Genomic DNA, 72,089 nt, shown 5'->3' on the forward strand with positions numbered 1-72,089 from the left:
TTACATAAACCTTTATAACTACCAAATTAATTATAGATTTACAGATTTAAATATGGAAAATCAAACTTTTGTATAATAAAATAGAAATATTTCATACATAGTTTTAAAACAATTCCTTGATTGGTTCTAACGTCAAGATCCAGTGTTTTAGATAGTAAAAAACACATGCAAAGAACACTATAGTAATAGTGTTTTTCTTTTCTTTTTTTTTTTTTCTATAAACGATCCTTATGGAAAATTGATTTTATCATTGGCATGAGTGTTTTGGACTTGATTGGATGGCGAAAAATTGAAGCCAATTCAAACAAAGTTCATTTTCTTTTTTTTCATATGTATATGAGAAATTGCTGGAACAGTCTATTAGTGCAATATATGTCATACAAACACTTAATTCATTATGTATTTTACAAATTACTAGTCGAAACATATGACCTGGTGTGATCCGGAAAAATTTAAGAACGCAAGAAACTTCTGCTCTCACCCTTGAAATCAATAGTACTATTTTTATTCTTATTATAAATATTCATTTTCAAATGAAACGTTTACTTTGCTGTTTACGGACGTCCAGAACCAATGCACGGCCTATAAAACATTCCTCTGAAAAGGGCACTTTTAAAATGAAAGTAAAAGAGGCAGATGCTTTTGCAACCTTAGCACCCACCCCACTATACGCCTGTGTTATTTATTTTTAAATAGATTGTTTTTAATTGGTAAAATTGAAGGAAAACAGTGTTTATATTTTATTGATATATGACACACAGATAAGAAATGAAAATAAAAACTGTATTTTTAACCACGTTACTATATACATTGTGAATTTCTTTTAGCAATTAACATACATCTATAATATATTTTATGTAAATCTTTTTGTTTCCTTAATCATAACTCTCATTAGAAAATAACTCGTGTTGTAACATAGCACGGACGGCTATATGCAAATGCATACGAAATGACGTCATCGCAAAGAAAAAAAGACTATTAGAAGGAGAAAGAACGATCACGAGAGAGACGTAGAGAACATTCGAGATTACGTCGCAGTCGTAACAACGAGGAAATAAATGTCGTTGCTACAAAGAAAAAGCTAGTTGAAGTTCTTTACTCTTCTTGGTCTCGTTTGCGACGTAAACTGAGATTATAACGTGTTGGTTCCCGGACAACGTTACAATCGAGTACGACTGTGTTGTGGAGAAGGCGAAGACTTGAATATCATCTGATATTCAACCAATAATTCTCACTTCTTTTTTTTTTTTTTTTTAAAGAAAAAACATACTAATACGCCTGATAATGATTTGTGGAAGTTGTAAGTATGAGAATACATAGTAACAAAAAGTTTTAGATAATTTTATTTGACTCGAGAAAAAAATATTGGAAAAAAATCTACGTGATCGAAATCCGAATTCCCTAGAAAATAAAGGTTAAAAGAAGTTTTAAAAAGATAAAAAAAAATAAATAATCCAATGACAACGAATGTTAGGAAAGTCGCTGATTTTTTTTTTTTTCCTATTTCGAAATGAACGGTTAAAATCTTTCTGAATTGCACGAAAGTAGATTTTTATTTGTCTGCACAATCAACAGCGACTGACTCTCCAATTTGAAAGCGCATTGTTTGAAATTTGCTTGCTAGAATAATGCTGGATACTTTTCTCACCGAATCGCCTTGGAGTAAATAAAAATAATTAAATGTGAAAATATATGTTTGAAGCAAACCTGTATTTATGATAAAGTATTGGACATTAATAAAAGAAAATGAATGGTGAAAGAATCAATAATGACCATGTAAAGAAAGTAAAGTATATGAGTTACATTAATGGACGCCATATTTATTTGTTAAATCAACAACGAAAAAGTTTAGCCAATGGGAGATCGTGTTGGTTTAAATGTCTTCAGCAGAACAATGCCAAATGTTTCTATAAGCATATTTTCTATATAAAAGTAAACTAAAAATATTTAAAGTTATATCTGTATGTGGAATAAAACCTGAAATTATAGGAAAAGTATGGGATACGCAGTGTTAATCTTAGTTATTTCTGTTATCTAAAAAAAACAGTGTTATATGCGAACTATTTTCTGTAGACACCGTTTAAGAAAAACTTGTTATATCAGTTTTAACTGTAAAATTTCAAACTGTTTAGATACGATCCATTTGTTTCCACATCAGATTTTATTGAGTTTTATTGGATATTATTTACTTTATTGGATATTATTTACTTTATTAGATATTATTTACTTTATTGGATACTGTTACAAGCATCAAATTTCGTTATTAATAAATAATATCCAATAAAGTAAGTAATATCTAATAAAACTCAATAAAATCTGATGTGGAAACAAATGGATCGTATCTAAACAGTTTGAAATTTTACAGTTAAAACTGTGATATAACATGTTTTTCTTAAACGGTGTCGACAGAAAATAGTTCGCATATAACACTGTTTTTTTTTTTGTTTTTTTTTTAGATATTATTTACTTTATTTGATATTATTTATTAATAACGAAATTTTCTGCTTGTAACAGAATGCTTGCTATCTATAATATAAATTTACTGGTGAAAAAAAGATGGCTTCCATGCAACAAATATTAAGAAGATAATTTATATATACAAATGAATTGAATCCAACGAAAATGCATTAACAGATGTCAATAGAAAAACGCTAGGCAGAATCAAATATCTATGTATGTGATGCGATGATATTTAAAAAATGTTTTAATCAGGTTGACTTAATTTTGTATATTAGAGCGTACATATATATGTGTGTGTGATTTAGTGAAAAATTTTAAATTTAAGAGGCATGAAATGAACTTGGTACATACATTCCTCTAAGTACCATACTCCTTGTATCATATCATCCTAAAAGCTGACGATATTGAAGTATAAGGGCTCATACAAGGTTTTCTCTTTTGTGCAGATGTTAATGTTTACTGAAATTGACTCGTATAACTCTTTAGAACATAGATATTATACATTTTTATTTCCACGCACACGTGTTTTTCTTTAGTAACAATTCTGTTCGTGACTAAAATAAATTGCAAATAACGTTGTTAATAATATTTATCGTTTATTAGAATGGCCGACATTACATTATCAGTGACAATAGAAAGTATGGTTCTAGATTAAAGAATACATCAGTTCTATGAGAATGCTGAATACACGAAGTAGCGAATTAATGGAGAATAATGCGTGAGTACAGTGTAGTTATTCATCTCGAGTATAATGATTTGCAGATATGAGAATTTACCAACTCTACGGTTTGGACTTCTGCTTAAAAGCAGTGTTTTACAGAACATTACTATAGTTTTTAAGGTTGCGCTAATAAGACGATGTTTGTTTTGGAATTTAAAACTACACAGGAGAATGAGACGGGTTGAATCATGCCCTCGCAATTCATTGTGTCATTATCATCATCATCATGACGGGCTCCTTGCCCGGACCAATGTGACTCGTCCTCTCCAGAGTTTCCTGTCTTCCGTCAGCTGCCTAAGATCTTCAGATTCACAATTGGCGTCGTGTGCTATTGGCTGGATGTACGTAGATCTAGGTCATCCTTTGCTTGCGCGTCCGTGTCGTGAAGTCCATAGCAATACATCACTCACCAATTCATGCTTGCTCCTCAGACAATGACCAGCAAATCGTAGGCGTCTTTCTCTGATGGTATTAGATATGACAGGTAGGTTGCCATAACTTTATTGAGTGTTGGGGCCATTTATTTCTAAGGGAGATTAGTTTAATTGAAAAGCAAGTAAGATTTAGTTGTAAAGTGACACTCTTCTTGGGGTTAAAGGATCAATCCTAAGTGTGGGCGACAATAAAAAAAAAATGCAATTACAAATTACTTAAGACTTCATTTGAGTTATGGCTGATTGAATGAGAACATGTTACCACCGTGGAGTAAATAAAGAGTTCCGTTCGAAAGAAAGATTCCAGAGTTCGACAAGATACACACAAAGAAGGTCGGAGATTACATCGATCGAAACTTTGTAAAATTAACATTCAGTATGAGAACAATAATCCAAATTCGAATATTCCAATCTATTTTAAATGCTTTATATAATAGATACCAAGGTTCTGAATATAATCACAAATTTGTTGCCTTTCAATTTTGAATGACTTCGTATGTTAATTTTTTTTCCCCCGAACTTCTTTCTGTAGGCAAGTGCGCTTGTATTATATAAACCATTCCTAGGAGTGGGATGAATGCTATTTCTCATTGTATATGGCAGCAGTTAATTCATAAAATTAATGAATGACGGACAAGCGGAATACAGGTGGAGTAATGTGTCCTGACAACTAATTATCTCTAATATAGAATCTTAATAGAGTTCGCTAGTTAATAAAGAAGGAAATTAGAAACAAAAAGGTCGAAAAATCTATAGAAAGAAATCAGTCTTAAAAAAGGAAAAGTGAAAAAAATATGGAATAATAATAATAAAAAGTAATGATTAAGAATGAAAAGAAATGGCAAATGAGTTGCAAAAAAAAAAAAAAATGTAGTAAAACCAATGAAAAAACGTTTGGGAGAAAAAAAAAGTTTGATAATTAAGAACTATGTTATTATGGATTCTCTTGTGGCGTCGATGAATGTGTGGCCAATATGAACTAGACAACCTCCACGCATGAATTTCATTCTAGTGATGAAGAAAATATATTTACCTCTGAAACCAAAAAAAAAAAAAATGTGTGCTGAAGAGAAATCATGTTGAAGAAAAATGTCCCCACAAGCTCTTATTCATGGAAATTACTTTCTTAAATTCATGGAAATCCAATAATTTAGTACTTTTATCAAGTTCTCCTGATTACTATCCCAGTCTAATCATATTTAACTAGCAGCTACAAGGAATTAGTCTTTTTCAATTATTCTTTTTCCTTTATTTTCCTTCCTTCCTTCCTTCAGTTGGCGTACTTTTAATACTATTTTTTTTTATTTGCAATTTCGATCTCCTTTCTTAGTAATACTAATTTATGCCGGTTTCAGAATTATTTAGATGAGGATTTATAATTTCTATTGGAATTGCTATTTTCATCTTGTTTGTTGTATTCACAACGTTTCTACCGATGTCACTTTCATGATTATCTCTCTAAACTTAGGAACTTTCTAGTTGAACTTGAGAATAAGGAGTTCAACAAGAATGTTCCATGTTCGAAATATGCAATTGAAGTAAGTTAGAGATTACATTATTGAAAGCGTTGTGAATATAGCCCATATTAGTTAAATATACTTGTTATACCTATGCCCCATTGTCACTGTCTATTAAACATGGCTAGAAAAAATTTCAGTTCATTTTGTCTGTCCATAATTATAAGTCTGATTTTAATAAAAATAAGGTTATAGATATTGTAAAAATTCTACCCTGCAAATAACACTGTCTATTGCAGAATTACAGCAAATGTAATATGTAGCTTCAGTAATCGGACAAAAATGTTTCACCTTGTTCAGGTCATAAATATTGCAATAAAATTTTATCTCAACCGCCATGAACGAAACTGTAGAAGTAGATTCAATTGGTTTTTGCAACATTGCTCCAGAAAAATATTGGAATTATTCTTCCAGAAAATATTTAATGGTTGAATCCTTTTTTTCCTATTATTTGGGTTATTTGGACTACTGTTCTCATTCTGAGTATTGTTCGACATTCTTCCTCATATAAAAAACAAAACTCAGTAGCATAAATTCTTCATATTCTGGTTTTATTTCTAATTCTATTTTTGACATAAGTATTTTCTTTTTTTAGCTAACCCTATTTTCCAATCCTATCAACTCCCCGAGCTGTTCAGTCGTGGGTATAATACAAAGATGCACCTGGTAGTGAGATTCCTATTTGTGAGTTTTGAGGAGTATGGAGTCACCTCTTAGCTACCATTACTTTTCATAACTTATCAGATCGTATGTTGGTTAAATAGAATATATCATTTACAAATTTTGTCTTAAAAAATTACATGATCATAAATATGAAGATATTAATAATTTAAAGTATAAGATCTTTTACTAAAATGACTTGATTCTACAGTAAATAAATCCAAAAGTTGGAATATCATAATACAAAATGACCAACTAGTCAAAATTAATTGTAATTTCATTCAGTAGTTTCCTTCCAGTTTGGCATTTTGTGAATTTTTGCCATTTTTAAAGAGTTTGTTAGTTTGAATGTATATATTCAACAAATATCATTTGTGTAATGTCAACATCTGAAGCAGAGATTTTATAGAATAACTTCCAGTCTATCAAAAACAATTTTAAAAATATATATGTTTTCTAAACACTTTTCCTGCATTTGAAATGTCTACACTATTTATTCAACTTAAAATTTACATATATAGATGAACAAATAGAAAAACATGTGACTGGACGAACAATATATTTATCTAGTATATATAAGAAATAGTGTCTAGATCCAAAACCTGTCTTTTAATTATATTTAAAGCAAAATCCAAGACTGGTGAATGCTAAACATGATTAAAAGCATAATCCCATTCCAACACAGTTGTCAGGAATAAAAAAAAAAAACTCTAGAAAAATTTTTCAAACAAATCTGGCATTTTCCTTTTTCATTCTTTTCCTTATTCATTAAATTCAGTTGATTCTGATGAGTTTTCGCATTTCTTGATCCATATTTTCATTTTTATGGCGTCATCATCATCCAAAATTCGATCTTTCTCTGTTGGCAGGTTGCATGTTTGGGAGATTTGTTGTAAGCCCAAAACCAATTTCCTCGTGTGAAAGAATCATGAACCTGATTAAGCTATTTTAAAGGGCTTTTTTTTCTACCACTCCTCCCCCCTTTAGTTTTCTTTGCTCAAGCTTTTCCATACATCTATGAGGATTAAATGTGCTTACTTTATTAAAAGCTTGCACTGAGTATCTAGTTATCTCGCATTTCAAAGGCAATATCAACCTGTCTCTGATAGATTCTGCCATGTTTAACATCATTCTTCTCTTTGTTTTTTTATTTAAAACCTTTTTATAGATGCATCTGTGTGTAAGAAGCTTTGTCAGTTCGTCACGTTTAGATTTGGAATATCATTATCGTTTATCTGTGCGGTTTACAGTTGAAATATCATTTTGGTTGATCTGTATTGCTTATAGTTGAAATGTCATATTTTATCTGTATTGCTTATAATTGAAATATTATATTTTATCTGTATTGCTTGTAGTTAAAATATCATAGTTTCTCTGTACTGCTTATAGTTGAAATATCATTTTGGTTGATCTGTATTGCTTACATTCAAAATAGTTTAATTCACTGAACGTTAATTAATCTAATAAAAAATCTTAAGAATATTGTTTAATTCCATATATGTTTGAGTGTCAAAGAGTGGAATGATATAAAGTGTCATCCTAAAGAAAACACTACTGCTTTATTTTAAAACTTTTATTGAAAACCTAAATTCAGGTAACTTGATTATGTAGTAGAGCTGACATCTATTATGTAGCTGTCTTCAGCCTCGATCACCACCTCGATACGGGTCCAAAACTGGGAGCATCCCTTTTCCACAAGCGCTGACGAGAGCTTGGTGAATACTCGGCAGATGGTGGCAATCAGGCTTTGGTGTTTTGAGAGGTCATGTTGGTGATGTACTCGATGTATGACCAAACGAAGTAGTTCAGCGGTTTTAGGCTGTGGGAGGAGGGGGTTCAGTAAAAGAAGCTCCCAAAGTCGTACCACTTCTTCTGAAGCCAAGCCTAAGTCTCTTTGGATGTGGGTCGGCACTGAATCCTGCTGCCACACCCAGAGTCTTCCAGCGGACACCTGATTGCACCAGGAGATCATCACACACTTCAGCATATCCAGGTACACTTTGGTGTTGACTTTCAAGTCGACTTCGAAGATGAGGTGGTATGATGTAGCCTTTACTTGAAACCATACCAAAGACCATTACCGTGGCCAGAAACTTTTTTTTTTTTTTTTTTTTTTTTTTTTTTTTTTTGGACATGTTCCTGTTATTCGTGGCAATTCAGCTCTGCATTTTGAGGGTGCTGGCAATGGTCCTGCTGTCATAAATTTGATCGGTAGAGAGCATCAGTTGTACAGCAGCGCATCTCGTTGAATATTGTCACTTTCACGCATGATAGAATGCTTATATCGCTCTTGTATTTGTACACAAATGGCCAACAATAATCTACAACAAAAGAAAACCAGTTTTCATCAAATGGAAATGGTATCATGTAGTGTTTTCTAGGGTGGCAATGTTATTGTTCCACCCTGTATTGTTTTCAAATATTTAAGTAATCGACTATATTCGAGGGCGACTCGAAGGTTTCCTTTTCATTAGCTACTACTCTTGTTTAACAGATTTGTAGACTAGGAGTGTTTAGTAAGGGGCATCAAGTATCATTTAAAATAATTGTTGGTATAACTCAACCAAAGCTTGAACTGCAATCTCTCAGCATATTCGCAAACACTTAACCAACTTTAAATTATTTTAAAATAATTTTTATAATAGGAAATGACCTATATTTCTCAGAAGATGAATCTAGTCTAATAATCCTAAGAAACATTAATGAAAATTAGAATATATTATATTATAGATAGCCACAAAATAACAACTCTTTGTCTACTTTCTAAAACATTGCAGTACAAACAATTGAGTATGTACCATATATCAGACTAATTTTAATATTTTAAAACCGTTTATTATGCAGGTCATGGGTATGAGATTACAGAACATTCAACGGTTAGACCCCTCTTTTGGGGCTTTGATGAATGTAAAGTCACCTCATCATTGTGTACTTTTATGCCCATTCTAAACTAGAGTTATTAACTACCATGACCCCATCTATTGGTTAAATAGTATCTCTTCTAAGATACAGAACTGCATCTGGTGGTTAGGCTTCAAAAGGTTTTAAATTCTGTCAAATGGAAGTTAATATTTATCGGGCAGTGATTATAAATCTAGTACTTCTTTATCGGCACATTACCTGATTTGTAGACAAGAAGCATTTGTAAATAATAAAATATATGATTAATGGGCAAAATAAAATTTAGTAAACTGTATTTCACTTTTTTTTGTGTGAACTGCACTTGAATTATGTCTGATATACATAATAAATCTAATACATAAATTTGAGTATTTACCCTCAGTCAAAAATGATGAGGGGGGTTACGTTTTGCCAATGTTTGAACATTCATATGAAAGCATGACGTCGTCATTAAAGTTAAAAGAAATTTAAAAAATCCAAAAACTAGAAAAGTATAAAAAAAAACATAAAGACAAAAAGAAAAAGAAAACGTCTAATTATGAAAATAGAGTAGAAGGAATTTCTGTCATAAATCATTTCAGATGGCTTGCTAGTTGCCTTATGCTTTATTTAAACACTCGAAATGGTTTCAATTGCTACGTTTTTGGTGTGACAGTAGGGTAATCCACATGAACATATATATAGTTAGTTAGTTGTGGAACAGAGGAGAAATTAGCTGTTATTTATCGATCTAGCTATCTTTGTATCTGTTTATCAATATATCTATCTTTGTATCGATCTCGATCTATCTAACTGGCGAAATAAACAAGAGATGAAATGTGAAGCTATGTTTTGATAAAGTGGTCAAAAACGTATCGAGGTGTAAACTGGACAAGGTGCACCAGAAGAGATCTAACCAGCTCATTGGAAGTACGTGTCTGTCTGTCACGTGTTCTTGTTAGCTAGGAAAATTGTTGAGTTGGATTGAGGACATCAACAGAAGATGGTCTAGAAGGTGTCTCCTCCAGAAGAAGGGGGAGAGACTTAGACGTGGGACATGTAAAAACTAAACACCAAAGATCATCGATCACTCCTCTGCAAATATCGACTTCCTGAGAGAAATTTGTATGCCTATAAAAGTGAAATTGTCTGTTGTGTGTGTACATTTCCCTACCAAACTACTGTCAATTTTCAGTCTATAGACTCGAAATTCGACATAAGGCGTATTGAGATTTGGGGAAATCTTTTTAATCGGTTTTCGGCCTGAAAATTGGCTGTGAAGAGGTCAAAGTTTAACGATTTGACCTATGAAAACTCTACCAAACTCCCCGCCAATTTTGGGTCTAAACACTTGAAATTTTAGATGTAGATTACTTGGACATTGATGAAACTTTTTAATTTGATTTGAGCCTAAAACAACAAATGTTAAGTGGTCAAAATTGGAGTCAGTTAAAAACAATTTGGCCTCTACCAAATTACTCAGTCAATTTTTGGTCTAAACATTTGAAAGTTTGCATAAAGTGTATTCAGACATGGGGTAAACTTTTTAATCAGTTTTTGGGTGTAAATTTGGCTGCCAAGAGGTCAAAGTTGAAAGACTTTACCAATCTCCTCCGCCAATTTTGGGTCTAAACACTTGGAATTCTAGATGTAGGATAGCTGGACATGAGTCAAACTTTAATATATACATAAATATGCACATAGTTATAAACAGTACATAGGGCCTGAACAAAGCCGGGGTGAACTGCTAGTAAAAAAAGAAAAATACACAGCGTTTTAGTCTCTCTTTGAAATGTTGGTACCGTTTATATAAGGTTTTACACGATTATATAACATTTGTCGGTTTAGTACCATTACATGACGTGTCGATTTAATATGATACGAACACCACCCCACTACGTAACATATGTCTGTTGGTTTCGATTATATATCGATTTAGTGACAATGCAGCATATGTCGATTTGGTAGCCTATTACACAGCATATGGCTGATCCTTCTACCGCTCCAGAAGATATCTCACTACTGATGCAATTCTCTATCTGTATAAAAGCCAAGTACGTCCAAGGATGGAATACTGTTGCCATATCTGGGCAGGAGCTGCTAAAAACAGCCTATCCTGCCTTGACAGAGTACAAAATAGACTTCGTGGCTTAGTGGGGGATGCCCTTTTCTCTACCCTGCAACCTCTCTCCCACAGAAGAGACGTTGCGAGCCTATCCTTGTTTTATCGTTATTTCCATGCCAAGTGCTCGTCTGAACTCCAATCTCTTGTCCCACCTCGCCAATCTTTCACAAAAAACACCCGTCTAGCCGAATCCACCGTGAAAAATTTCCCCCACTCTTTATCTGTGCATAAATCAAAACGTGGATTCCATGAACAAAGCTTCTTTTTTTAGAACTGCACGCCTGTGGAACTCTGTTCCGTCTGCCTGCTTCCCACCTGACTACAACTTGGATGTGTTCAAGTCGAACGTTAACAAATTCCTAATGAACCGCCCCCTTAAGTAAACACTTCATCAAATCTCCACACTAACGTAATGTACTTGCAATAACCCTTATCCCTGAGTGGCTTCCGGGCCTTGATAAGTGGTGACCACTGTGTAAAGAAAGAAAAATATGGCGTTCCGAGGCCCTAACAACTGTTCCAGAGACATCCTCACAACACTGATAAACCAAGCAACTCTCCCTAGCAAACGATCGTAACATGCTAATAGTAAGACAGCCATTGTTTCTCCATAAATTGAAATGTTTTAGAAACATTTTTTTTTCTACTACAAAATGTAAGAATTTTAAATGATAATTTCATTTTATAGGACAACTTAAATACTTGGCTTTTATTTTTCTCCCACAAATTTCCGTTAAATGTTTTTATTTTGTAATTAAATTAACTGCGAAAAAAAAGCAGTTATCGTCTGCTTCTGGTTTACATATAAAAAGAAATGTGTAAAAACTGATGTTATTACTTCATCGAGTTTAGATGAATTACATTCCTTATCATTGGTAGTGTTATCATCGTTATAAGTAATTAAGAAGGATCAAACAGAATTATGTAAATGTTACATTACAAGAAAGGAACATCGTTATGAGTTGATTTTCTCCTTAAGTTTTAATGTTACTCTTAATGTTGCTAACCAATGCCATTGCAGTGTTAATGTGTTTCTTGAATAAATAGTGGATGAAAATCAGAAAAAAAGCATCCCTTTTTTGTAAGGGCGCACATTGTTGTAGCATATATAAAAAATATTGTGTTAATATGGATTAATGGTAGAGCCTGATTTGAATTCTTTTTAGCTGTTTAAAATTAGCTGATATGAGCATGCCCTAATCATTTCAATCAAGCAAGACAATTCTTCAAAATTAAATAGTCTAAAAAATATGGTCGTTCGAGTTTCCTGTAACGAAACCAGATTAAGATGGTTTCTGTTTGTCTCATAAATCAATTCCTTTTTACTATTTTATTTTCATACCAAAGAGATAAACAAACACATTAACAGTGGATATTCTGCTTGATAGATTTATATTTTTCCCCTGTTATCTTATATTTCTTGCTTTTTTCCTGAAGGTTTCCTGTTCTCTCTTGATGCATCAAGATTGGTTTCTGGCTGCAAATGCTATGATGACTATTTTAAATACTTTGAAGTATCTGTTTCTAATTCAGTTTAAAAACATATGGTATATCTTACATGACTATTATACGATCAAAACACTGTCTCGGAATTCTGGACTGCCATGTATTCATAATAGTTGATTTTATTTTTGATCTTTTGCATTCTTTAAAAATAATTTGTAGTATTGCACGCTTCCAGTTGGAAATTTATAAACCTGTGCATACATCACACATTTAATAATGTAATTATTTTGGTTATAAAAAAGAATTTCTTAGATAACTAAAGTTCCATTTTGATTTAGCAGTCTAGTCGAAGTTAGGAGTAGGAATCCCTATCGGTCTTATATTTTATTTCATTTTTATGTTTTTCGAACGGTGCCAATTTTTAAAAACTCCAAACCAAATAGTAAGCTCATAGAATTTTGGGGATGCATTTGCTGCAGTTTGCAGCAATTACTTATCTGGATTTATTACCACTTTGTTGAATTTATGACTTATCTGGATTCAAACAGAAATATGTATCTGTCTTCATAAGGGAAACCTGTCTAAATAATCAGATTCTAATACACGTTTTAATAGAGAATAATGAATTCACAAAGAACATAATTATTTCATCACTGCATTTTAAAAGGAAACATCTCTAATAGACTTAACTCAGTCGGTTAGTTAGAAAATGCTGCATTGAAACGTCGTTGTGAGAATTGTATTAAAAATAGTTCTACAATTAGAAATGTAAATGCAAAAGTAAACACCGGTAACGATCTGACTGCAAAAAGAAGGAAACTGAAATGACGTTGCAGTAATTGAATATTAGGTCTAAACCTTACAAAATTCTAAAAGGTAAGCAATAAGACATAGTTGTGCACTGGAGTAACGAAAATTTAACAGAATTGCATCATGGGATGACAAGGTCGGCCATTGTTCATAGTAGCAGGACACATATACTGAAAACTTCATTGTGTATTCAACGATCCTCATTTTCTATTCACCTTGTGCCTTTCTATCAACTTATTTTCCCTGGAGAACACAAGTGACACTAAGGTAATCAAACCACGTATGAAAGTATATAATTTTCATTCAAAGATGGAACCAACTACAATAGCACAATTGTTGTAGCAATAATTTCATCTCAGATGTTTTCCACATCCACATCACCGCCTTCAGAAATAAATACAAATTGTGACAGAAGCGATGATTATGGTTTAGTTACAAATCAAAATTTCAGCACATGATTTTAGGGTCTTTTTTGGAGTAGGGTTTAAAGTAGGCACCGCCAAAAATGGCCGAAAAATCAAGTTGTTGTTTTTTAAAACGAAATTACATTTATTAAAATCCATTATTTCTGAGTAACTTTTTTTTTCCAGAAAGATAAAACCCTGAATTTTATAATATAGAAAACAGAATAATGTAAAACTTTTTCTACTATTTTTAATTAAATTTTAAATGTTAAATTTTGCCAAAAAGTTAACAATTGACATTTTTTGTCTTGCACAAAAAACGTACATAAATATTTAAAAAAAAAAAGGTTTTTGAAATAATTTATTTATTTGTTGTCTAACTAAGATTTAGGGTGATTTTCTAAGAGAATATGCAAAAATATTATAATATAAGTACCTAGATTTCAAATAATTCCACTTATTCATATAGGCAACCAGTTACTTCGCGTCGATCTAGAGTCTAGATCGACACTGTTTACGTTTGCATTTGATAAAAAGCAAACTATGGAAGACCAAACAGGCCAAAAAAAACTTATTTTTCAGTGACGAAAATTTCAATGTATTATTAAGCTGAGGCTGGCCAGTACCAGATGGGTGACCATTTGTATGAGTTTGGTTTTTAATGTGTATGTGTGTGGAGGCCAGGCTCCCCAAAATGGGGGATTGGCAATTTAAAGCAGAATAAAAAAAAATTATTTCAGCGCGTTTGGTCCACCGTAGTCGAAAGGCAGCAAACGTTTTCAAACGGGATCGAAACAAATGATGCTATTTTTAACACAAAGGGCACAATATTTATCGAATTTTTTTTGTATCGATTCTTCAAAGCATGCCCTGTTTAATAATGGTCATGCATTATTCGGCTCGCTAAAAAAAATTGTTAATTTATTTATCAAAGATTTTAAAATGGCTTTTTTCGTATAAATATTAAAAAAAAATTTTTTTTGTTTTGCTTAACTTAAATTAATGTTTTTACTTAACATATTCACCGAATTTCACACTTCAAAACTCAAAAGTGGGATAATTAAACACAATCGAAGTTCTGATATTCAGACGTCAAAATAAGGTATGGAAACATTTTTTTTTTTTTTTAATCTATAATTTTGTCCCTTACAATAACACAATATGTTGTGTTCGGTTTCAGATAATTATTTTAAGCATATTTGTACCCCCTCAAAACAAGGGGGGTTTTAAGCAAATATATATATATATATATATATATATAGTTTCTGAAAAATAAATACACTGTTATAAAGTTCATTCTTCTCTTAATAATCGCTGAAAATTTCGTATTGATCGGATAATTACCTGATTTTTGGTAGATTTTTAAAAAGACGGTCCGTCAAAAAGTACTGACCTGCCCCCCCCCCAGTTTTGTCGGTGCCTAGTTTAAAGGATAGGCAGACACTGCAAAATCGGGCTTCTCTTAAAATTTAAGAAAATTCAAGAGCGTGGCTGTTATGCAAATTATATTCTGCAAAAACATCCTTGTGAATGGAATTTTGACAAGATGATTTACACTCTGCAGCATATTTTCGGTAAACAGGCATCACTTGAATATGCATTTTAATTGTTGAAATACCACAAAAATAACTCAGTCAGTTTTTCAAAATGCAAAAAATCAACATAAAACACAACAGCTAGCACAGGAAATTGCGCACTATTGGCCTGATAGCAACTTCTCTACCTAATGTCAAGGCTAACTGAAAATATGACTGTATATTTGAATCGACACTGACGCTGATATAAACTTTATATTGTAGAAGCTATGGAAAATCATTTGCAAATCTTCTAACTATACAAACATGTAGGAAAATGTATTCGAATATTGCATCAATATCACGTAATTTCCAACCATCATTGTAACCGAGCAGGGGTCAGGTCGCACACAGGGGCAGGAAAACGTGCACTAACCCTAAGTCCATGTAGCAACACCTTTACTCCATCGAGTGCTGAACCCCTAAAAAATGCACCCAGGCACTTTCTGGCCTCTAAAAGATAGCACTGATGCTCAGCATGTACAGCATGCACAACCCCAAGTCCGGGAGTAATACCTGTAGTACTGTTGCAGGTACACTGGTGTCAGCAGCTGGGTGCTTCTCGTAGTTGCAGCTCAGGGCAGAGACAACTAGTATTTAAAAACTATCGCAGAAAGCATTTAAATTTATATAGATTTAAATTTCTGATTTTATTTATCGAGAAATATTTTTTCATTCCCACCTTCAGAATGATGTCCCTTTGTAAACATGGTCAGTTTTCGACTATGGGTATAATAATAACATGCGAATAAAATAACATAACTGATCTAATTTTTTTGTCTTTTTAAATAAAAATAAACACTTGATATTAATATTCCTTTATTAATAAATACAGAAAAAATTACAACGATAAGAGAATTCCGAGTTTTGGTGTTTTTATTTTCTTTTTTTTCAGTCCGTAGTTATTGCTTAAAAACAGATCACTTTCATTTCTCGTCTATGCATATAACTACCCCCACACACACACACAGTTGTGGAATGATATCTATACGTAACTTTGAAAATATAGTTACTAATAAAATTAAACACTATAAAAAAACAAAAACAAATCTGGATTCACACCAATATTTAACGATTTTTCATGTGTCTTCCTTCCAGCAAATTTTCTGTTTCAATATAATCTTTTTGACTAATAGACACACAAATATCCATATATCAACAAATCACAAATGGAAACAACACATCTCCAGAGTAGGAAGATATAATTAAATTATGTTTTTAATGCGTTTTCTGAAATGAAGACAGTTTTTCAATTTTTTTTTTTTTTAAATAACAAGTGGGCAAGTTAGAGGATGCGGAAAAATATCGGAATTTGTTCATAGACGTGAATGATCGCCATTGAAGAGGATAATTGGAAAGGAAATAGATTACTTTGGAATCTTCTGGAAAAGAAAAGGTAGAAAGTGGAATATATATATATATATATATATATATATATATATATATATATATATATATATATATATATATATATATATATAATGAAAGAGAGGGGAAGAAATTATCGATATGTGAAAATGTCCTATTACGTAGTATTATTGATGTAAATGAGAATCCGAGCTCAACTAATAACTTTTGCCAGAATCAATTTCTGCACCAAATGAAAGGCAGATCAAAACTTTAGCTCCCCATTCATCGTTCTTCGTTAGATTTTATGATTATTGAGCCAAACATCTAATGGGGACAGCTGAACTGATTGACTTTTATGCCTTTCCAACACCACATCTCGACCTCCTGCCATCCAACACACGTTTTCAACTTCTCCCCAGCCAATTTTCATTCACTTTCATAACAGCCAGTTCCTATTTGACTGAACTTGTTCGGTTCATTCCAAGAACGTTGTTTTATGTTGTTGCTTTATGGATAAGCATGCTCTTCTAATAGATATGTGTATAGCCATAGTTAGACAAGTTCGGTATCAAAGGCGCACAAATTCTTTCTTTAAAGATTTTTATACATTTAATGCTACATAGGAACATAATCTCTGAGCAGTAAATTAAACTCTGCCCTGGTAAAACCTTCATTTGAAGCCGGTATTATAAATAATTAGACTACTATGGCCGCCTACGTGTTTGTCTACTATGTTAGTCTGCGTGTTTGTTGACTCTGGTAGCTAATTCTGTTTGGTCACATGGAAGTTGATTTTCTACTGTGATAATGTGTGCATTTAAACTCTTCTTGATTGTATGCATTTCGAATTGTGTGTGCTGCATGTCTACTTAAATCAAACTGTGCATAAATGCATGTCAATATTGGAATCAGACAAAACCCAATATTTCTTATTTAAGTCATAAATGATCGATATATTAGCTTACATATAGCAAGTACGTGAAAAAAGATAATAGTAATCGTCCTCTTTTGCAGGTGTTGGAAGCATGTGGTCATGCAAGAGTTCCCCACTTTTTTTACATAGTTCTTTGCATTATTATTGTATTTTGCAAAATATTTCAAGAACTAGAAGGCGATTGAGTGTTTTCTATCAGTCAGTGTGCTTCTGAAGCAGGAGAAAAGACCTCAAAAGGGAATATCCCCATGTAAGTAAAAAGAGGGAATTTTTAGAGGTCTGATCCATAGTTGTAGTCTTCTTAATAGGTTGTTAGGGGTTTGATACGGTTAAAGAAGCTACTTCCTGACATCAATCATTGGGTCGTTAGTTCAAATCCATTATAGTATATACAGAAATCAAATAATTAAATAGATCTCCCAAGAAAATAAATTATACATTTAAAGTTTTGTTTCTTTTGTTGACGGCCAGCACTAGGAGCTGTACAAAGAAGTAATAAAGTTAGAAAAATTAATATTTTATACTTTTTTTTTCTTGCACGTGTCTTTGAAACACGTTGTCCTACAAGAGTTTCACGATATTTATGCAGTAATTTGCATTATTATTGTACTCTACAAGATCTTTCAAGCTCTATCGGTTGGCAATAGAGGGGAGACAATGCAGTGTTAAATCGTATGATCCTCCACTTCCCATTTACAAATTGTTAAGTCAGTTTTGTGGATTGGACCATCGGGTAATGGCAGCTTTTAATCGCCCCATTCTGGTTCTCGGACGGTTGAGTGTTTCCCACTGGATCAGGATAATTCTGAAACAAGCAAAAAAATGTTCATTAAAGTAATAGTGGTTCACATATTTCTAGTAATTGAAATTAAAGATAATTTAAAACTAATCTTTATAAATTATGATCTTATAAACAGACAAGAAGTTCATAAAAACGTGAAGTCTTTTATTTTGTTTGTTTATATGTTGGGGTGTAAAAGAATACCTAAATATATATTCATACAATGTTTTGTTTTTTTTTGTCTACAGTTTTTTTCCTGTCTATGAATCTGATTTTGTGTACAAGATTAAATCCCTAAAGGATACTACATAAAAACTGAGTTTGATTTGCTTTCTCTAGAACATCTGTTTGATTTAACATGCTTGAAAAGTTAGTAAAATCGCATTAGGAAATTCTCTGACACTTATGGAAATCTTTCAAAAAGTATGTCATATTTCTCAGTCATGTTAGTTGGTCTGAACTTGTTCGACTTGATTGTTAAATGTATATATTTTTAGCAACTAAAAATTTCTTTACTGCAGAATAACTAGATAAACATGTACTGATTTCAATTGCATCTTATGTAACCTCTGAAATGACGTGTGGCGTAACGGATACAAGTCCTAAATTATAATCACTTCCAAGTTCCAGTCTAGACGTTAATGCTTCAATCATCAGTGTGGGTGATGAATACACTTATATTTTATACTTTTATGCAGTCATGGCTGATGAAATGATAGCAAGCTATCACCATGGATTAAATGGTTCCATTCAAAATGCGATACAAATTCAAGAGTTCGACAAGGTGCACCTGAAGAAGGTCGGAGATTACATCGGACGAAATTCAGTGAGAATAATATCCAATATCAGAACAATACTCTGAATAATCAAAATACAAATTATCAACTCTCATCTCAAATTTTGATATACACATAGTCTGTAATACAAAGTGTTGTAATTTTTTATTTTGTAAATAACACAGAGTTGAAACTGTCAATTTCTAAGGATTTTTTATGCGCCTTACTTTATATATTATTGTCACTGGAGAACTCTTCTACATGTTCTTATCTCCCTTTTTTTAAATTTATGTTGAAAATTAAAAATTAGGCTTCACCAACATAAATTAATATTTGATTTTATAAAATGTTTTCAACGAACAAAACTGTATTAATACTCTTTAAAATTTCTAGTATTCATTTTTTTTTAAACGACGATAATTTTATTTTATTAGTGGAATCCTTTGAGATAAGTAATTTATTTATTTGCAGATTGTTATCCTCTTCTTCATTGTTGTTTTATTGCATATCGGACAACTATTCCTTCGGACATTTGGCACCTGTGGCGCAGTTGATAGAGGCGTTGAATTTCTACTAGTCCAGGTGAGCATTGTCTGAAGATAGCGGTTTCAATCCTACTCAAATACGGGTAGAGGATTCGTTGGCCAAAACGTGCTGAGGCGACAACAACTATGGAAGGCAGTAATTACTGAGGATACAGTTAAGACACTCAACATTCCTATCTCATCACGGTTAACCACCTGACGATAATTTTGTTTCTAGTTCATAACTTTGTATAGTTGATTAAATGAACGCCACTTTAAAATCATCATTTTTCTATAAAAACGTTGGGAAAATATAACGAGCGAGGTTGTTGGTAAAATGAAAAATATGTGCAAAGTAAAATTGGAAATGTGAACGAAGAAGAGAGATAACAAAAAGAAATGCAAACTCAAGAGAAATAAAATCTACTTTTATTTGTTCATTTATTTGTGTCCTCTTCCCTGTTCGTGTCTGCGTTTTCTTCGAAAATTATTTATGGTGGACTTGATTAAATTATTTTATTTAAAAGAAATATGGTTCTCATGACCACCCTCCAGGCATTTTTGTAAATTCAGAATAAAATGAATATCTATTTTTCTGCAAATCCATTAATTTCTGCAATCAAATTTTGAAAGTGTATTCGCTAAAATAATTCTCTAATAAAGTATTATTACAGCAACTTAAAATAAAATGACTAATTATATTATCATTATATATCGCTGGTTTCATTTTTGCCTGCGCCATTATTTTAATATACCGTTCTCCATCTTTTCACACAAGTTGTAGCACACCATTTTTAAATAGCAATGCTAATCAAAATCCATTATAAAATATTTTGTTGCTCCTCTTCATAATTTTATAAGCTATGAAACAGGAAGAGGAAAAACAAAACAGGATACATGTATAAAAATTAAGTAACTAGTAAGAAGATCGAAAGTTGCTATGCACTTTTCGCTACGTTCATAACACCATCTTATGTTCTTTGTTCTCGTGTTGTTGGGTTTTTTTTCCAAAGGAGTCACCACTTATCAAGACCCAGAAACCACTTGAGGATAATGGTTAATAAGTGTACGGTAGTCAATGGGACAATATCATAGTAATCATTAGTAGTGGAAATTTGGTAAATTGGATTATTTAAGGAGATGGCTCATCAAGAACTTGTTTACGTTGGACTTGAAGACAACCATATTGTAGTCAGCTGAGAAGCAGGCAAACGGGAGAGAATTCCACAGGCGTGAAGTTTTTCTCCAGTTTAACACTCTAATATCGTCAAAATAAATTTAGATGTTGAAAAATCTATGGTATTTTGTCTCGTACATAAGGTTTTAATTTCATTAAGGTCGGATATACATATTTAGTTTTAAGGAGATTCTGGCTCCTTAGGGGCACGTTTAATCATGTTGGCTCACTGGTTCCCATAAGATTATCAATGTTAAGCAACGTTGAGCCTGGTTAGTATTTAAATGGGTGATCATTTGGGAATTCCAGGTGCTGTATGTACTCTCCATTTTTTGTATTGTTTCCAGTCGTCCTGAACATCTCCTTGTTACTGGATTTAAGCAGTGCCGATTCAGAAGAGATGTGGTGGAGATTATGTAACCTTTGCTTCACAATTACATGTACAGCTACCCCTACAGGGGGTATCCATTGTCTCTTGAGATTTAACTTAGGTGTCGATGGGCAAATAGAGGTGGGATGTGTAGATATTCGTCACATAAATGGTGACATAATCATGCTACACACCGGTTCCCTTTGGATCACCGAAGTTAAGCAACGTTGAGCCTGGTTAGTATTTAAATGGGTGACAATTTGAGAGTTCCAGGTGCTGTATGTGCTCTCTGCTTATCTCGGCATTGTTTCCAGTCGTCATGGACGTCTCCTTTCCACTAGACTCAAACAGTGTCGATTCAGGAGAGGTGTGGTTGTAGATTGCGCAACCCTTGCCTCACAATTACATGTGCATCTGCTCTTACAGTGGGTATCCTTTGTCTTTTAAGACTGAACGGAGATATCGAGATGATAATGAAGAGATTTGGGACTACTTCCATTGTCTTTCTCGGAATTTTGTGCACATATGATTCCAATTTCCAAGTGAAGGAATAAATGCACCAACAACACAACAATTTAAGATAAATTTGGGCAGGTGCTGAGCTACTGTGCCTTTTCTCTATAAATTTTTACCACCCTTTCCCTACATGGCATTGTTCTATTTTTGCCGAATAAATTGAATTGAATATTTGAAGTTATATGCAAATTGTACTTTCATAACCCCTTAGGGTGCGCATAAAATTTAGGGGCAGCTTCCATTTGTCTTCCCCGGTAAGTTTTACACATTAATACAATTTTAGATTTTTATATTCACTAACCTTTCTTTGTATAGTGAACACATAAACATCATACATACAGATATTAAGTTTTACATATAGAGATATGGGAGGGAATTCCAGATTTATATACATAAATATAGCCATTGGATGTTTCTTCAAAACTATTTTCTACTAAATTTACAATTTGCCATTCTTTTAGTAAAAATAATACTTAGCATATCTATATAGCAATACAATTTCTTGTCCAAATGTAAGCTTTCACTATGTACTTAATTTTGAAAGATGGGATCGTCTCATTTCCAAAAATACAATGTAAAAAGTACGTTTTTAAATTCATCTGATGATGCTGTTGTGTTGAAACTCAAACAAAAGTACACTTGCTTAGCCTTGAGGTAAGATCTGTATTCGTGCCAGAAGAACAACACCAACATATAATAGAGGAAGGATATAATTGGAATTTTCATGAATCCTCATAGTATTTATTATTAGTATAAGGTTGAAAAGAAAGTTCGTACAGAATTTTTAATTTTGATTTCAAATGATCTATTTTCACATAAGTTTTCGTTATAACATCTTTACGTTATATATATATATATATATATATATATATATAATCATTTTAAAGAGCGTTTTCGGTCTATCTAATAGTTTGAATTACAATCGTTTTAAGACAATATCTTGTCAGAATGTTAAATACAAAATGGAAAAAAATTTGCACAATTTTCTTATTTCAATTCAAGTTAGGCCAAAAAGCTGCTGAAACAGCTCACGATATTAAGGAAGCGTTTGGCTAAGGAACCATTAGTGAACGCACAGCATAATGCTGATTTAAGAAATTTTATAGTGACTACGAGAGTTTTGAAGATGATGTGGCTATTGGTCGGCCATCGGATGTTGACAATGATCAATTAAGAGCCTTAGTCGAAGCCAATCCATGCGCAATTGTTAAAGAACTTGCTTCTGAATTAGACGTAATGTATATGACGATTTCCAACCACTCAAGAGAGATTGGAGAAACAAAAACTTGATAAGTGGATGCCTCATGAATTGAACAACAATAAAATAAATGTCGCTATGAAGTGTCATTTTCCCTTCTTTTATGCAACAAAAACAACCTGCTTTTTGACCAGGTCGTGACTTGCAATAAAAAGTAGGTTCTTTATGACAAATGACGATGCTCAGCTCAGTGATTAGACACCAACAAAACTCCACCACTTCCCAAAGCCAGAATTGCACCAAAATAAGGCCATGCTGACTGTTTGATGGTTTGTGACTAGTCTTATCCATTACAGTTTTTGGATACGTGCATGAAACCATTACGACAGTGAAGTATTGTCAACAAATGGATGAAATACATCAGAAAATTCAACAAAACCCAGCATTAGTCTTCATTAGCCCAATCCACGATGAATCTAATATAAATGCAGCTTCCATGAACAAAGCTTCTTTCCTTGAATTGCCTACTTGTGAGACAGTCTCACTAGTCTGCTTTCCAGCCGACTACAATATGGTAGCCTTCAAGTCCAATCTAAAGAAGTTCTTGTTGAGCTGTTCCCTTGAATAATCCAAATTCTACCCAATCTACACCATTAGTGATTACTCCACTACCACCTAACATTCAGTAACCCTTATTCTCGATTAGCTTTCGGGCCTTGATAAGTGGTGACTTTCTTGTAAGATTAAAAACAAAAAAACTAAAAAGGGTTGCTTAGGCATTTACAAACTGGATATATTAATGAACCTGGAAGTTACTGAAGTTTATACAATCGAACAAGCGCACACATTTTTGAAGGACGTGCTTTCCACTAACATCACATGATGTGAGCCTAGTAGAGCTGAACCTGATCACCATTGACTGGTTGCCTAACTTCTCGTTGAATTTTGCTGTGAACGTCAAATATTCTCATTTCCTTGTGTAACATAACAATAACAAACTGCCTGTAACGTTAGAAGAAGAATTCTATTGATCTCATCAAGCATCATTGACAGAAACAGATGAAGTCGTGATGACACATTATACTTAGCTCTGTAGTTATGTGCATCGCTAGTAGCAGCATATTACCAAATACAGTAGAAAGGTTTCTCTTAAACATTACTACCATTTAACTTGCATATACCATAATATAGCTAATGTTTCAGCATTAAATGATCTATAAAAAGGTTGATATACCATAAAACTAATCAAGCTGTAGTAGCAGCAATAATATTCATCATAGTGATCTTGGTATTTTTTTCCTTTCTAATAATTAAATCATTTAAATCAAACAATTTTATTATTTGCTTTTGACAGTCTATTTTCTTGTCGATTATTTTTTATTAATTTTTTTTTTTTTTAGAACTTCATTTAGATAACATCTTTCAGGCTCTGCTTGTAGGGATGGTGGTAGAGCAGCATGGAAAAACACATGTTTGCTTTGAGGTTGAACACCCAAGAGAGAGGACCTATCTAGTTTTTTTTCTCCGAGAATTTTCTACCATGCTGTAACTTCCTGTACACGTCAGCTGCCCTTTTTCTTAATTCAACTTTATGTTGACAATCCCTTTTGACACAGTCACCATAAAATATTGTTATGTTTGTATATGCGAAAAAAATAAAAAAGAAACTGCCGAGTAATATTCAACACGAAATACCTATGATACCATGGCAGTTTTTGGTAAGTGTTCATTTTCTTCATCTATTAAAAACCTGAAGCAATTGTCCATGCACGATTGGTTTCTACACTAAATTAAGCAACTTACCTGTTGAAATCAAGTCCCTCAACAATACCTACCTCCAACTCCCACCATATCAAAACTATAATCCTGATGGAGAATTTATTATAAATACTCATCAAAAAGATTAAGGCCTGAATACAATAACTTGATCGATTGTTAAGAAAAGAATGATGAACCGAAATACATGTTGAATAACAAGGGTTAATCATATTCAACTCAAAGATGTCCTATTTCCGTTTCAAACCAACGAAATTAGTCACTTGCAAAAATCGTTTAGGCCAGCCATCATAGATATCATTGCAAGACACTCATCTGTATGTCAATGTTCGTGAAAGATAAAAATCTAACAGATCAAGGTTTACATTTAGATAGGCTGTACTTTATGAACTGTTAAATTGTAAAATGAAGCTGCGTCTTTAGTTTCAATAGTTTTAACTTCTGAAGCAAGTCTACATTCTGGCTCCATATTGTCGCTCTTCGAAATCTGATCTTTCTGGGAGTGAGATTCTTGCATCTTTATATACAGTTTTATAAGGGAGGTAATTATCATGCACCATATATTTATTCCTTCTAAGATAGCATCCTATGAGAATCTTTTTTCATTATGACTACCAATTCCACTTTACAAATAAAACGGTTATTGCACCTTCTCCCCTCTCAACTAATACCAAGTGTTTTTCTTTATCTTGTGTGCTTGTTGGAAGCATATTATAAAATGGTTGTCAAATTCTTAAATTTAATTATATTTCGAAAATGTATAAATAAAATAATTCCTTCCGACAATAAGATTCTTGTATCTTTATATGCAGTTTGAAAAGGGAGGTATATTATTTATCATGAATCATATACTTGTTTTTTCTATAAAAAAACGTTTCAATTTTAAGGAGGGTTCTACAAATTTTTATTTTTCCTACAATTAGAGGTTCCTATATGCTGCTAATTTCTATGCTTGGTCTTTTTAGTAATTTTTTATTTTTTAGCATACATTCGTGAGCAAAAAAAAAATGGGCCAAACAAATTTTATACATTTTATCGGACTAAAAGCTATATTGAACATAGAACAATTGAACAAGGAAACTTAAACAAGACTAATAACACAGAACAAGACATTTACTTTAATAAATGCTTAGGATGGAATCGCATTCCCTTTTGATTGCTTTAAAAGATCAATCCTTTTAGACATGCTCTCAACCAAAGTGGGACACTGTGGAGAGGAGATGCTTTTCCATTTACTTTGCACAGCTTCCCAGATGTTCTTCCATCCAATGCACGAGATATTATGAACCAAATATTCTTGATTGGTTTTACATCGGGGGCTTTGACCTGGCCAAAATATCACATTAATTGAATTATCAGAAAACCATGTTTTGTGATTTTAGCTGTGTGTGCAGGGGCATTATCGGGTTGAAAAATAATGGTCCGAGAGATTCCCAGCTTCTGGATACTTGGTAACAGTCCTGTTTCTAATATTGGAATGTATTCCTTTGCATTGATTGACTTCTCACATCTAATAAGTTCCCCAACATTTGCTGCAGTAAAAGTTCCCCATACCATTATCTCTCCATTCCCGTATTAAACTGTCGTTTTTATGCAACTTTGTGAAAATCTTTCTCTAGTTCTTCGATTGCACCATTCGTGAGTATCAATAACAAGACATAATCTTGATTCATTTGACCAGAAAACATTCCTGAACCAGTCTGTATCTTTCTTGCTATAATACGAGAAAAATCTCTTATCATTGATGTTCTTCTCAGATAAAAATGGCTTCTTTGCACACTTTTTAGAAGAAAATCCGATTTCTTTCATTCCTCTAGATATTATATATCTAGAAAGAGTTTCCAGCTCCGGTTTTGAATTCTTTGCTATGGTCAGCATAAGTTTTCTTTTAATCCTTTAAAACAGTAGATTTAAGCCTGTGGTTGAACTTCCAAGTGAATGCTCTAGGGCGACAAGATCCAGATTTCCCTTTTACCAAGTGTTCGACTTCGAACCTTTGACTAATTCGCTTCACTACAGAAAGATATGTTTTCACATTTTCTTTTCTTAAAATATCAAAAATCTGCTTGAAAGTCATTTTGGACTGCCTTAATCCTGCAATTCGGTTTTTTATATCCTTGCTAAGATGCGGTCCTACCATATTTAGGATAAATTTTTCCACTTATTAGTATATGCTATATAATAATAATGATCTGCAAAATATAAATTTTCAGTTAAAATTAACAAAAATGCATGGAAAAAATATTGAAAAATCGATTTCTTACTTTCCCGTTTGGCCCATTTTTTTTTTTTTTTTTTTTTTTTTTGCTCATGAGTGTATGTGCCGCATCTTTGAGTCGTCTGACTTTCCATCTTGCATTCTTGTTAATTATTTTGATCTTGTTCTACAAAGGGAAGCGTTTTCCTTTTTCACTCCATATGTGATCAGCTAGTCCTGACTTTTCGACCTCCTCTCATGTCATGGCTTTACAGTGCTCGTCTAGGTTTACCTTTAGTGGGCGACTTTGAGTTGGGGGATTGACCTCTACTAGGTGTTTTTTGAGAGTTGAGTCACTTTTGAATATTGTTCTGATGTCATATGAACTGCATATAAAAAATTTTGCTGACAGGGCCTTTATGTATAGTGTGCAAACTGTGGCGAGTTTTCCGGTATTGTCCTTTGGTGTTTGGACGTCTTCCTGGTGGGGCCAGAGTATGAATGTATTATCCACATGTTGTAGTTTATTCTAGTTGTGTTGAGCTTATTGCCAACTCCTTAAAATGTTATATATTGGCTATTACTGGGGACAGTGGTGAACCGATTGCTAGATGTTTTTCTTATTGATATATATCGGTTCTCAACGTGAAAAGTGTAGTCTCTACACACAATGGTAACATCTCCATTATGTTGTTGAGATGCGGGTTCGTTCTCCCTGTGATGTATCAGAGATAGCTTTTTCCTTACCAATGTTAGGGTTTCATCAGTGGATACTTTAGTGAAAATACTCACCACATCCAGACTCCCCATCCGATTTGAATGAATGGGAGTATCCTTGATTATTTCAACAAAGTGAGTTGAGTTTTGGACATGATATGGTCCTGCCTACTACTGAACGGCTCAAGGGGTGGCATGCTGAGACTGGTGCTGATGATGGGTCTTACGGGGTGCCATCTTTCTAAATTTTTGGAAAACTATCTAAGTGTGGTAGCTTACTATGACGTTGAGCTAGTTCCCTGTATTTTGCCGGGGGTATTAGGTTTTTGATTTTATTCATGACCTCTGATATCTTTTCAGTTTTCAAGGCTGGATTCTTTAATTTGCAATAGCTTTCAGAATCCGTTAGGTTTGTCAGTTTTGGGGAATATTCTGTACTGTTTATTAGTACAGTAGCATTGCCTTTGTCTGCTGGTAGTATGATGGGGTTATCATCTTTGCATAGCAACCTTATGGCTAATAATTCCTCTTTTAAGAGGTTAGGCTTTGGGTTTTTTTGTTTTTTCTAGTACTTCTCTCACTTTCCATCTTAGTTCATTCCCCTATGCTTTGGGTAGATTCAAAGCTACCTCCTCTATTGGGGCTATCATGTCTAAGTGTGGAACATGCTGGATGGTTGTGGCGAAATTGAGTCCTTTCGGGGGTGGGATTAGCAGTTGGTTGCTTATATTTACGATGGGTTTTAGTGGTGGGTGTTGGTCATGGGGTTTATCGCCCTTGGTTTTGAAATTTTCGAGTTTTTTATTTGGTGAGATTTTACTTTTTCAAATTCTTTTTTATATGAAAGCTCTAGGTAATCTTGGATGCAAGTCTTGTCGGCAGTAAGGGAATATGCTTTCCAGGAAAGGTGTGAGGATGTGTGATATTTGAGATTATATTTGGTGTTTATTTTGTCAAGTGTTGTGTATTTAATCCTGTACAAGCTTATATCCCATTTACTTTGATCTTTTGTGTTCTTCTGGAGTTTAACGAAAGTTTCAGGGTTAAGCCAGGTGATATTAAATTTTGGTTACGAAGAGTGCATAGGAATGTGAGGTGGTTGGTCATTCTTGTCAGTTTTTAGTAAAGTTTTTCAAGTCTTTTGTTTTCAGGTCCAATATTACAGTACTGAAATTTTTAGATGAGAGCTGTTTGTTTATATTATGTGTTTTGATCGGCCTATTTTTCTCATCTTCAGTGTTATTTTTGCAACGTTTTGGTCAGTCTTGCCTTCGACCTTCGTCAGGCATGTTGACCGTTATTTTGAAAAAGAAAGAAGAAAAGATACTGGCTCTGTAGATGGTTTTGTATTCTTATAGTTTTTTGTTTTTTCGCCGTGGTTTCATATGTGTGGAAAAATGTCTTTTTTTTTTTATCTTGTGGCTTTGTTGGAACTATCTTATAAAAAATGTTGTCTTAAACCTAATTACTTTTAAAAATATACCAACAGTGAGACCGACATTGCCTAGTATTAAATGATTATCAACGACTGTTTCACACTCTCATATTTTTATTGACATCAAAATCGGTTAAATCGACCATTTTTTAGTCAAATCGATTAATTACCTGCTCTAATTTTGATCCCATTCCAGTGCAACGGAAGCTTCACATGCCTCTTATTGATACTTATAGACATCCCGATACAAAACCTATCTAAGAACACTTTCAGACACATAAAGCACCTTTGTGTGAAATTTCATAAAAATTAGCCCAGCCGTTTTTGAGTGCATAGGGAACGAATTTACGCACACACAAAGTTCTTTTTACATAATAGTAGTATTTCGAGTATCCAGTATTGATACTTATCATTGACATTCAGATACAAAACCTAAGAACACTTTCCTTTTATATAATAGTAGAAAACAGATATAAATAAATAAAACACTTGTTTGTGTTTATCATCAAAAATTGTTCTTTATCTTCTTACAAAGCATTAAAAATTAATTTGTAAAAAGACTTGATACCTCCATCATTATTAATTCATGTCAGATACATCCAGTGTCTGCTTTTACCGCCATTATTTACAAATAAGTGACTAAGCAATGATAAGCATCATCGGAGGTAAATGACTTTTTGAAAAGGTTTTCGATTGACGAGATCTTGTGATTAGCACAAAAGAAAACAAGACTAAGCAAAAATCAAATACTTTATATTCGCCACAGCTCAGAAATGAGAAGATTAATAAATTATTAGAAAATGACCAGAACAAAAGATAGAAAAAAAATATATAATTATTAAATATAAGCGAGGAAATAGCTTTTAGGATTCGTCACAAAGTAAAAGGAAAAATATCCAACATTTTCTTGGGCGAAGGAAGAAAAATTATGAACAAATAACAAAGCTCAAGTTTGGAATAAAATGAGAAATATCTAAGAGGCTTTTGATTCCTCTTATAAAGAAGCACGAAACGATTCTTGAAAATAGATGCTAAAAATATTGAAGAGTTCGTTAGTGTCTTTTTGGAGAAAGCTATTCTTTAAAAATTCATAAATAAAGATATCCATCTTTTATGCCTTGCAGAATTTCATAAACATGATGTTTCTGCTCTTTCAAACAGTATGACTTGTATTTTATCATAACTTTAGCATTTTCAGTGACATTATTGAAGTTTTATGCATATACTAGCAGGCTGCTCGGCGTTGCCCGGTCGTAAATATGCATGAATATTATATATTAATGCAGATTTCTTATTTATTATAAACAAAAATAAGTATTAAACTTACCGTTAAATTCCTTTAAAAAAACAAACTAAAAGAAAAACGGAAATTGAGACATGTGCATGTGAGTATTATGTTTTCTTTCTAAACAGTTCATTTCTTGTAAGAAAAAAAAATATTTGAGCTGAGATCGAAACCAAAACCTAAAGACAGTGAGTCAAATACAGTAGCTATTAGGCCAGCTTGACACGATCTTTAAAATGTGTTTTCAAACCTGTTTATTTTTAACATAAGGGAGCTGTCATGTGAACAATCCGTGCATGTGCAGTCGTGAAGCAGTTGACAAACAGATAAAAATCTGATAACTCTCAAGTACCAATTTTTCAATTTTGACCCCTTAGAGGCCCCTTTCTGGATGAAAACGAATTAAATAGTTTTTCATATATCTGAATACTCTATACACCAAATTTCAAGTCTATAGATTAAAAATTCATTGAATATATAGGTTGAGAAGTGTCCTCATACACACACATTCTCACTTACAACGGGTGTTTCAAAATATCTGTTTTTTATTCCAACCGAATGAACGAGAGAAGATTCCATTGTTATGATGACTGAGCTCATGTATTCATGACTTGAAAGGTTCATCTCTCTATTGCAGATATTGATAGTGAGAGACTCCGAGAAAGCAACCTCCACAATGAATGTGCGTCAGAAGCGGAGATGCGTTATTAAATTCCTGGCAAAAGTGCATTCATATGTGATGACTATCTAGAAAAATAAATTCTGGAGCACAAAAGGGTCGCTCGTTTTAATGGTACCACTCCCATTTACGTAGCTCTTCTCATTTTTGAGTTACAAAATAAGAGGCTTTACTTTTGGAACTACCCTCGTGTAGACACATTCACAAAATGTCAGTTCAATCTGTGTGTGAGTATATCGAATATGGCTTTTCAAACCCGCCAGACTTTCACAGTAATTACAGATGTTTTTGATTAGGCTCTTTGTGGACTTCTTATATTGCTCTTAGTTTGTTTGCTTGTATTCACTTTTTCTCAAACTACTGAGCGATCTGGCTGAAATTTTGTATGAACCGTTATGATAATGTACAGGGAACTAATTATTATGGTATCCATATTAATAGGAACTAGTATTTAATACAATGAACACAAATTTCACCATATTCAACCATCAATTTGGCATAAAGCATTCATTCTAAATTAATGAGCTATAACTTTGTGCCCATTTTTAATCCGCTAAAAATCTCGTTCATATATGGTCTTCACATTTTTTCCTTCAAAATAACACTGACAACAGACCCTGATACCTCAATTGTTCTACATCTATTAACCAAACAATTTTCACCTAGTCTTTCAATGTGGCAATACCAATTAAGTCTTCTGTTTTGTATGGAGAAAAAGTATATGAGAAATATGAAAATGATACAGGACGTGTAATGCGGGACAGGCTTAGACCTAATTTTGGAGAAAGATTTAATCTGGATATTGTAAGAAGACATGTGCAGAACAGGCTATTTCGGTGATCTGCCATATGGAAAATCAATGAGTTACTAAACGAAGAAAGTTAAGGTAGTAGGATCAGTTGACAGGGGAAGGTAAAGAAAAAAATGAAAGAAGTGATAAGAGGGGACTCTTAAGAAAGGAGGATAATGACTTAGCCAGAGATAGGTTTGTTTTGAAGTGAATTTCTAAAAGTCGTCCAACATATGCCATCATATAAAACGGATTGGTATTGTTTTAGCATTAAACAATAAGAAACGAATAGAAGTCATCAGGATAGCTTCCAAACATTTGTATCAGATATACCTCTGCATTCCACATTAAAAAAAAAAAAAATGTGTCCTCTCTAGTATCAGACCTGACTGACTGGTTAACTATCGGTTTAGACCACTTCATCATGTGCTATCCTTCGTGTCCGAAGACGACTTCCTGTGAACCATCATTCTCCATTTGTCACTGTTGCAACTGAGGGTCTACCAGCTTCCAGTAGGGATCAACATGTCCTTTAGATTTCGTTTGACGGTGTCACGAAACCTGAGCTTAGGTCTGCCTATGTCTCGTACCCATCCTCCAGTTGTGAAAATAGTATCTGTTTTGGTAGTCGGGAGTTCTCCATCCTGTTTTCGTGCCCGGCCCATCTCGGGTTTTTCCGAATGAGCAGGTCATACATACTTGGGAGGTTGGCTTGTGATAGGATCTCCCTGTTGCTGACAAAGTCATACCACTTGACATTTAAAATCTGCTGGAGGTGTCTCATCATATAGGTGTTGAGCTTGTGGGCTACCAATTTGTACACTGGCCAAGTTTCTGCACCATATAAGAGTGACGAGAGGACGATGGTGCGGTACACCAAGCATTTAGTTCTGAAAGTCAGGTCTTTATTTTGCCAGACCTTCTGTTTGAGTTTTCCATAGGATATGGAGGCGTTAGCCATTATTGTAGAAATCTGTTAATCCATTTTGTTGTTGTTCATGACCGTGGACCCTAGGTATTTAAATTTGCTGACATTGTAAAGCTCCTGGTCTTGAATCTTAATTGGCTGGCTTGTTGCTGGTGGTCCAGGGGATTGTTGGTACATCCTTTCGGTTTTCTTGATGTTAATCTTCAATCCGAAGGCCTTGGCTGATCCTGCGAAGTGAGTTATTATGTCCTGAGCATCCTCGTGACTATGCGCTACAAATGCGGTGTCATCAGCAAACATGAGCTCCCATACAAGTATCTTTGTTGTTCTATTTGCGGATTTGTATGCATTGACATTGAAAAGGTCTTCACCCGGCCTAGATCGTATAAAAACACTCTTATCACAATTTCTAAAGGCATGCCAAAGCACAACTGACAGGTAGAGTGAGAAGAGGGTTGGAGCGAGGATGCAGCCCCGTCTGACACCATTTTGCACGTCGAACGGATCGGAGAATTCGCCCTTCAGCTTAAATGTGGCTTTCATGCCTGAATGAAGGGCTCTGACAAGGCTGGTGAAGTGTGCAGGAAAGCCAAGCTTCAGCAAGACTTTCCAAAGAGTGGTTTGATCCACCGTGTTGAAAGCCTTCCTAAAATCCACAAAGATCATGTACAGCTCCATATTTTGCTCCACACACTTTTCCTGGATCTATTTGAGTGAAAAGATCATATCTGCTGTGCCTCTGTTTGCACGGAATCCACATTATACCTCAGGTAGCAAAGTTTCAGCGTGCGCTGTAAGCCTGTTCAAGAGAACACGAGCAAACACTTTCCCAGGGACTGAGAGCAGTGATATACCCCTGTAGTTACCGCACAGCCTGCGATCTCCCTTTTTGAATATGATCACTAGCTGTGCGTCTTTCCAATCTTGAGGGACAGTTGCAGTGGTCCAGGCACTCTGTATGATTGTGCAGAGAGTGCTAAGTAGTTTTTGTCCTCCTCACTTGCTGATCTCAGGGTATATGTTGTCAGACCCAGCTGATTTGCCATCCTGTAACATCAGCACTGCTTTGCAAGATTTCATCTGAATCAGGGCATCTGTCCATCCAGTGCTGTGTCAGGAACTGCTCCAGGTTGATTATTGCTCGTTCGACAATGTCTGGCATCTTGTTTAGCAATGTCCATCGTTTTAGAAGCTCGTATTTGTCAGTGAGGAGAGTGGAATTGTCGCTTGCAAGTAGTTGATCGGGATGGCTCACATTGGGCCCCAGACTGCTTTCATACTCCCATAGAAACCCTTCATGTCATTGGTGTCAGCCAGAATCTGTAGTTCAGCAGCCTTAGCCATCCACCAACTGTTCTTAAGTTCCCTACATCTGCTCTGGAGCTTGCTGTTTGCCTTAGCGTACTTTGTTTTGATGGATCTAGTGTTCCTGAATAACATTGAACTTCTTGCAGCGTTTCTCTGGTTGATGAGTTGCTTGATTTCTTCGTAGTTCTCATCGAACCAGTCCTCATGGCATTTCCTGACCAGCCCGAGGCACTCTTTGGATGTTTCATAAACAGTTTCTTTGAAGGACAGCCAATCTGAGTTTACATCTCCGGTTGGTTCAGCAAGTCTCTCATTGAGAGCATTCACCAGCTCTTCTCTTACATTTTGACGTTTCAAGCCATTGACATCCAGCTTCCTGGGGGGGGGGGGGTCTTTATCTTTATTTTGCGTCTCAATTTGACTCTCACTTGTGTCCGGATCATAATATGGTCAGTGTTGCAGTTTGCTCCCCTCATTGCTCTCGTGTCCAGGATATCTGGGAGGTCACGTTGACCAGTGATGATGAAGTCAATGAGGTGCCAATGTTTATTTCTAGGGTGCATCCAGGAGTTCCTGTGAACAGGCTTGTGTTTAAAGAAGACCACTTTCCAAGAAATACCAGCAAAAACCTAACAGGCAGTCGTGATTCACTCTAGAATGTACTGTTGCCACAGAAACCACTATTTCCATGGCTTTCAACGAAATAGATGTTCTGAAATTAAAGCCGTCTTTATGATTGCCAAAAACCACTTGTGTCAAATAACCTGTTATTTTTGGAATCTCGGTGTTAGCAAGAAACGAAATGAATCACATCTAATACGTATGAAAGTTTGTTTGAAGACAAAACTTCTATTACTATCGTTAATACTTAATTCAGTTTACTATATTATTTCAGATTCATATACTGATAGTGCTCTATTTGAAGGGGACAGCGTAGTATCTGTTCTGATATGATGCCATACTCTTTAGACATTACACCCTTTTTGTGGTCAGGATATCATCTTCCCAAACATTACCTTCTACTTTAGCAGTATAGTGTATGTCCATTCATAATATATACTAGCAAAAATATGCGACTGGAGGGCATATTGTGGCTAGTTTTAAGAATAATCAAAAGCTTCTACTAAGTAACTAATAACAAAATTTCATTAAGTGAAAAGGTAATGTTTTTGTGGAAACCATTTATATTTTGACTTTGAAACCGTCAATTTTTGTGATTTATCATATAAGAGGATAGTTCCAAAAGTAAAGCGTATTTTGTAACTCAAAAAGTTAAAGAACACTGAAGGCGGAAGTGGTACCATTGAAACGAGCAACCTTTTGTACTCCAGTATATATTTTTCTACATAGTCATCATCATTTCCGATGCACACTTTCCTAGAATTCAATGCCACATCTCTGCTTCTGATGTACGTCCATGACAGGGGTTCCTTTCTTAGAATCTAACATCGTTAATATTTTTAACAAAGAGATGAAACTTTTAGGCTATGAATGCATAAGTTCATTCATCATAACAATGCAATTTTTAATTCTCTCTGATCCATTCAGGTGGAATAACAATCAGGAGGAACTATTTTTCAAACGCACCTTGTATCATTCTTATGCCATTAAACATATAGTTCTTAGTTGTATAAGGATATCGCTATCCATTTGTTCTAATACACTGTGATAAGAAAATACATAACAGTCGATGCCTCCATTCAGTCTCGACAGACAAAGGATATCCTCTGTGTATGCGCATGCAATTGTGAGGCAAGGGTTGTGCAATCCCCGACCACACCTCTCCTGAATCTGCACTGCTTGACTCCAATGGCAAGAAGTCCAGGACGACTGGAAACAATGCCGAGATAAGCGGAGAGCACATACAGCAGCTGGAAATTCCAAATGGTTACCCATTTTAGGTTCAACGTTGCATAACTTTGGTGATCCAGTGGGAACCTGTGTGTCAAGCTAATTATGCCGTATTAAACACAACAGTATTGATTTACATTAAATAAAAAATACAATAAAATTTACACCTGTCACTACCAATGTTTGAAGAATGATGTAAAGTTAACTTACCTGTATTGACAGAATAGCAGGAGAATATGCTCAAATGTTGTCTCATAGCCATCTCACAGGTCATGCCAGAACTGAAGAATGAAAATTGACTATGTTAGCACATATAAGAATTGGTTCCTCATATTGTGTCTTTTCTATTTGATAACTACATTGCTAAAGTAACCAAGAAGAAATTGCCGCGTCATGTTATCTGTATACATAGAAAAAGATAGACTTTACAGCTGCATTACTTCGTATGTTCTTTCACTGACTGGCCTATTTCAAATTATTTTTCACTTAATGTGTCTTTGAGACGCTTGCCAACTTATAATTGACTATGTATAACCTTTTGTATTCCTATTCTGAATATGTGACTCAAACTAATTGTTGATGTTTCATAAGATTTCAGTATTTTGTGTGTTTGCATGGCGTTGATACAATGTGCTTTAGACTTCTCTCCATCAATATCTACTTTCATAAACCTGAAAGAAAGGATTTGATGGTTGAGAAGACGTTTCCAAATATTGCATAACTAGGTAGGCTTGTGAAGTAGACTTTTCTATTAAGCTGTATCAAATGCCTTCAATATATCAGGAGCTATTGCTCTAGAAAAAAGCCTCTATCAATAGATTCACTGATCCTGTGTGATATTAGAGTCAGCACATCAACTATTGATCTTGCTAGACAAATCTATATTTTACTGAGGTGATTGATAACGTTTTGATTCAGAGATTCAACCAACTTACCTATGATGTACAGAAGACTGATTGGTCTATACTGAGATGCAGAAAACCGATCTCCACTATTTAAAAATATTGGGTAAATTTATGAGGTCTTCCAAGGTGATAGGAAATATTTTTCGTTAAGCAAAGATTAAACAGCTTTATAATAATAGGAGCTAGTTCCGGCTACAGCCCTTTAAGCACTATAATTAGAATGTTGTCAGAACCCGTTGCTTTGTTGGCATCAAGGTTCTTAATGTTTAGCAACATACTGGGCAAATAATTGGATATCTCTTTAAATCAATATTTCCAAATATATTGAATTCATGCCATATTTTAGCGTGACTATAAAATTAATTCAGATAGAGTTAGAAATGTAGATATTTTTTAATTATTTCATCTGCATTCATTTTCTGTAGATTTGACAGAAAAAATAAAATTTCTTGATAGCACCAAATATTAAATAGTGTTGAAGAGCAATAGAAACTTTTTACTATCTTTGCTGTTATGTTATTATGAAAGTTATTTTTTGCATTATTTGGATTGTTTTTACTCTTGTTCTTATCGTGGTTGTTTTTTCACGATGTTTCGCCCGATGTAACCTCCGACTGTCTTCAGGTGCATTCACACAAATGTTATTGGTGAATGGTGAAAAATGCTTGGGTTTTATTTTGCTTCCCAAACGAACATAGTCCTTAGAAATTCCAAACGCCAATAGCACCAAGTCTATTTCGTTTTTTTTTTTTGTTTTTTTTTTTTTGTTTTTTTTAATAAATCCGGCTCCATTCCTATTTTTTAAAATGATGTTTGTATATTTTTGAGATAATAAATAATTATCAATCCGCATCTCAAAAATATAAAAAAAAATGAAATGGGTCTGGATTTACAGGAAAGAAGAAATGGTACTTTTGCAGAATTTTAACCAGACGTAACTAACTATCCACTTGACTGTGCTCGGAACACGACGTCATGCGCTCGGGTTCGACTGTAATCGTAAGACGCCGAGCAGACAATCAATGAGCGGCAAAGGAGCAGACGATTATTTGGGAAAATATTGGAAGAAAAAAAATCAGTAAATTAAGTAAAAAACATACCCTCAAACGGCCATCCCTAACAACTTTATGCAAGATGAATTTCTCCACCTCACCCTATAGGAAAAAAAATTGTTCATGAAAAACAAAAGATAACAAAGAAATGTTTACTTTACTTTAGTTACAAAGAATAAAAAACAAATGAAAAAAATGAAAAACACATTAAAATGCTTTTTAAAAAAAAACTTTTGTCCAAATAAAAAAACAAAATTTTGTTCAATTTTGGTTGACAATAAAATAGTTGAAAAAAATGACAACTTGCTTACATTTTTCAACTAAAAACTTTTTTACAAGACTTTATTTTCGTTATAGATTAAAAAAAAATTCTTGTAATTTTATTATATTTAAATGTTTTCTTCGGTATTTTCCTTAAGTAGTGTTATTACGCTTTGATAATCGGTGACGCTTGGTGAAAGGCGGTGGTTAATGTTATGTTCTGAGCAAAGCCGAGCAGCCAGTTAGTTACATCTGGTTCAAATTTTGCACAAGTACCAAAGAAATAGACTTAGCGCTATTTGCGTTTGGAAAATATTTTTTCTACGGAATCCTGTTTAATTTTGTTCACTGAAAGATTTTCGTGTAAAAAATTTAATCGAACATGAATGTATAAATTCAGTATAGCTGACAGGTCATCTAAAAATATTGTATTCTATGATGAATTCTGAATAAAATAATTCAGAAACGTAGCTTGTTATTCCTAATTTTATCTGGATTAAGTTAATGTTAAAACGATGATAATACCCCAAACGTACATGGATGGATTTCCATGTGAGATTTTAGCTAGAACTTCAGTTTATTATGTTAAAGAAAGAATAACTTGAACAGAACAAGAGTTAATATATTTACGGTGAAAACAATTACGAAACTTTTAGGATTTTCCAAGTTTAATCCAATTCTTACGGTATCTTTTGTTTATAAGCTTGTTAGGTAAAAGTACAGAATACTTTTTGTTAATAAAAGTTCTCCACTTCATTATATTACTAAAGAGTTTCTATATAATAACTTTACTGTTTTAGTACGGCCCATACTCTGCATTAGTACAAAATGTTTTAAAAATCTTGAGTTAACATATTGACATAAACATAAATTTCGTTTTTATATAATAATGGCAATCACGGTAAATTTCATGTGAATGTGTGGAATGGAAAATGACTTTGAAGCCTTTAAACTGTTGAGTCAAAAGTAATTTCTGTCAAAAATAAAGACTTTTAAATCATATTCCTTTCTTCTATATATATAACTTATGGTAAGAGTTTCACTTTCCCAATTTTTTTGTATTAATTTCATTAATAATTCTGAATAATTAACGTAGACTCCTACCTCGTCCATGTTAAGAACAGCATTCTAATTAATAACATTAGTTCATCACAGATGGCTCTCGTCTGGGTGAGGCTCCGTGTTTTGACAAGCTTCTGGGTTTGACCTTTACTCCTGATCTGAAATGGAACACGTACATCAAGTCTGTTGCCAAGGTCGCTGGAAAGATGGTGGGATCCTTCTACCGCTCCAGAAGATATCTCACTACTGATGCAATTCTCTATCTATATAAAAGCGAAGTACGTCCAAAGATGGAATACTGTTGCCATATCTGGGCAGGAGCGGCCAAAAACAGCCTATCATGCCTTGGCAGAGTACAAAATAGACTTCGTGGCTTAGTGGGGGATGCCCTTTTCTCTACCCTGCAACCTCTCTCCCACAGAAGAGACGTTGCGAGCCTATCCTTGTTTTATCGTTATTTTCATGGCAGGTGCGCTTCTGAACTCCAATCTCTGGTCCCCGCTCGCCAATCTTTCACGAAAAACACCCGTCTAGCTGAATCCACTGTGAAAAATTTCCCCCACTCTTTATCTGTGCCTAAATCAAAACGTGGATTCCATGAACAAAGCTTCTTTCTTAGAACTGCACGAATGTGGAACTCTGTTCCGTCTGCCTGCTTCCCTCCGGACTACAACTTGGATGTCTTCAAGTCCAATGTTAACAAATTCCTAATGAACCGCCCCCTTAAGTAAACACTTCATCAAATCTCCACACTAACGTAATGTACTTGCAATAACCCTTATCCCTGAGTGGCTTCCGGGCCTTGATAAGTGGTGATCACTGTGTAAAAAAAAAAAAAAAAAGTTAACGGAAGATTTTTAATACCTTTAAATCCACAATGGTAGTCTGGAGTTATAGCGTTATGCATTATTATTATTGGCTCACATGGAGCTGATCGGAGACCTGTGGTGTTCTCTGAAAGCTGAGTGATAAGTCTCCCCAAACGTCCAGCTCTCTCCACCTCCTTCGATAGCATTTGCAAATAAATTTGCGTCATCGCAACAGCCTCTTACCATTGATTTCTCGCTGGCAGTGGCCAATGGTCTATACTGGAATTTGAGTGGCACTAAGCCTCCCCAAGGTTTCAGTTCTTTTCGCGCTTGTCCAGCGAAGGTCTGGTCAGCGCTCTCTCCTTGGTTTTTCCATCCTCCTTGATCCTTCTTGGCTCTTTGGTATCATTTTTCTTTTGGGGAGGGACGGTGAGGAAACAATGGGAGGGGATGCGTGATAGGGGTGTAGAACTTGTAGATATGCAACTTTGGTGTTCTTCATTCCCTGTAACGCTTCTTCATTATATTGTATTCTTGTATTATTCTCCGCATTCAAGGGTTTTCCTTAATATTTCCGCAGTTTTCATTATCGTTAGTCGTATTTTTGCAGCTATTCCTCTGATTCCAATTTCTGCCATTCTTTTTTCAAAGTTTTTTGGAATTTTCCTAGTACTCCTATTATTATTGGTATTATTTTGATTTTCTTCATCCAAATCCCTTTTAACTCTCTGGCTAGCTCTGTGTATTTGCTTCGTTTCTCCTTTTCTTTCATACTCACCCTGTGGTCATCTGGGACAGCAAAGTCTACGATTTGACAGGATTTTACTTTCTTGTTAATTATTACGATGTCTGGTCTTCTTGCTTGGGTGGATTTGTCCATCTGTATGTTCATGTCCCATAGGATTTTGTGGTTCTTGTTTTCGAGTGCTGTTGCGGGCTTATGCTTGTACCATTTGTCTGTATGTTCAAAATGAAGCTGTTTGCACAACGCCTGTCTTTGTATTCCTTTTGGGCTAGTTTGCTGCATTCACTTACCATATGGTTTATCGCTTCGTCTTGTCTCATTATTATTATTATTTATGTTGTAAGTGGTGCGATTTTCGTTTTGTTATTATTGTTAATACTTTTAGTTATAATACAATTTTGAGTATCTTAATTCCACATACGTTTTTGTTTTTATTATTTTAATTTCTATTTATTATTATTTGTAATAGTAGTGGTAGTATTAATAGTATGCTTAATAGTAATATTCTTTTTGTTCTATTATCGTTATGTTTTACTATTTTCAATATCATTGTTACAATTATTCCAATGATGATTATTTGTCTTTAATTAATGTTATTATTGTTGTTTCATTTATTACCAATGGCACTATTTTAGGATTGCTTTACACGCTTTCTACTATTTCTCTCTATTAGCGGGCCTTGATTTTTTTATAAACCACTTCATAAATCTAAACAAAAATACCTGTATAAAAGGATTGTTTCGAACCAGAACTAACGATTTTAGGATTTATTAACATGCTTTTATACATTTCTTTTTATTACCGGTGTTTCATTTCTTAACCTATAGACTATTAAAAAACATAACAAAAATAACTGTCTAGAAGGGGTTGTCCTTCATTGAAAGACTCGAGAACCAATGGTTTTAAGATTGATTATAATATTCCTTCGCAAACATTTTGTTTATTCATTACTTTCCTGTCTTGAATACACATTATTGTAAAAGGTTGAATCACCTTTCTTTATAATATTTATTTTTAAGATATTTTCCTTCCATATGCGGACTGCCAACCTGACTGTGAGTTTCCATTCCAGGTCATTACCAATCACTTTATAAAAACAAAACGAAATTACCTCAGTTTATAAATATTTTCATTCATTGCAAAACCACTAGTTTCAGGATTGATTAAAATATGCCTTCAGAAACATTTATTGTTCATTACTTTCCGTTATTGGGAAAAGATCAAAGACATATGCAAACCTTTGTAAACCGTTAACTAATATGCTTTTTAATGGTTCTGTTTATTGTTTCACTGTTACTTAAAATATTTTTTTGCAAATATTTTTTATTCTTTACTGTTCATTTTAAGGGTGTAAAAGCACATTTTTATACGTATATTAACATGCTTTTTAACACTGCTTTTTATTTTATTTTTGTTGCAATATTATAATGGGGGTATGATCCCGCACAGTCGGGAGATTCTATTTATAAACGATGCTGCTAGGAGCTGACGAATCAAATTAATTCACGTTCCGCTACCAACCAATCAGGAACCAGAATTTCTCCATAAAAATGAAACTTTTCTGTAGCAACTTCGCATATGTTTTCTTCATGTCGACACGGGAAGAATCTTTTGCTCTGTGGATTCCAACGCAAGAACTGTCGACCGAGAACCAGTCACCTCCAGGTGGGTAGAACAACTAACCATCGGAAACTGTTCTTTCTACTGAGAACCACTCCCCTCCAGGACTTGTATAGAACATCTAATCATCGGAAACTGTTCTAAAACTAAACATGGCTTACAACTCTAGAATGGGCAACGCCGATGCACGGGTTCTGTTAGTTATCAATAAAGATTAATATTATATTTAGTAAAGTTCTTTTATATCGCTAATATATTAACCTTTGTAGACAGGGAGCTCAGCTAGTCAAACGTGTAAACAGGTAGACTAAATCAGATATGTATATACATTTGCAGATAAACACTTGAATATGAGAGGCCTACCTTTTAAAGAATTTTGGATTTCTTACTTTCTCTAACCTTTTAAAGATGTAAACATACATATCTTGCTGATATATACGTATGCACATACCACACACACAAATTACATTTATATAAAACACATATATTACATGTATATATAATATATGCATTTTATAGGTATATGTGTGTGCAATTCGCCATTGAATAACATATCTTTATATTCGTATGTGCATATATTTGTCATTAAATAGAAATGAGAGGCAACTAATACGTGTGTGTGTGTGTGTGTGTGTGTGTGTGTGTGTGTGTGTGTGTGTGTGTGTGTGTGTGTGTGTGTTTTCCCTTCATTTAAAATCAAAAAAAAAAAAATCCGAACATTTATATTCATCATAGATTTTCTCCAAAAAACACTTGACATTTTTGTACATTGCTATAAACAAGAATCTTAGGAATCATTTTTTCTTCTTTTTCTTGTCGCAATAATCCAAAACAGAAAATATCATTTATTTTCATATCTACAAAAAGGAAAAGAACATATCTATATTTACTAAGCTTAGTTCAAGTCTTGTAAAAGAAAAAAAAAAAACTTCTTTCCAATGAAAACATTACTGGATTTTCTCCAAAATGTAATCAATTTTTCTTTTGCCTGTAGCCGATCCTTCTAGAAAATGTCATTGAAGATGAGGGTGAGAATCTACTAATATAATACTTATCTTGTGTCTGTTTTTGAAAATTATGTTTTTCGGTTGTAACATGAAAAATATTCAGATTTTTAATAGTTTTATCGAATATATATACATATTAGTGGCCTCGCAAGGCCGCAGGGGAAACACCCAAGCAAAGCAAGCAAAATTTATCCCTTTGCAGCAAAGCTAAAGCTGGTATACCAGGACACTATATATATATATATATATATATATATATATATATATATATATATATACAAATGTAAGCAAATTTGGACCTATTTTATTGGTTTGAAAATATAGGTTCTTTTTTTACAAATTGTCATAAAATTTTAATTATAAAATAGTATTATAATCCTCAAAACCCTGCAAATTTTCATGTAGTTTCGTCCTAGATAACTAAAGATATGAGCATTTCAATATTCAATTTGGCTACTAGTGTATGTATGTATGTATATATATATATATATATATATATATATATATAATGAGAGAGAGAGAGAGAGATAGATAGATATACCAGCATTTTTGGCAATTTTATAAGTTCCAAATCTCAGCGACTATTGATCAGAATTTAACAAATGAAGGCTTGTTGAAAAGGTAATGGACTATGTGAGATTTATCCTTAAGGTTGCACATTAAGGGGATCATCTATCATCCTGAGCATATTTTTGGCACTTTTTTACAGGCATAAAGTGTACATTACCACCCTTAAAAATATTTTAAAAATACCACTATAATAGGTTTTCGAGTGTGCTGAAAACGAAAATAACGTTTAAAATTCTAGGAAATGAATAGTTTCCAAGATATGAAGAAATTATAGTCTAAAACGTGGGGGATTACTTTTTTATATTAATTTAACGTAAAATGAGCACCCACTTTATGGGCACCGTTTTGTCGGGGTCTGTTGTTTTAGGAGTGGGTTATTGTGGCCTGGTAGACCAACACAAAATTTACCTAAAAAAAATTGTTTTCCATAGGTTGTTGGGTGTACTTAAGAGAATATGCATTTAAATTTTCTGCGGAACACTATTTTTCCGAGTATTAAGCAGAAATATGTGCACTTGCACGTCCAATAATAGCCACCACTTATAACATAAAGAATTGCATTGCTTAATTCCAGGAAAAATACTTAATTGTGGAAAATTTAAATGTGATATTTGTTATCAGAACACCTGAAAAACTATAGAAAACAAGTTTTTTTAGGTAGGTTTTGTGTTGGTCTACCAGGCCACAATTCCCAAATAAACACCACTTCTAAAAAAAAATAACAGACCCCTCCACCCCCAAAACATAGGTGGCTATAAAGTGGGTGTTTATTTTACATTAAATTAAGATAGAAAAGTGATCTATTTTTTAAACTATAATTTCTTCATATCTTGGAAACTACTCGTTTCCTGGAATTTTAAACATTATTTTGTAATCGTGGTGATTTTTAAAGATTTTTTTAGGGTGGAAATATACAACACTTTTAGCAATATTTCAATCACAGTCATTTGTTTTCCTAGTTTTGCATATGAATTACAAAATATCAGATATTTCCCCAATACCTCTGGCCTTATATTATTTAATTGGAATTGATAGAAGACTAAAACTTGCTGCCATGGTTTCAAATGATCTGAAATAACAGCAAAGGAGACTTGATTCCAAATATTTCTCATATGTTATACCTCCGCTCTTTGGTTTTGATACATAAAGTAAATTTCACAGTGTATACGGCTTATTTGATACGGGAGATATTCATAATCGTACCCTATTTCTAAAAAAGAGGAGATACAATATATGAGAAATATTTGGTTTGCCTCAATCTCCACACTGAACTCGGTACACCACTCACTCCCTGATTTTCCTCTGCGAACAGACGCCACACTAGACGATTTGAAAATCACTCCTTCTCAGGTACATGCTATTATAAAAAATCTTGACACCTCAAAAGCATGTGGACCAGATCTCATCCCGGCTGTGCTATTAAAAAAATGTTCTGCCGAGGTTGCTCCAGTTCTGTCCAAACTTTACAATAAATGCCTTAACGAATCTTGTTTTCCCGACTGCTGGAAAACCGCCTCTGTGGTACCAGTCTTCAAGAATTCTGGTGAAAGAACTGACCCACTAAATTATCGCCCCATTAGCCTCCTCCGGCTTTTCGCCAAAATATTTGAGTCCTTAGTTAATCAAGCCCTAGTCCAGCACCTAACAGCTGTTAAACTCCTGACTGACAAACAATATGGATTCAGGCAAGCCCGTTCAACAGCAGATATCTTAACTGTAGTTTCTGAACGTATATACCGTTCATTGGATAAAACAGGGGAGGGTAGGCCCTTGATATATCTAAGGCTTTTGACAGGGTATGGCACGATGGTCTTCTAAGGAAAATTAGATCATATGGAATCAATGGAAGAATTCATAATGTAATTAAATCCTTCTTAAGTAATAGAAAAATCTAAGTTGTCCTCGACGGTCGTACATCCAAACAATATGACATAAATGCGGGAGTACCTCAGGGGTCTATCCTTGGACCTCTATTATTCCTGATATTCATAAACGACCTCCCTGATAAAATTGTTTCGGAGATGGGTATATTTGCCGATGACACCACTCTCTATAACAGATATGAGGGGAAAACAAATGAACACATATCCAAGGAAATGGCAGAAACACTAGAGGATGACCTCCAATCCGTAGTGGAATGGGGGAAAAAATGGTTGGTCACATTCAATGCTGCCAAGACTAAGCTTGTTTCCTTCAATAACTACAAGAAACCTTCTCTACCACCAATAGCAATGGCCAAGAACACATTGCCTGAAAGTACTTCTTTTAAACTCCTCGGCCTAACGTTTACAGGGAATATGAACTGGAATAGATACATTGAGAGCATTGCCAAGGCTGCTGCAAGGAAGGTTGGCTCCCTCTACCGTGCTAGAAAACTACTTACGCCTGACAGTATCCTATACCTCTATAAGGCAACCATTCGCCCATGTATGGAGTACTGTTGTCACATCTGGGCTGGTGCATCTGCTGCTTGTCTCTCGCTCCTGGACAGGGTTCAAAAGAGAGTCGCCAACCTGATAGGTCCTGAACTGTCATCTAGGCTTCAGCCTCTGTCCCATCGACGAGATGTTGCATCCCTCTGCCTGTTCTACAAATACTTTAATGGTGAATGCTCTGACGAACGGCAAACACTTGTACCGCCCCGACGTAACTACCCCCGACAAACCCGACAAGCTACTAAGTCTCATCCCTTTACAGTAGAGACCCCTAGGTGCAAGAAAGCCTTTTACTCCAATAGTTTCTTCCCCAGAACTGCGGGTCTTTGGAATTCCCTTCCGGGATTCTGCTTTCCCAACTGCAATGATATGCAGAAGTTCAAGTGTAATGTTAACAAACATCTTTCTACTCATCTCCCTTCATAATGACCCCACTAATTAAGTCCATGATAGTAGCCCCCTGCTTCAAAGTGGCACTGTGCCTTGTTTGGGGTGAAAATTGAATTTAAAAAAAAAAAAAGTCTCCCCTTTCTGCTATTTCAGATCATTCGAAACCATAGCAGCAAGTTTAGTCCCCCCTCCAAGACTGGAGGTTTTGCGGAAATATATATATATATACTTTTGATTTGTATTTACATAAGCAGTAATATGTTACAACACAGTCATGAATATGTTTCAATTAGCTAGTTATTAGTAACTAGAGACTCCTTTATACATATGTTCATTTCCGTTGTCGCCGTGTGCGATTACATGTGTGTAATTAGCCTGTGTATTTTGTTAGTGAGAAGGTACGAACTTCAATCTGTGTGAGGGCATGTACTTGCTACCACAGAATAGTAGTTCGTGAAAATGTTATATATGCTACTTGCCCAGGGCTTGTATTTTGTGGTAGATCAAACAGGAAAGAAATAAAACATTGTGTTTTATGCACTGGTATTCATAGTGAATATTCTTGGTCTCTGGAATTGACTGTTGAAATGCAAATTTGTTTTTTCGTAGCTTGTCAAATGATATTTGAAGATTTTAATTTTTTCAAACTTCATAGCTTGACGGAATTTTATAGTCTGGACTTTTTCTTATTCTTTTTCTGAAATTCAGAATAGTCTTGCATAAATGATTTGTTGAAAGAAATTGCTACTTTGAGCTTTTGTCTGGACGACAGCGATTTTTAAAACAAAATCTGCCGCTGCTTTGAACAATTATGTTCATAATTGAGTTCAATAGACCTGATAGAATTAAGTCATATATTTGCTGACCGAGACAAAAAGCACTTGAAGAAGCTCAAGAGTGGATGAAACGCTGTAAACAACCACAATAAGGATAACTGTTAAAAGCATTTGTGGGTTGATTATTTCCTTTCAGATTAATTAATTTATGATAGTGTCAAATGTTTTTTTTTCTTTATGAAAATCGCTTCAGACCAGACATGAAACCACTTGATATAAGGAACTAAAAATAATCTGTCATGGCTAAAATTTAGCCAATGATAAGCGTTAAATGGATAGATTCTGATCTAGAAAACAGCATTTCTTTCTTCCCCATTTGTCAAAAATATCTCATTAAACGCAAGAACTAAAGGATCAAATAAAGGAAGCAAAAAATTCAAGGCTGCCGAAAATAAATCCAAGGCCCACTTTCTACTCTTTTTTTTTCTGTGGTTTTCATTTTTATAGCGTTTCTGTCCTTAAAAATTTAAATATTCTGTTAACTATCTGAACACGAACAATTCCATAGTCCACTGTGATATCCATTAGCACAATTACTCTTTACCAATGGTGCCTTAAAGCGGCGATATCTATTGTTGTTCTTAAAGAGACCAAATTGATTGTATTCCTAACAATCACACTCCCTGAACTCTAAACTTAGCTTATTACAAGAACCCCCAACCTCTTAGCATAACTTCCCCGATTCTGCTCTGGCAAATTTCCCTGTCTTTTATCGTGACTTAAATAATTTAATTCTGGACAGGTTGCCTGCCCTTTGGACTCTACTTTAGTCAACGTCTCCGCACCTCTTATCTCTTAAACAGATTATGTGTTCACACTTTAAAATGAAAGTCAACATTTGACATAATGGATTGGCGCCTTGGAAAATAAAAATAAGAAATTAAATGGAGAGGAGATTATTAGGATTTTAGAAGTTAATCTTCTGAAGAAATGAAAGAATTTTTAAAAAATTAGGTGATATGTGATATGGAATGAAGTTTGTTTATTTTTTGTGAATTAAGTATTTAGTTTGAAGCTTCCTGGAAAGTTAATGATTGCAAAAAAGATGCCTAAAAAGCTCAGGATACAGATGTAACATTATGTGTAAAGTTTTTCGATCACTACCACATCTTTTTTGTTGATAGAAAACAATTGAATTTCTCGTTGACACATTGTAAGTAGACAGCACTATGAGCAGTGATGTCTCTCAGTACTGGTGGCAATATCAATTGCAGAGTTGTGTTTCTTTTTTTTATTTTCACAATGTTTTGATCGATGTAACCTCTGAAGCACAATAACCCGAATAATTAGGTAAAATTCAGTTGTAAGTGACACTCTTCTGGAACTCAAAGGTTCACTCTTCACTACAATAATATGAAAAATACAATTGTGAATTACTTGAGACTTCTATCTGGTCTTGGCTGACAGTATGAGATCATGATACTTCTGTAGGTTAAATACAGGATCCAATTCGAAATTTATTGCCGATTCTCGAGTTCGACAGAAAGACTTCCGAGTTTTACAAAACACTCTTGAAGAAGGTCGAAGGTTTCATTGGCCAAAACCTTGTGTGAATAGCATTTAAGTTGGGAACAGTAGTCTAAATAATACAATTACAATAGGCCCGAATTTTTTTTTTTTTTGTGTGTAAGTTTGGTTTATTTCTGATAACATTGAGTTTGTTTTTTTTTTTGTTTTTTTTACTTGGATTTATTTCTATTTTATGTATACTACTTGCACTATGTTTTGTACTATTTTCTGATTAAATATCATTTTTATAAAATTGGTTTATTTCTATGCGTGTGTGCATGCGTTCCTTCCTCATATGTTGCGAAACGGCTGACCCTATTTTTTTGCAAATTTCTACACAAATCTAATTTATATGTCTGGCAGTGTTCTTAGATATGTTTTCTACAGAAGCTCATCCAATAAGTATCGGAAAAATTAGATCTTAAAATATATTTTCTCTCTTATAGATGAAAAAGAATAATTTTTACCAGGGAATATTTTACGTTACACCGGCCAAGGGAGATAATAAAATAACAGCAAATCATTTCTTAAAAAACAGATTTATCATAATCTGGAGATATAGCTTAGTCATAGAGTATTCGATTACAGATCGAATGATCGCCTGTTCAAGCCCGGGTTTACCTCACCATTTTATTTGAATTTTTTCTTATTAATGAGTTCAATTTATGATAAATCGTCGCAAATCATTTCTTCGTTTGCATATTTTTTAACTAAATATTAATCAGAAGTGACATTTCTAAGGCATTAATCGTCAAGCCCAAATATCAGCTGTCGTGATATTGTAAACAAACACAGATTGAATTTGATGAACAACAATATCATTATTATTTTAAAAAAATCTTTTTGCGAATTAGTCCATCAGCTTAATTATTCCTCATAATATATAATAATCAATAGAAGATTGATTTTTGAATAATACATATGCAATCTGCATAAATTAAAATTTTATGTGTAAGCGTATTGTATGACCGGGCAACGCCGGGCTACTAGCTAGTTATTTAATAGATAAATTCTAGTAGCTTTGCTGAGTAATTCAACCGGTCTGCTAACATCACTCTTTGAGGAAAAGATCATTTTAATCAAGTGTCATATCTTGCATACGTCTGTACGAACTGCTTAATAGAATAATAATTTTACCCTTCATTCTTTTCATTGGGATGTGGTGTGATTTTATAGTTCGTCACTGGCATTTGATCCCTGTCTGTTGGATTTCTTATGTAAACGACTCGTAAGTCCTTATGGTTGTATTCACACTTCCTCAATGATGTGTGAACAATATATTTTATAACAATACTATAAATCAAACCACTAGCACTTCATCTTAAAAATGTCGAATATAAATTAAATAATTTTGAAAATTAACCCAACTCGTAAAGACTGGTGTTCCCAACCTTTATATTGTTTTCGGTTTGATTTTTCTATTTTTGGTCGGATGGATAGTATATAAACATCTTTGGATATTGAAAATATCTGTTGATCATTTGTATGATCTGTATATTTGTATATGTATCTGTCACTAGTGGTAAGAAAGCAGACCAACGCCTGCTGATCAACCACAGAAAAACAAGAAATAATAGACCCGAATATTACATTGGCCGAAACGTTGTGAGAATAAAATAAGTTCGAATAATACAAATTATCAATCCTCATCTCAAAAGTACTTAAGCATCTTCGATCAGAAAGAAATTTAAAAACTGTTTTACTGACTATCTCTTCGTCATCAGAAAAGCATTTAAAAATCTTTAAAATTTGGTATTACTCAGAGCAATAACTTGAAACATCAAGGTATTTTTATCACATAGTTTTCTTAATTTTTTTCTTGTATTTTATTATACTATAGTCGAATTAAATAACATTTGTCTAATGTCTTTATATATTCCCCAGATTTAGAATCGTTAGCAAAATTTCTATTTAGCCATAATTTGCAATTAACTGACAAAATGATCCTTCTTTAAAGATCTATCACTTCCCAACTCTCTCACTATGTTAATTTAGTCTCTCATTCCACTCTTATGTTTCTTTCTCTCTGTTTATTGAGAGTCGAATGTAATAAAAGAAAGACTAAATAAGTTAATAGTTTGCTTCAAGCATTGTATATAAATATGGGTATATAAAGAAAATTTAAATTTATAGAAGGCAATACAATGTGTAGGTGTAACGGATAGAATCACACTGAAGCAAATTGAAATATAATGGTGGAATATGCAATGCATATATATATATATATATATATATATATATATATATATACTAGCAGTTCAGCCCGGCTTTCCTTGAGCCCTATGTAATGTTCATAACTTTATGTGCATAGGCATATATTAAAAAAGTGTGAATATGTACGGTAACGCCTTTCTATATAATGGGCTTCCTTAACTACCATAGAGAAAAGTTGATAGAGACCGCAGACATCATTTTTTAAAAAAAAACTTTGACCCCAATTTTCACCTTTTAACATTCATTGTTTTTGGCTCAAATTAAATGAAAATGTTTGATCCATGTCCACGTAACCTACATCTAAAATTCAAATGTTTAGACCCAAAATTGGCGGAGGAGTTTGGTAGAGTCTGCAAAGGTCAACTCTGCAAATTTTGACCTCTTGGCAGACAAATTCTCGCTCCAAAACTGATTAACAAGTTTGCTGCATGTCTGAATACCCTTTATGTAAAATTTTAAATTTTTAGACCCAAAGTTGGCTTAATAGTTTGCTAGAGACCGCAAAGGTAAAATCTTTTGAACTTTGACCCCTTAACAGCAAAATTTCCGGCCGAATCCCAATTAAAAAGATTTTCCCAAATCTCAATACCCCTTACATCAAATCTCGAGACTGTAGACCTAAAATTGACAGACAGAGTAGTTTGGTAGGGAAGTATACACAGACAGACACGCACACACACATTTTCACTTTTATAGATATATAGATATATAATATTATGCATGTATTGCATTTTTACTTGTCTCAGCAATAGTCAGATGAAAAATCTGCATTGTAATATTTTGGGAAAAACTTTCTTTCACAAATATTTGTTTGACTTTTAAACGTGCATATTATGGCTATTAATTTCAATAGTCTATTATAAACAAAAAATTACACAATATTAATACGGTTTAACCATTAGCTGCGAGGGAAAGAAAGATAATTCTTACTTTTAATGGACTAAATATATATTCAGCACCTCAATTAGATTAGTTGTCAGGAGAAATGAGTTTAGCAAAAGTTTGTATTTGACATTAAATTTCCCAAAATAGACTAAATATATTTTTAAATCGACTCGATTTCAATTTTTATTAATAAAACTATCTAATTCTACTAAAAAATATAGTGATATGTTTCAATTTGATGAAGTTAAATAAAACAGGAATTTAATATACCATTATTAAAAGAAAATGCGGGAAAATGGCTTTCAAATAACCAGATACCGTTGCCATGATGAAAAGTTCTTTCTTCTGAGAGAACCTAGATAGTACTTTAAATATATTTTCATCAGAAATAAATTCAGCTCTCCATAAATAATGGAGATGGAAGGTGTAGTTTATATATATATATATATATATATATATATATATATATATATATATATATATATATATATATACCGTTTATTAAGTTAATCTACGTTTTCTATTTATATTTTCTGCTTATTACTTCTTTTAAATCATACATTTTTGACTAAATATAAATAAATATAAATACCCTCGGTCTCCTCAAACAAGTAGTTTTTATTCTGAGGTGAAAAGTCAATTTGAATTTATATTTGGAAAGGTATTGTTTTGAAGAACTTAAGATATCCTGCTAAATCTATTCCTTTCAGCTATTAGTATAATCTGGGTGCTGGATCTATACTTTTTTTTTTTTTTTTTTTGCTTTTTCTTACATCCTATTTTCTGGTGATAACTAATATCTATATAAAAGTTTGGTTGAAATCACAATATTTTCTATGTTTGGACAAATATAGATGTGTATTTTATGCAGATGAATAAAATATACCTGTGTTTTAGAGATGCAGCTGCTCAAGGAAATCTTTGGAACTTAAATTGAAAATCCAAACCAAATCGTTGTTTATGATATGGAGGATTTAACTGCTTATTGTAACTGAGGATGAACTGCTATTTTATACAAAGCTGCAAATCTTATTTCGACTGGTATTACTAAGTGAAGCCATTAAGATATGAAAATTCCATTCTGACTCTCCAACGCTCACAGCCTTCAACATCGTCTGTGTTACTTCATTTGCTGGCTCCAGGGTATTTCGACCATTTTACTTTTTATAAACTTCATGTAAAAAAAAAATGGGTAAAGATTTTATCTCACATAATAACTGTTTTAGAGTAAAAACAGAAAACATATTTGATATGAAAAAGAATTTTGGAGGCATTATTTACTTCCTTCCTACCACAGAAAGATGTGACACAAGGTCGAATGGATCAAGCCAGTGCCCCTTAAGGAGCACTTTGGACTATTAAAAATTCTCGGGCAGTCCTCTTCGTATCCCTTGCCAGGGTGTTTCGGGCAGCAAGCAATAACATTACTACACCCAAAAAGACTGGAGGCAAGACATCAGAGGGTATACTTCTTAGAATGCACAGACCAATAACCATATCTTAACCAACAGGGGAAAAAGGCATCTCTGCCTATATTCTGGTGTCTTTAGGGGCCAGAGGCAAGTGGCAAAGATGTGTTATCAAACTGTTGAATCACATGCCTTTCATATTATTATTGTTTAAAGAAAAGTCATGGTGGTTATGAAACAATCTTCCCCTTTTAATAAACGATAGTGAAGGAATGGTGTTGAGCGATACTGAAGGCTCTGATTGATCAAATAAGATCAGGTAGGAGAGAAGTCTATTTTGAGATGATAAACAGTTAAGTTAGTTGATGAATGGCGGCATTATTCTGAGAGACCGTGTAATGACTGCCTAGATAATGAGATCATTATTAAAGGTCCTAGGAAATTACTGAGCAACCCACAAACCAATCAATGATGATTATTGAGTTAATATATTAATATTATGACTATTATGTAACCTGTGATTATTAATTCATTCATTTGATCCAAAGCAGATTCCAGCTAATTATGTATATGAAATCCAGGACAGTGACACATGTACTTCTAATATGGAGTCCTGATAAAGCCACGAAGATGATCACAAACTAATATTAAAGCAATAGAAATTAAAACTTGCAATGAATATGTAGCTTATTTTTATACAAGGAAAGGATGGTAACAAAATACATCCATTATAAAACATGACCGGTAATACAAGATTTAAAACTAGCAATAAAGATGTAAAAATTACAAATATTTTACAATTAAATGAATATCAAATCTAAAGTTTGCAAGTAGCATAATAATTAAAACCGTCAATGAATATTAATTTATTTTTACTATAAAAAAAGGAAGTGAAATCAACACATTCTTATTTAGTAAAAGTTATGATATTGCTAATGAAGGGGGACTGAGAGATTTATAGACCTGATTGGTTGAATAAGATCACTTGATGAAAGAGTAATGTCTTAAAAATTGGTGCAAATCTGTGTCTTTGCAGCCTGTAGGGTATATTGCAAATTTAACCTTGGAAATTGTTAGTTGGAAGCGCAGAACAAGTGTAGAATAGTTAACACTTGATTATTTAACCACAGAGTATTTGTATACAGCATAATCATGTTGACACACCGGTTCCTGCTGGATCACTAAAGATAAGCAACGTTGAACCTAGACAATACTAAATGGGTGACCATATGGGACTTCCAGGGGCTGTATGTGCTCTCCGTTTATCTCAGCACTGTTTTCAGTCGTCCTGAACTTCTCCTTGCCACTGGACTCAAACAGTGCTGATTCAGGAGAGGTGTGATTGCGGGATTGCACAACCCTTGCCTAACAATTACATATGCAGTTGCCCCTACAGGGGGTATCCTTTGTCTCTCGAGGCTGAACAGTGGCACAGCATCGGAGTATTTCTCAAATAATGAGTCAAGTTAAACAATTGGTAAGACCAGGATATAAAAATACAGATAGTTGTGCAAAAAGACTCTTCTTCAACCTGGATAAGGAAGAAATGTTATTCAAAGCCTATGGGAACGTGTGACATAATCAACTAACTGGTGATTGTTATACTTAATTAAAATTTAAATATTTTGTTGTTTGTAGATTTTAAACTTATCTCCAGATATATTCTAATTATGAAGATGATATTATAACCACAATGCAAAATATTCATTCAAAACACTGTCAGTTATATAACATTAAAATTCAAACAAAGTATTCAATTTATATATATATATATATATATATATATATATATTTTGCAAACAAAATGTTTATATATATATATATATGTTATGTGTGTTTGCATGTATGAACATATATACATAACTATATATTTAAGGAAAAGTTAATAAGCTAAAACAATTCATGATGACACACCGATTCCCATTAGATCATCGAAGTTGAGCAATATTAAGCTTGGTCAGTACAAAATGAGTGACCATTTGCGAATACCAGGCGCTGTATGTAGGAAGACATCGACACCTTACTGCAAGAACTGCAAAAATCTAAAGTTGCCATCTTCCCTGACCGTGATATACATGCAACTGGAAATTGCTTGTGAATTTAATATTACCTTGACCATATGAACTTTTAGTAAAAAGTATATATTATTACATACCCAGGGATATGCCAAAATATTTCAGTTTAAAGTAAGCGCAATAATTTATAGATTATATCAGAGTTTTCCTATATTAATAGGGTAGGTTAGAATAAATTAAAACATGTTAATTATAATTTTAGATATTCAAATCAGGATGAGATACAAAACGAGGACTACGTGTGCGAAGTTAGAACGTTTCACTCTTTTATAACATTAGTTATTGAAATAAAAACTGTCCATTAAATGTTTAAATTGATAAAATTTATTGGAAAACGTACTCGAATGAAACCCGTATATTTATATTGAAACAGATTTAAGTATTATTTTGTATTAAAAAGGATTATTTAAGTCAAAATTACTTATAAATTTATATGGCTAGTAAGCAGCACAGAAATGTGATGTTTTTTTTTATTCTACACCAATATGTGAAATTCACCTCCACCCAATTAAAGCTATTAGTTATATTGATTATACAAAATATTTACACTCCTCTCAACCTACTAACCTCAATAATAAAATTTAATTGATTTAGATTAATGATTTAACCTTGCATTCTCAAATCGGTTAACTGACCTGATTTAAAACAATTATTTTTAATTTTGTTTCAAGATTAATATTTGGTAAAAAATTGTTCTATTTGGTAGCTACCACAAAATACTTTATTCCATATCTACAGTTTGTATGTATTCAGTTTCAAATCGAATCTGAGCATCACATTCAAAAACATGTTATCACGACTAAATTTAAAATGTGGTATATTTTTAATGCCTGTAAAGGGAAAAACAATTTACATTGACAAAAGTAAAGAGAAAATTTTTTAAAAATCAAACAAAACAACTATCACTCTTATACTCTTTCTCATGAAATTAAGAGCATCCAATAAGATAGGAAATATGGTAGAGGGAATACATTTTAATTACCCTAGAGAATATTTGCTTTTAAAAGTAATATTTTTTTTTTTTTTTTTATTTTGCTACTTGTTTTCGTAGTAAAACTCATTCATATTACACACAAATTTTATGAACTCTATAATATATAATATAATGTGTGTACGTGTACTTGTGCAAACTGTATTGTGAATATGGATTTGTATTAAATCCTTATTCTTCCATTTTCGTTCAAGAGGGGAGATTTTGTAAAACTCTACTTGCATTTCCCTCTTGATAAATAAACTATTTTGCTTTTTGTTTGTCTCCTTCAGATCAAAGATGCAAATCGTTCATTGAGTTTACAAGACATTAAAAAATTAAAACAAAACCACTTTACAAAAAAAAGATTCTTTGTTTAAGACTCAAGTACAATTTACAAGTAAAATCTTCTCATTAAAAAAACACGTTTTTTTCTTTTTCATTTTTCTTAACATGAAAATGTATTTCTGATAGTCTTCTACTTAAAGAATTTTCCTCTACTTGAAATCTTGGAAGTCGATCCATAAGTAAATGTTCAGATTTGGTGGAATTCTCCATTCGGTGAATCTGGAAAGCATCGTGAAGATAATGGTTCAATTCTTGAGGTTTCTACTTCAAAAAACATCTTAGAGATTATTAAATATCGATTTACTATTGGATTTTACTTTTTTTTTTTTTTTTTTGTCGATTGCAAAATCTTTTTTCACTATTTCATAAATGTTGACTCCAAAATTGTTCATCATGAAATATATATTGTTTATAAGTTGAAGAGGGTTTGTTAATCTCCATAAATTAAACATTTTACATTATGCATATTTATATGAGTACTTGTTTTACTACGGATTCACTATTTATCAAGGCTCAAAATCACTCGAAAATAAGGGTTAATGAATGTCAAGTGGCCAGTGATGAACGGTAATAATGGAAATTAGGTAGGATTTGATTATTTAATAGAACGGCTCAACAAAAACTTGTCGACATTGGGCTTCAAAATGACCGTTATAGTCATTTGGGAAGCAACCCTGCAATATTGTGTTCCACAGATAGGTAGTCTCAAGAAAGAAACTTTGCTTATAGAATAGTTTTAAACAGATTGGTAGTAAAGAAAATTGTTGACAGTGGTTGTAGCTACATGAGTATTTGGTATGAATGTTTTGCAGAAGGAGGAGCATAGATTAAAGCTCAGTCGAACACCTGCAATGAAAATAATGACAGAGCAGAGAAAGTTTTATAACCACAATAATAAATATGACTTAGGACATGTCACATTGATTATAAGGGTCTATCTGAAAATATATTGAGTTCTTTGTATGAGCAAGCATTGCTTTGATTGGAGGTTTTTTTATTTTGAAGATTTTAAATTTACTGATAGAAATTAAATTCTGTCTAGAATTAAATCTATACTCCTATAAATTTTTTTTTTTGTTGTCTGTATTGATATTCATATTTAAACCCTTTTTTTCTATTTAGTTATTTATTGGCTTCCCAACTGAGCAAATTAAGTACAAGGCCGTTTTTTAATGTCGAAATTGAGGGGGGGGGGCGGGGCCAGTTCCCCTGAGAGAGAACTGGATAGTTATAATTGGTATGAAGGGTTTCCCTACATTGACCAAAACTGATTGCTCAAGAGCAATGGTCTGATAAGTGGGGTTGCTCCCACATATGGTCTTTGATTGCAGCATCTGTCAGAACAGTTACTACACTTTGATAACAGAAAAAAGATCTTATCCCGAAGGCCAAGAAGAAAAAAGGCGGACCTTTTTCTATTTATTTAATAAGAAAATATAGAGATCGTAGAATTGCACTCACTAGCAAAAGATCTAGCTAATTTGCATACTCTTTTAAACATTCATTTTGATTAATTCCCTATTAGTTTTTTTTTTGTTTTGTTTTTATGGGATGATCATCTTTAGTTATTATGTATAATTATATTCATGCAGATATTTTACATGATTTATACTTGAGGAATATTTTCGTAAAAAGGTTATAGTAAACACAAACCTCTTTTTATATATATTTATGTATGCGTATATATTCGTTTAAAATATTTTGCATACTCAACTCCTCTGTAGTTTCTGGTCTATGACATGAATTTAATATATAGGGTATTCGAAACCATGTAAAACTTTATATTTGGGTTTTAGCCGAGGAAAATCTGTACAAAAGTGTGAAGATTACAAATAAAAATGAAATTTTCTAGATGAAGGTCGAACGACGGCATTATAAATACGTACGTGTAATGTAATAGCTATTGGTTAATGTTTTAATTTGTAGTCTTGCAGCAAACGGGTCTTCCTAGCTTAGGCATCAATGTCAAAAGAAAAAGTAAATTGTAAGCTAAACGTTTTGATTTCGCTTCTTACGAGTCATTGTTTTAATTTTAAATCATTACTATATATTGGATCCAATACAATATGATAAATACGAAATCTGCATTAATTAAACTATTAACCGGCAATACCGGGCGGCCAGCTAGTTTATTCGTAAAATTTAGAAATGTTTCATTTTTTTTATTTTGTATTTCTTTGTTGTTGAAAACCGTATTTTTTGTTTGGACTGTACTATAATGAAGTTCAGAGTTAACAGTAAAAATTAAATAAATTCAAAATGGTTACTTTTCAGGTTGACTCGTTACTATGAAATTTAAAAGTCGATCTTTGCTTTGTACATGTGTAAAATACTTTAGAATAAATGCATGAAGAAAGGAAGTATTTTGTTTTTAATGTTTAACCACTTCTTTCAGTCAGAATGGAGTAACTATTAGCACTTGGTAATTGTCTGTATTGACATATGGCCGAGTGGTCCTAGACGTAGTGACATATGGCCGAGTGGTCCTAGATGTTGTATCAAAATTTACAGTTACCCAAAGGTGCTGAGTGCAATCCTGAACGAAGGCAGTGAAAAGTAACATTCAAAACAGAGAATCAGCAACTATGTCCCAGAGCCTAGCTGGAGTCCGAACACGGTACCCCCGTAATAATAGTAAAGGGTTGGGTTCGAGACTCCTAACAAACGGTTCCCCAGTTCGATACAAAAAAACACCCGATGAAGGCCAGAGGGCAAAACGGCCCAAACGTTGTGACTCTAACAACCAAGATGAGGAAGTCAGTCCGACAATCTCAATCAATATTAGCACTTGCTGATAATTCTTTGTTAAATTTATATAGACTATATATATATATGTGATTTTCCACTCCCTATCTAAAGTTTCAACAGATTATTTTAAAAGCTGTTTCAATCTAATCGCCTCTAAAATGTAGAAAACGCATTTCATTTTATTATTTTGTGAAAAGTTCTGGAGTAAACAATCGATACGTCCTAATCAAAAAGTAATAATTTAAACGAATAATACAGTAAAACCCTTTTCAATTTTTAGCGATGACTTTGGTTTTCTATTTAGATGGTTACCAGACTCAATTTTCAGCATTCTTTTGGCAAAAAGTGCTATTTTAAAAAAAAGTTTTATCAGAATTTCAATCAAAGTGATCATTTTACGTTAAACTTACATAACAAACTGATTTACCCTCTAAAAATTGAAGGATAAGTTTTAAAATAAAATATCTATGGAAGTTTTCTTTATAATTTATGTGAATAAACATTTTAAAATGCCTTCCATTTTTTTGTAGTAAATATTTGGGCACTCATCATTTGCACATTGTAAAGGGGAATTTAATGGTAAAATAAAACCAACTTTACATTTTGTAGGCCGAGAGTCCTTTTCTGTACACTTTGAATATTAAAAAAAAATGTATGTTTGACATACAGTAATTTGTTGTTTGTCTGGATGTAAATTATTATTCTTCAATCTCTGTTACCATGTAGCATCAATACAGTTGAGAGTTGATTTTTAACCATTTATATTGTTCAATAAATTTTATGTAGTATAAGACTATTGCAATCCACAATTCCTTGGTCATTTTTCTTTCCCTTATTTCAAATGTATTAATTTTTTTTTCTGGCTTGGTTGTGGTCCGCCAGACAACATTTTAATGTCCTTCACTAACCCGTTAACTAAAATCTATTTTAACTAAATATATTTTGCACAATTTTTTATAAACTCTTAATTTTTTTAATCTATTCATCTGGGCAATGGCAAATAATCCTGTTAATATATATTAAAGTACAAATAAATATAAATCTTTTTTCAAAAGTAAGGTTTTATTTATTTTTGTTATCGACAAGGACAAAATCTCTAAATTTATTGAATCTTATTATTTTCATAGTTCGTCCTGTGCCAGTCAGAAGTGATGAAATGTTGATAAAATTAAGACCTTGCTCTTAAAAGTTTTCTATTTTCCTTTGTACTTATTTTATTGCATATTAATTCACATTTTCATCACAATTATTGGGAAATATGTGTCTCTGTTTGTAATAAAATCATATAGATCTTTATTTCTTATACTCTATTAAATTTTTTACCTTGAGTTTTGATGTAATTTAAGCCATAATCGCATAAATTTGTACAATATCTAGTCTGTTAAGCAAAGGATTTACTATCGTATTTATGATACAAGGATTTTGCCGTCTTTTCCATTGATTCAATTTATAAATAACGTTTATTCAATTTTTGAGGGTTGGAATAAAAGAAAAAAGGTTAATAATTAATCTTATATGCACACACATTTGTTTTTCCATAAACGGTACATCGCAGACAAACATTAGCAGGATATATGTAACATAATACAGGAGAGAACCACAAAACTTGTTACTAAAGGAAAGAATACATTAATGCCACAACATAATCGATAAAGAACATGTATTGCATGGTTTCTTCCTGGAAAGGTCATGCAAAGATGAAAAGCCATTCTGGGAGTTTTATCTAATTACGACCAGAAATTTAAAAACGACTGCAACCCGGGTTAGTGAAGGGCATATAAAAATGTTGTCTGGCGGACCACAACCAAGCCAGAAAAAAGAATTAATCTGGTTCTTGTATTCCCAACGTAAGTGGAATTATGTTAATTTGCTTTGCAGACATAGTGGTTTCTTTTAGTGTTTAGTACAATCAAGGAAAAATATGGATATTACTCCTATTATTTCTTAGCCAAAATATAATCTATAATGTTGGTCTCAATAAAAACACTAGTCCCCATCACAAGACTGGATTGGAGTCAAAAAGAACATCCGGCCTACGAGAAATGTTGCCTTAACTAAATAAATGGTTTCTAAAGAAACCTGACCAGAGATAAGTTTGATAGTTAATTTCTAAAAGTCGTCCAACACATGCCAACGTGTAAAACGCACATTAAACCGAATATGATGATAATGGTTCTATTTATAGGTAAATCAACCTATTGGACATTATACATTGCATACAATTAAAAAAAATTTTTGCACATATACTATTAGGGTCTGAATATGAGTTAATACCTTTTTTAAATGACACTATATGTATATATATATTCTTGAAAGTTTTTTAACCTTTAAAACTATATAAAAAAACATTTAATTTTTATATTTTCATCATTCGTTAGAAAACCATTTAATCACCTGCAATCAATGCATCAACTTGCTTTCTCGAATTCACTATAGTCCTAATATTAATTTAAAGGATAATAAGTTGTTTACTATGAAACACTGTTTCGGGGATTTAAAAACAAAACCGTATATCAAATCATTGCTCTTCAGCAATATTATATATATATATATATATATAACTGTTGGCCAACTTGTCACAGTTATGTTTGGTTGTCAGCAATTTTATACATTCGTCCAACCAAATACTTTTATATAATCTTTGTACATGAGATTGGGTGCAAAGTGTGTGCATTTCTTGTATTCCTGTTATTGAATTAATTAAATTTTAATATCCTTAAATGATGTCACAACTATTTAATTAATTTAAACCTATTTATATATTAAACCACTTTTAAAACTCTTCAACTTATAAAGATTGTGAAGAACGATATAATTACAAAACAAAAAAAAACAGTAAAATCTATCTTCATCTGATTTTAGAAACGATAAAAATGTTGCAAATTTTGATCCTGTAGTTTTCAAGTGGGGCATTATAAAAGATAGCAAAAAATAAACTTGTCCATACTTATTAAATACCGTTTATAGATTTGATTAGAATAAGAGCTTTCTTTCTGTCTGAGGAGACCACTTGACTGCATTGAAACCTGCAAAAGGATCTGATTGAATGAATCAAAAGCAACTGTTTATGTTGAAAATGTAGCGATTTGAGTGGATTATTTCAGTCAAGCAGGTGTTATATTTTTTCTTTGTGAGGCCACGCATAGAATGCATCTGTAATATTGAAGCCATTATTTTTTTCTGATGAGGGAGAGCATGTTAAGTTCGCTTTCAGACTTACATGGTATAAGTGTTAGACACCCAGCAAGAATCCTTAAGTCTATAATTAAGAGCAAAGTGTATGATATATAAACAAGAGTATTGATGATGAAAATTAAAATTGATTAAAATCACAATATTTATTAATGCATCAAATATTCAAGAAAGAATTATAAAAAAGAAAAAAAAATCTTAATTATTAATTTTCATTTTTTATTTTAATGCCTTGTATTAATAAATATTATAGTTTTATTAAATTTTTATTTTCATCATCATTTTCCTTGTTTGATAATGGCTCTATCTAGTATACTGAGCTTTCTATTATCTCGATAGATTCTAATAAGATATATATGCAAATGAAATTATATATATATATATATATATATATATATATATATATATATTATGACTACTTCATTTAATTACATAAATTAATATATGAAGATATGATTTTATGCATAAATTTTCAGTATTTACTTCAACAGTGCTCAATAAGCCTGACGAATTTTCACGAGAATGAAACGTGGAATATTCTGTGTAGCTTAATTGGCATATATATTTTCATAACTTACTACTATATATGCAGGGTGACCCCCCCCCAAACGGGCCCCAACTCTAATTAGGCCTCGTTTCTTAGTATTTTGTCTGAATGAAATGAAACTGTGGTCATAGCTAGTTTATTATATTCCAAACATCACATCAAAACACTGGGGTCTTTGGCCTTTTTTTCTCCGTTGACTGTAAAATGCTCAGAAAAACAATTGAATGCCCTCTGTTTTTTTGGGGTCACCTTGTGTGTGTGTATATATATATATATATATATATATATATATATATATATATATATATACACACACATATTGTTAACAAATGATAGTATAAACTTCTGGGACGAATTTAAGTATTTAAGAGAATTGAGAAAACAAATCTATTTCTTTCTGTATTCTACAATAATTTATACATTTTTTCCTTCTTTTTTTAAAACTTTCAAAGTTTTTTCTTGTTTTTTTTTTTAATTTCATCAATTCACATGTTACTTTGAACGTATCTGAATGTTCATGCGAATACTGACGAAGGATTGCTTTTTTGTCATTTTTCACTGAAGGTCTATCTATACTCATTAAAAGAATAATACCTGTCAAGTGGATCAATAATTGGCCTCATGGATGTGCTTACAGCCTATGTAATCGGCCCTGCCAAATTACAATACTATGAAATATATTGTGATCACATTATGTACTAATAATTTTGGGGAAGGTACAAACCTATAATTTCTTACCAATTATTTTTAAAATAAATAAAAACAGAAAAAAAAAAACTTATGTTCAATTAATTTTTTTTACATTTCAATGAATTGGTGCAATATGAAATAATTTTCAAAGTTAGTGTTTAGGCAATGAGTGTTGGGGGTCATTTATAAATCTCACCTTATTCTTTACTCCATCTTTGCATTAAGCTAAGCATTTATCACTCCAAAAAATAAATCTTGCTGATCTGAATGTCAATCACTTGAATATTGATTTATCTCCCTTTAAATTCTTCATGGATTCATTTGCTTTTGTACATATTATAGATCAGCCTATTGTAAAAATAAGTAGAGCTTAATCACATATTGTGGAATTTTGTTTTTTTATAGCATTGAAAACAAGAGAAAATATTGAAAACAAGAGATTTAAGGCATTGAAATAGAATCTTAAGATAACATTTTGACAGTTGATTATATTTCTGAATGTTTAACATGACGATTAATGTGAGTTTGATTGCAACTATTATTCTGACCTATCATATGTACAACGTTTGGCCGATGTAACATCCAACCTTCTTCAGGTGCATCTTTTTTGAACTTGGGAACTTTCTCGTTAAACTTAGGAATCTTGACATCAAAATCTGGAACTTGGTTGGAATTTTGAATTGAACCCTTTATTCAATCCACGACGTTAGATCAAAGATGTGTAGAGGGAGATTGCTAGGAGTGCTCAAGAACCTGACCCTTTTACTCCTGGTTTTTTTTTTTTTTTACATGGGGGTCACCATTTATCAAGGCCCGGAGGCCACTCAGGGATAATGGTTATTGCATGTACAGTAATCAATGAGAAAGTATTGTAGTAATCATTAGTATTGGAGATTTGATAGAGTGTCTTACTTAAGGGGGCGGTTTGTCAGGAATTTGTTTGTTGGATTTGAAACATCCAGGTTGTAGTCAGGTGGGAAACAGGCAAACGGAAGAGAGTTCCACAGTCGTGCACTTCTGAGAAAGAAGCTCTGCTCATGGAATCTATGTTTGGATTTAGGCACAGATAAAGAGTGGGGAAAATTATTAACAGTAATTTCAGCCAGACGGGTGTTTCTCATGAAAGATTGGCGAGGGGGAGACCAGAGATTGGAGCTCAGACGAGCACTTGCCATGGAAGTAACAATAAAACAAAGACAGGCTCGCAACGTCTCTTCTATGGGAGAGAGGTTGCATGGAAGAGAAAAGGGCATCCCCCACTAAACCACAAAGTCTATTTTGTACTCTATCAAGGCAGGATAGGCTGTTTTTAGCAGCTCCTTCCCAGTTGGACGTACTTGGCTTTTATACAGATAGAGAATTGCATCAGTAGTGAGATATCTTCTGGAGCGATAAAAGGATCCCACCATTTTCCCAGCGTCCTTGGCAACAGACCTGATGTACGTGTTTCATTTCAGATCAGGAGTAAAGGTCAAACCCAGAAGCTTGTCAAAACATGGAGCCTCCCCAAGACGACAGCCATCCATTTCAATTGATGCCAGATAGGAATCAGAGCGTTGATGATGTAAAGATAGAAGCTTGGTTGTGGATGCATTAAAAGTGACCAGCCACCTTTTCCCCCACTGTACCACGCGCTCAAGATCAGAGGAGAGTGAATTAGAGAGAACTTTGTCATTTACAGCCTTTGATGTGTTGCCATAGATGGTCGTGTCAGCAGCATAGATGTCAACGAATGATTTCAGTATGTGTTTTGGGAGATCATTGATGTAGATCAGGAAGAGAGTTGGGCCTAAGATGAACCCCTGAAGGACTCCAGCATTAATACTGTGGGCATCTGATTTCTGCCTATCAACCACTACTCTTATGATCCCATCAGAGAGAAATATTTTAATAATTGAGAAAACATTTCCAGTTATACCGTAGCTGGAAATCTTGCAAAGTAGGCCCTTATACCATACCTTATCGAAGGCCTTCGATATGTCAAGAGCAATTGCCCTGGAAAGGAAGCCTTTGTCAAGAGATTCACTAATCCTATGAGATATAACCGTTAGTACATCTGCTGTAGATCTTGCAGAGCGGAAACCATATTACATGTCACTAAGAAGGTTGTTTCTGTTGAGGTGGTTGACTACTTCTCTATTTAATATGGATTCCAACAACTTACTCATGACACACAGGAGACTTATTGGTCTGTACTGAGAGGGAGATGACTTTTCACCGGAATTCTTAAATACAGGGCATACTGATGAGGTTTTCCAGGGTGTTGCAAAACACTTCTCCTTAAGGCAACGCTTAAACAGTTTTGTAAGTATGGGGGCAAGTTCTGGTTGGAGCTTTTTCAGCACTATAACTGGAATGCCATCAGGACCAGTTGCTTTACTGGAATCAAGGTTCTTGATTAGCTTGGCGACCTCATGCATAGATATTTGTATGTTGCATAGCATGTTGTCTGTTATAGGAGGAAATACAGGGAGTTGATAGCCATTGTTGCATAAGGGTAGAATTAGCTGCAAAGTTCTTGGCAAATAGTCTGGCCTTGTCTGATGCTGACGAGATGACCTCAGGTCCATTGATGATAGTTGGGATAGAACGCATGCTTCTGTTCAAAATCCTGTTTGCTATTTGCCAGAACTGGTGGGAATCAAGCCGCTGCTCAGCTACTTTGGATTTGACGGCTGAGCATATAGCTCTCTTGCATTTTTTATTACTCTTTTACAGTGGTTGCTCGCAATCCTGAAAGCAGCTTTAGTCTCAGTACATCTATTATGTTGGTAGCTATAGAAAAATGATTTCTGTGCGCGATGGCAGCAACACATTTAGGGGAGAACCATGGCTGGCTGTTAGCTTTTTGTTGGAATTTTTTGGATGGTATGAATCGGTCTATGCCTACAATTAACCATTCGGTCAGGTCTGATACTATAGAGGACACATTCTTTTACAACATGGAATGCAGATTTAGGTCAAATATGAATGTACGGAAGCTATCCCAGTCAGCTATAGAGTATTGATATACAGTACGGTGGAGAGGTATGTTTGAAGACTTATTACATTTCATTTTTATCTTAACTGCTATAACAGAGTGGTTGGAGGATCCTAGAGGAGATAGAACGGAACATATGCATAGCTCAGGGAAAGTTGTGAGGAAAAGGTCGAGGAGGCTTGCATACTGACCGGTAGTATCGTGCACATGAGTGAGTTCATGAACAATCTGAGTGAGGTCATAGGCAGTGGCAAAATCATGACAGAACCTCCTTTCGTCATCAGTTTTATTTGAGTGGGTCAGCCATTCCACATTATGCACATTGAAGTCACCACAAATGTGAATGTTAGCCGAAGGATGAGCAGACAGGATGTGGTCAATTTTCTCAGATATGCTCTTAAAGATAGTAACCCTACTGTTGTCGGGGTGATAGAGGGCGAATATAAATGCAGTGGTGTAAGCTAGTGCAACCCGGAAGCACATATAAGATAAATTAGGGTATTCTCTGGAGATATCTCTACCACATGGAAAGCCATCTTTGATGTAGGCACATATTCCATGCCCATGGTAATCTTGGGGGTCAGATTTAGATGTTTAGTTAGAGTATCCTTTAATTATGAATTCATCTAGGGGAGTGGTTGGCCCTATGCCAGTTTTTATGTGCCCATTTCAGAGGAATGTATTATAAGGCTGTGCCTCACCATTACTATATTTTTGCCGGGTTTTTTTCACTTGAGCACCTGTCCTGAGAAAGTTCTCTGCACGTCACCGGATTAGGTTGTTTTCATTCTGTCAGCCTACCTGAGAAGGGTTAATTTGATATTTTAAAAATCTCTATCATCTATAGTAAAAATTGAACCAAAGCAACAAGTGATATGTCATTTACATATAGAACACACACAACTAACACATTCATTCATCATAAAACAATAAAAAATATTCAGTATATACCATGCTAAATGCTCTACACCGTTAAGTATTTCCTGATAGAATGAAATTTCATTCGCACTAAACAACTGTGTTTATTTTAACATTGATGTTCTGAAAGATTTATTGGAAATAATCACATGGAGGCAGTCTCATCATTCTTGAGCGCTATCAAAATATATAATAAATTGTAAAAATAGAATATCTTGGGTATGGCATTATTATTTTATTTTGCTTGTTATATTCACAACGTTGTGGCTAATATAATCTCTGGCCTTCTTCAGCTGAAACTTTTATGTATGTATTGAATTTGGAACTGAACTACATAAGACCCCAATTTGAGTGTTTAAGAAGGTGTGTGTGTGGAGTCATTTGTTAAAGTTGTCGAACTTGGTGGCCTTCTTCTATATATTTAGTTATGTCCCTTGTCTTAAGTGCATATTCAATATGGCGTCTGGCAAACAGTAACACGTGTTTATCCTACGTCATGGGAAGTACTAAGTGAACTAACGTTGGTAGCAGAGCCTCTGTGACAAATAGTATATCTGTTCAACTGACGTTGAAACAATTGAAAGAAAGATGGCGTCATTTACGAAACGGCCACCTACTTTGCGAAGGGAAGAAATGTACACAGAGTAGAAGCAAGACATAAGTATATGATCTATCTTCACAGATTTACTTAAGAAAAAACAGGGCTCAGCAGTATTTTTGTCATTGCCACAAAACATACGAGAATGTGTTTGACACTTAGACATTACAGATATCGGCCGAACTGACGGATTACAAATAATTACGGACAAGTTAAACGAGATCTCTTTAAATGGCGAAAACACGAGAACATACATATCATTCAAGGAATTTTACTCTTTCAAAAGAACTGCTGGAATAAACATAAACGACTTTTTGGTTCTTTATGTATTCTTGTACCAGAAACTATGTAAGTATGGAATTTCTCTACCAGAAGGAACCCAAGACTTTTTTGTTTTAAATGCAACAAATATATCGGGAGAAAACGAAAAATTATCGAGGACAACATGTGGAAGTTTACCTTACGAAGCAATGAAGGATACTTTAAAAAAAAATTGTTTTCTGATATTTGTTTATTGAAATGCAAAACAGTTCTCGCTATCAAGGAAGAAATTGAAACTGTAAATTTCAGTCGGAACGGAAGTAAAAGAGAACAAAAATTCTATTGAGGAAACAAAACAAGTCTAACGGACAGACAAGGTAGGACAATGCGTTGTTTCAAATATGGCTCTATTAGGCATTTTGCTAGAGACTATACTGGTTTTAGTCCTACGTATGTATGTGGTCAGATGCCTTTCCGGGGATAAGGCAGGTTTCAACAATAATTCACAGGAGAACAGTTTATGTCAGAGACGAGACGTCGAAGTGTAGCGAGTTGTTAGACGAACTCGACTCTTCATATGAAGAGGGTATTTAAGGTAAACAAGGAGGTCACGTGATGTGACGGAGTCCTTTTATTTCCTTCTTTCCTCTTCCTCCGTGTTGTACGGGTATGATCCGAATTTACGCACTTGTTTGAGCTAATTTATAATATATAATTTTCTTCCAAGAACTTTGGACGTCTTCGGATCCGTGACGGACGACGCGTATAAGTAATTTCTTCGGGAGTTACTTCCAGGGGGGTTTCTTCGGTTGGATCTTTATGGTCTATACTGTCATCTTGTGTGTTTTCTGTGTCACTGTGCTTGGAAGAGTCCGATTGTTCATCTATTGATGATTCGGATTCGACATGTATGGGACTATCTATTTCGTATTCACTTTCGGTATTGTTTTGATCAATGGTGTGGTAGTTAGGGTGTTGTTCAACTTTGATAATGTCAGACTTCTTCACTTTATCTTTTTCCCCGAAATTGTTTATCTGTAAACTTTTGTACAGTACAATACTGATCTTCAACTTCCATCACCATATATTTGTTGCGAGCATTGGTTTTAACTCTATCTTGGTATAGATAGACGATCTCTCCAACTTTAGTATCGGTTTTTATTTCGGTAGTTCTGCCTCGGCCCTTATATTTAGCTGAGGATTCATGTCTTTTTAATCTATTTCGGTGTTTCTCTTCAATCAGGCTTTTGTATTCTATTGGTAGTTTTTCTCCTGTGATTTGGTCTCTCATTGTCCAAATTTCTAGTGAAGAGTAGCCATTTTCTCTGAATCTGCTGTTCATATTGGAAATTATTATGGCCAATTCAGTGTCTGTTATTTTGCCACCATTTGGTTTCAATTTGCATAGTTCTGTATGGAATTCTGATATTGAACGTTCACTAATAGGGTTTTTGTTAATGTTCTTTATTTCTCCAACCTCTATTTTGATATGGAACGATTCCAGTGAACTATCGGTGAGTAGGGCTTGAAATTCCGAAGCGCCATCGACCCTGATTTTTACTTCATCTCCTGACGGGGGACGGAATCTTGATATGGTGGTGATTAGGCCATCCTTAAGAGATTGACTGCTCTCCGATAGTAATAATGTTGCCTGTGTCAAGGAAGAAAGATTTTCTCGAACTAATAATATCAGTTGTCCTTCACGTTTGATGACATCACTAGCGTACCAGCTCCCAATTTTGTCAGGTGGTTTTGTTGACGATTGATTTTTGAACTGACTTGGTACCTGCTTTAGTGATACGCAAGTGTGGCAACTATCTACGGTGCGATTGATGGCTTTATCTGTATCCAGTGCATAGAATCCCATATTAAAGATTTGTTTTAACTGATGTTTACTGGCGTGTTGGAGTTGTAAATGTAGAGCGATCAAAAGTCCATCTAATACCCCTTGGGGAATGACGATTCTTTGTCTAGCAGGCCGTAAGGCTTCTTCCCGCATAACTATGATTAACCCATCTGCAGGGGCTGATGAGAGTTTACAATGTTGTAAATACCTTTTAATTGTGGTTAACTCTTTCTTCTTTTTAGATGGAGTTCTGCCATCGCGTAGTAGCCGATATACTTGTTGTAAGTCTGGACAGTCTTGTTGAGCTTGAATCCACGTATTGTGAGTCATGTATGGGATAGGACAGTGACCAGCTAGTATGTCTTTTACGGTGACTTCTCTAACCACGGATTCCTCTAGGGCACTGATGAATTTACAGATTTGGCATTTTCCTTCGCAATGGATAGGATTTCGGCTGGCGTAATCCGATATATTATTTTTACCTGGTAAATGGGATAATTTGACAGGATATCGAGATATGACACTGAGGAACGTCGTGACTCTGGAGCTTGCGGAGAATGCGCCGCGTTGGAGTTTTTCATATGCTTGTACACAGGGTCGGCTATCCGTGAGTACTTCGGTGATGTTTTCTGATTGAATTATATATGGGCTGAAGTGTTTGATAGCTGACGCTATGCCCAGAGCTTCCAACTCACAAGTTAGCCAACCTGCTTGGTTGGATGTTTTACGAGCGTTGAATAGACCTGCGAGGTGGGGTTTGTTTCGTCTTAATACGAAAAGGGATGCCGCTAAGCCGGCAGAGGTTGTAGCTGCGTCCGTGATTATCTGTAGTTGGTCCTCTCTTCTAGGTAAGGTTAGGATTTTGGCTTATTTAAGGTGTTCTTTGGCTTTGAGGAATGTGTCTTCCAGATCTGATGTCCATTTGATTCTGTCGTTTGACGAGCCCATTGCGCAGACTTTATCTAGAGGTGCTAAAAAATCTGAATGTTTAGGTATAACTTTACTTAGGAATTTGTAAGATCCTATGAATGATCTCATTTCTTTGATGGTTTCAGGGAGATTGCAGGCAGCCAAGGTATTTAGACGATGACTTGTAGCTTTGAGGGTTCCATTGGTCCATCGCCAACCCAGAATTTCTGTCGATGTTGGACAGCAAACCGTTTTAGATGGGGATAACTTCAAGTTATTCTTATGTAGTGTTTGTAATACTTCTTCCCATACGTTGTTAAGTTCCCGGGGTGTGTTGGCCCCGACATATAGGTCATCAGCCAATTTTACCACTGATCCTTTTATCATTAGATCGCCTAGGACTTTGGACATTAATTGTTCTAAAGCTGATTCAGAGCCTGGAAGACCCATCACCGCTCTGGTATAAACATATACACCACGGAATGGTGTACAGATGCCGACATATTTCATTGATGATTTGGCCAAGGGTATTTGAAAGTATGCTTGACTTAAGTCAGTTTTAATTAAGAATTTAAACTGAGCAATATGTCTTATGATGTCATCTACTTTGGGCATGAGAGCAGGTTGTGGTTTGGTGTACTGGCTCAGTTCAGTGAATGCAGTCACTAACCGAAA

Source organism: Euprymna scolopes, chromosome 2 (genome assembly GCF_053919585.1).
Source record: "Euprymna scolopes isolate OS-2025 chromosome 2, ASM5391958v1, whole genome shotgun sequence".
In the NCBI taxonomy this organism is placed as follows: Eukaryota; Metazoa; Mollusca; class Cephalopoda; order Sepiida; family Sepiolidae; genus Euprymna; species Euprymna scolopes.